General features: G+C 37.5%; 3 protein-coding genes, 1 long non-coding RNA gene and 2 pseudogenes across 7 annotated transcripts in view; 3 read left to right on the forward strand and 3 right to left on the reverse strand.

Annotated features, from left to right (window-relative positions):
* Nucleotides 1–11,784: 11,784 nt before the first annotated feature.
* LOC145016082 (uncharacterized) lies at nucleotides 11,785–17,201 on the reverse strand (annotated as a pseudogene).
* A 10,737-nt stretch (nucleotides 17,202–27,938) lies between these two features.
* MEF1 (mitochondrial RNAediting factor 1) lies at nucleotides 27,939–29,918 on the forward strand. The gene has a single exon (XM_078972487.1). The coding sequence runs from the start codon at nucleotides 27,975–27,977 to the stop codon at nucleotides 29,757–29,759; it is 1,785 nt and encodes a 594-aa protein (XP_078828613.1). The 5' UTR covers nucleotides 27,939–27,974; the 3' UTR covers nucleotides 29,760–29,918.
* Nucleotides 29,919–33,824: 3,906 nt separating this feature from the next.
* Nucleotides 33,825–36,644, forward strand: LOC145015244 (zinc finger CCCH domain-containing protein 30-like). The gene is made up of 2 exons (XM_078973701.1): nucleotides 33,825–33,985; nucleotides 34,715–36,644. The coding sequence occupies exons 1-2, from the start codon at nucleotides 33,964–33,966 to the stop codon at nucleotides 36,448–36,450; spliced, it is 1,758 nt and encodes a 585-aa protein (XP_078829827.1). The 5' UTR covers nucleotides 33,825–33,963; the 3' UTR covers nucleotides 36,451–36,644.
* Nucleotides 36,645–42,758: 6,114 nt separating this feature from the next.
* On the reverse strand, nucleotides 42,759–44,710 carry LOC145016084 (protein DETOXIFICATION 42-like; annotated as a pseudogene). The gene is made up of 8 exons (XR_013666127.1): nucleotides 44,595–44,710; nucleotides 44,156–44,256; nucleotides 43,921–44,071; nucleotides 43,750–43,821; nucleotides 43,546–43,662; nucleotides 43,283–43,378; nucleotides 43,061–43,182; nucleotides 42,759–42,950 (listed from the first exon to the last, which is right to left on the reverse strand). The product of XR_013666127.1 is annotated as a protein DETOXIFICATION 42-like (transcript).
* On the reverse strand, nucleotides 44,608–45,629 carry LOC145018281 (protein DETOXIFICATION 42-like). Of its 3 annotated transcripts, none has more exons than XM_078976184.1 (4): nucleotides 45,342–45,629; nucleotides 45,060–45,181; nucleotides 44,896–44,972; nucleotides 44,608–44,735 (listed from the first exon to the last, which is right to left on the reverse strand). In XM_078976184.1, exons 1-4 carry the CDS (start codon nucleotides 45,419–45,421, stop codon nucleotides 44,727–44,729), a joined length of 288 nt encoding a protein of 95 aa, XP_078832310.1. In that variant the 5' UTR covers nucleotides 45,422–45,629; the 3' UTR covers nucleotides 44,608–44,726. The 3 variants fall into 3 exon arrangements, with proteins under 3 accessions (XP_078832310.1, XP_078832309.1, XP_078832308.1); XM_078976183.1 differs by having other exon boundaries at nucleotides 44,619–44,735; nucleotides 44,830–44,972; XM_078976182.1 differs by having other exon boundaries at nucleotides 44,702–44,972.
* Nucleotides 45,630–71,445: 25,816 nt separating this feature from the next.
* The window catches only part of LOC145018262 (uncharacterized), a 3,064-nt gene continuing 2,866 nt past the window's right edge, over nucleotides 71,446–71,643 (forward strand). Inside the window, exon 1 of the long non-coding RNA XR_013666927.1 lies at nucleotides 71,446–71,643. This exon is cut by the window's right edge and continues 242 nt beyond it. This is a non-coding gene — a long non-coding RNA (uncharacterized LOC145018262).

Genomic DNA, 71,643 nt, shown 5'->3' on the forward strand with positions numbered 1-71,643 from the left:
CTATTGTAACATACCGACTCTCAAGTATAATATTTATATATTTTTTTTGATTTTGATTGAGCAACTTGACGAGTTGGAGGCTCCAACTCGTCAAAGGCTCCAACTCGTCGAGTAGAGACGGATTTTACCACATGGGTTTTTCGACCAACTCGACGAGTTGGAGAGACCAACCAACTTGACGAGTTGGCGTTGTGAGAGGAAACCATAATTTTTCGTGGTTGTGTCCTATTTAAATGACTTTAAGCCTTCATTTCCGCCTCACATGTCACCTTACTCCCCTGTGTGAAACCTTAATCGTCCAGATTGATTCGAGAGAGAAAGAAGAGTTAACTTTTGGAAGAGAAGAGAAGAGTATCAAGGCTTGGAACGAGAAGGGATTGTTGTAGTCAGTGTTTATCCATCCTTAACTTCTGTTGGAAGGTAAAAGTCACCACCTTGCTCATTATTTTGATTAGATCTCGTGTTTAATAAGTTTTAGGGCTTTTTCCATCTTTCCTTGAGAACTTTGAGCATTTTGAGCTTGCCAAGAGATTAAGAATTCAGATCTGGACCTTGTGACGTCCCTTAAGCCCAAAGGTCCAAGCTTTATCAAGCTAAAGGAGAGCTTCTATGCTTAGGACCCTAAATGGAACTTGTTTCGGCATTTCAAGCCCTAAGTGCCATGCATGGACGTAAAGCTTGCAGCTTTATGTGGTATCTCAGCCTTGGAAGGGTAGATTTAAAGTTTGGGGTTGTAACTCTGCCTTAAAACATCTGAATGAGAAAATAGACTTAAGGGACTCACCGAGTCGGTGAGCTGACTCGACGAGTCGGCTAAGATTTTCCCCGACGAATCTGGACATGAGTACTTGATGAGTTAATGTGACAACCCGAGATTTCTATATTGTAAAGCCAATCAATTCAATCCAAAGTTAGACTCGTTTTTGTTATCGTTTAGCATTGTTAAGGGTCTGTTTGAGTGTTTTAAGCCTATAACATTCAATGATGGTGTGTTGGGATGTGTTAATGTTAGGCGTGTCAAACCCAACAAATAATAAGGGTACAATAGACTCCAAATACACTGCTTTAATGCACTAAAAAGTAGTACAAGGCAAGCAGGGTCGAACCACAGAGACACAGAACAAAAGTCTATACTTCTTTGCGCAAGGTACTTTGGTCACAAAGGGGGGTTTCGTTTGCAGAAGTCAAATAATAAAAATTAACAATCAACTTTGAAACATGTAGAAAATGAAAGAGATTTGTAAACAAGTTGTAAAAGTGCTTCCAGTTCTAGTTCTCAATGTTGTCATTTAACCTGATTATGACTTGATGTAATTTGTGATTGTTATTCTAAGTCGGTACTGAAAGATATTAACACGCTCTAATACTTTTCGCTTACCAAATTATCTAACCGAAACACACTCATTGACTAGACCTAGCTTTACTAATTCAACCTAAACACGCTCTTAGATTGTATTGAAAAATTGCATTAAGTGTTGTACAAGCTTCCCAAAAATGTTCATTTCTTCTCATACGCTCGGAAGTGTGAAAACATGTGATATATGTTCTACAATAAGAAAACTTATTGTTTGTTACCAATCATTAACTTTATAGAACGATTAGGTGCCCTAAAAGTTAATTAACTGCATAAAAATTCAAATCATGAAAGTGGCCAATCAAACACAGATCAAATTTAAGGGTTCTAGTTTAAACAGAAACATAATCACTATAATAAAATCACAAATCAAACATCAAATCATATGCTTCAAGTCAAGCAATCAACATGTTTTGAACATGAACTAAAAACTAGGGTTTCTTAGCCATACATGGCTAAGAACAAATCAAACAAGAATAAAGTTGGAATTAAAATGTTTAATGCTTACAAAAATGAAATCAAAAGTGTTTGCAATGATTAGGTCTTCTCAAAAGCTCCAAGAACTCTCCCAAAATCGCCCAAGATCGCCTAAAACTACTCCAAAAACCATTCTCTATGTAAAATGTCGACCTCCTTTGTTTTATTAAGTTCTCACGTGCATGCCATAAGGCCATGCATTTTTGGCATGGCCATGCCTTTTGCCCATGTGTTTTTGGCATGGGCATTTGTCTTGACCATGTGTTTTTGGCATGGCCCATGCTTTTTGCTAAAAATCAAATAAGTCTTCACTGTTGGCTCCATCTTCAGTCTAGCTTCACCACGAGTCATGTTGCTCAAATATGAGATGATAAAGGACAAACACGACCCGTGCCAACGTGACAAGAACCGCGTTTCAAATGTAGTCCTTTACCGTGATGATAATGCAACAATGACTCGGGTTATGTCTTCATGTTTTTTGCCATGGAATGATCGGTTTATCTTCTTTCCAAGTTCCATGCTCCATGCATACAAGATTCACACACCATAATGCCTGCAAAATAAATAAAAAATAATGAAGTACCAGGCATTCTTAATGAAATGTGCAATTACCCTAATAATTAACTAAATGCAAGAATTATGAAGTAGAATGCTGTAAAATGACGGAAATAAACATGCAAAATAGGTGCATAAAATGCACCTATCAGTTAATTTAAAGTTCTTTGGGTTGAAATCAGTAGGAACCACCTTCACAAGGGGTTTACGACCGCAAAATAGGGTTTACGGTCGTAAACCCATGGCCAACCGTGAAGTCTCTTCATTAGTATGAAGATCCTTCTCTTTTCTTCATTATTCACATCTTCAAGCCAAGAGCTCTCATTTCTCTCTCTCAAGTATCATCAATCTCTTCATCCTTTCTCTTCAAAAACGTAAGTGATTTATCCCTTTTTCTAGTTAATCTTCTTAACCATATGAATCCTTTGAATCATATCTACAAATTCCACACTTTGGGTTTATATCTTCCAGATCATCATCTTTCACCAAGAACACACACTTGTTGTTGAACCCCCAAGGGCTTCCAAAACGTAAGTATCCTTTCCATATACTTGTTTTCCATTAGAAGATCTTAAATCCTCTGACATAAACACCCTTTAAGCGTGAATCAAGAACCAAAATGCATGATCTTCAAGTGTTTACGACCGTAAACACTTCTTATGGCCGTAAACCCTTCTTAGTTCATATTGTGGCCATGTACCCTTCATACATGGTCGTAAACCCTCCTTAGACCAAGCTTGAGCCATTAACACAAGTGTTCTTGGCCGTAAACATACCCATGGCCGTAAACACTTATGTGTGGTCGTAAATTCCCTTTTATCAATCTTATGTGATTGATGCACTCCATTGTGAGAAATTCCTAGTCCCTAAGGATGTTTATCTTACATATTTAGTTGTTATATACATTAATTATATGCATATATGTGTTAGTATATGCTTAATAGGATCCGTTTGTACTCGAGACTTCTCTTGGCATACTTAGCATCCTATATCAATCTTTCATTCGAAACACTCACTGCAGGTGAGTTCATACCCCTACAACTACGTTTTTAAATACTTTCAAATGATTTTAGGGGGGAATACAAGTATAACACAATGAAATTTTATTGATCGTTTTACATATGAAAACAACATTCAAAAGGATTTCTTATACTCAAACTTGCTGAAAACTCTTTTAAAGCTTTTATAAACTTCTTTATATCAAATCATATTCGTCTATCTATTTATGTATAAGTATGCTTTAACGGAATTAGGACTATTGATAGATACCTTGACTCTTGTTCCTTGTTTGGTTATGGGCTCGAGGTAGGATCACTAATCTGAATCTTGGTTAAATCATAGTTATACTTATTAAATAGGTATGTGAATATCAAACCCATTTTAAGGATTTTACTTAACTTTGTTGCTTGGTAGGTAATTGAGTCTTTTCTATACATCAGTAACAATCAAACATTTATAATAGTAAACTATAATAGGTATAGTTTAGTGGATTACTACTTACTATTTCTATACCAATGAATCTTACATGAGTCAATTCATACGTGAGTCAATTCAAACATACTATAACAAGAACAGAAGGAACATACTATACACTAGAACAGAAGGAACACACTATACACTAGAACAAAAGGAACAAACTATACACTAGAACAGAAGGAACATACCATACACTAGAACGGAAGGATCACAACTAGAATAGAAGGAACATACTATAAACTAGAACAAAAGGAACATACTATACAAATACAATAAAGATAACATTAATGTGAGCCATTACTTCATGGCATGGCCTTTTACTTCTATGTCACGTTTTGTAACCAGAGTCTCCTGAAGGGAGAGCGTGAGTTTGTGTATGGATCTATACGGGATTGACCATCCTACACCTTGTAGCTAGCTACAGTGGATCTGCAGATCTATAGGTGAAAATTTTCATACCATTTCGATGTCTTTGGAACGTCGTGTTTTATACTAAGTCAATCAAGCATGGTTATAATTTCATCACATTTTACCTTAATTAACCAAATCGGTTTTAAGGTAGTTAGCACTCTAGTAGTTACTATAAACTATACTACTTCACATCTTTATTTTTCCCATTACATCCATATAGTGATCTTCTCATATAAAAGGTAATGTAAACTATTTTCTGGTAATGATAGTTGTATATGTAACGCCCGTAGATCAGGGCTAGTCAATTTAGAGACGATAAGCGTCAAAAATGACTTTTTTACAGAAGATTATTTAGAATGAATAATCTTAACTAAGTTTTAGTATATGTTACAAGGATTCCGTACATATAAAGAACGTCAAAATCTGAGTTATAACAAAGAAGTTATGACTTGTCGAAGTTTCGCGACAGAACAGTCATGACGTTGACTGACGTAAAATATGAATTTAAGATAGAGAGATATCTAGCCTTAGTGATCTAAACGAAAGTCATAGAATATGTTAAACCGAGAGCATGCATAAAAAGAACACCTAAATCTGACTTCGAATGAGGAAGTTATGATTTTTCCGAAGTTTCAACTTAGCGGTATGCAGCCCGAATACTCGAATATAAGATCGAGTGATTTTTAGCCAAAACAATCTAAATGAGAATCGAAGATCTCGTCGATATTACTCCAAAGGTAAAAATACAGATGAAAATGGACGTCGGATGAAGAAGTTATGAATTTCTAATGGAGTTTTCCTATCCCGGCCTACTAAAAATAATATAAAAGTAATATATTAAAAATAAATCCAAAAATAGCCAACAGATTCTAAATGAGATTTGTACATCATATTCTCACCTACGCGTCGATATAAAGAACGTCGAAAACGAAGTTCGTATGCGAAAGTTATGACTTTCTGAAGTTCGGGGCGCGAACCCCAAAGTTGTGTCAGTGGCCACGACGTGGCATGTTTTCTGACGCCTCCTGGAGTCTGCCAGACCCAATTTGCGATGACGCATGCAGTGACAACCAAGCTCACGACGTGGAAAAAGTGCCCAGGAGAAATTTGCCCTATAAATAGATTTGAAGGGGCAACCGGCCAAGGTTGCTAATTCACCCTTCTCTCACCCATATTACCTCGATTTATGTGCAAAGAAATACCCCTGAAGCCCCGGTATTATCCCGAGACCCGAAGTAATTCCCGAAGCCTGAAGATCCCGAGAAGAAAAGAGTTTCCGAGTCGAAGCTCTGCCTGCAAGAAGCCCGGTGTGTGAAGATATCCCGGTTTCACCGAAGATTACTACTCTTAGAGCTGTAGTGCTGTCCGAGCATCGTCTAACCAAGTGAGTGTGTAGTTACTTTCTTCTAACACATAGATATGAAATATTTGCTATGGAATACATATTATGTGTTTATATATTGTTGCTTACTTGAGATGGATGTTGAATGGATGTTTTATACAGGTTTTTAAATAGTTTTATACTGCATATGTAATTTATATCTACAAATATGTTGGGTAGAACATGGGTAGATGAAATAGTTGGTGTGTGATGAAATACTGTGATAAGAGATAGGTGAGGATATAATGATGATGATAATTAGGTGATGATAGATATGTAATGAATTACGAGTCCAGGTGATGGTGTGGCTGCGTATTCATGCGATGATAGTCTAACCCTTATTATGAATTATGAGTCCAAGCGATGTTGTGGCTGCGTATTCATGTGATGATAGTCTAACCCTTATTATGAATTACGAGTCCAGGCGATGTTGTGGCTGCGTATTCATGCGATGATAGTCTAACCTTTATTATGAATTACGAGTCCAGGCAATGTTGTGGTTGCGTATTCATGCGATGACAATCTAACCCTTATTATGATTTACGAGTCCAGGCGATGTTGTGGTTGCGTATTCATGCGATGATAGTCTAACCCTTATTATGATTTATGAGTCCATGCGATGTTGTGGCTGCGTAATCGTGCGATGATACCCTAACCCTTACTATGTTGATGGAGTGATCCCCAAATTAGTATTGTCTACGATGTAGGCGATTATCCTTAGGAAAAGTTATTAGGAACAAACATATAAGGAAATAAGATGTAAGGAGATGAGAGGTAAATATGATATAGGAGATGACCCTTAGGATAATATATTTAGGGAAGATTAAACGAAGATAATGGGGATGGGTAATTAGGTTGATTGTTTGATGATTAAATATAATAACTATATTACTGTGGGTTGAAAACCATATATGCTCACCAGGCTCCCAAGCCTGATCCACTCAGTTTTCTTTTCATTACAGGTAATGACACAAGGGTATAAGTTAGTGGACTTGACGAGAGATTTTGGATTATAGATCAGTAGTTATAAATAATTGTTGTAAGGTCTATTTTATATTGTTTATGTTTTTGGTCTGTATCGGAACATGACATCCTGAGATTTTGTTATTTAATGAAAATACATTTCTTTAAGAAATGCTTTGATAAATTTTATTTTATCATCTTTATTTTGGAAACAAATTCCGCAACTCTTTTAATCAAAGGATTACTCTGATTTTATAAAACAAAGCATAAACAAATCGGTCTTTTCTGGCCGTGAAATTGGGTATGTCACAGTATACTTGGGAAAAACACAAACTTTTACAAAAGAACAAACATACAGGGCGGTTGGGTCTTCGTAGAAGACTACTTTCCAATTTAGTAGAAAATATAGGGTTTTCTAGGAAGTATTCAAACATTTACATCAAACACTTACAAACATTTACATTCAAACATTTACAAACATTTTCATCAAACTAATGCAAACTTTTTTACACTAAAATACTTATGAACTCACCAGCTTAAATGTTGATCTACTCTTTCAAAATAACTTGTATTGGTACAGATGGTCAGGTTTTGAGAAGACGGCACACTTTCAAGACTCGCCTTTTATTTTGATATATATATATATATATATATATATATACACATATATATATATATATATACATATATATATATATACATATATACATATATATATATATATATATATATATATATATGGTGTCTTACATTTACATTCATAACACACATGTACAAATTATACTATTAATGCAATGGATGATGTTGTTGCTTGTTTTACTTTTGTGCATCGTTATGATACTGAACATGACGTCCTCCGCCCCCGAACGTTTCCACCGTTCCGATTTGGGGGTGTAACAGATTGGTATCAGACCTTTTTTTATAGTAATTTGAGTATATCAACCCATAAAAGATATACAACTATAAACGCATTATGATTAAAATACTCTGACCAAGAGTTTATACATTTTAAATAATAAAATATTTAAATAAAGTATACATACATCCATTCATACTAGGATCAGTTTCATACTAGAACAAAACAAAAGTATCGCGGTTATTGAATAGCACAAGTAGGCTCAGGGACATATGATCAGATCTGGAAGTGACATAACTATATCTTTTCGAGAAGTGATCAACATGTGCCTAGGAATGGTTGTGGTGTTGCAGCAAGTCTAAAAACTTACCAACATTACTACAATGAAAACTTTAGAACATAACATAAACTTAAAATACTATAGGAGTATTTTATGATACTTAGGTCCTGTTTGATAAGCCTTCTAACTGGGTCCAAAGTTAGGACCCGATCCTTAATCCCCAATAAGCTTGTTTGTTTTGACTTTAGCATCTTTGGACTCGGTCCCCAATTTTAATTTGATTCGGTCCTCCAACAAAAAGAAGCCGACTCGATCCTTTTTTTCCTTTCACGTATTTGCCCTTCACTTTTGTCCCTCCTGTACGCCTTCGCTTCTTCCTCCTATCTGAAACAACAGGAACGATATTCACCATCGCTACTTCCCTCACTCGTGCATTCTCTCTTCGTCTCCGCTTCGCTAGTAGACAACAACCACAAGAACGAATCTCGACTTCGGAAGATGACATCGATCGGGTGAAGACTGGTGGTTGTCGAGGCCAACACAAATAATAACCCTAATTATTACACACTAAAATAGTGTATAGTGGTAAAGGGATCGAATCCACGGAGACTGGTTCAATTTGATAACTCTATGAAAAATCTCTTTGTAAAATACTTGGAATATGACAATAAATTAAAAATGGGGGTTTTGATGTTTTGAAATACTTGAAACAAACTAGAATTAACTATGATTTAAATAGACAATTGCAACAAAAATAAGAATTTGATGTAAAATCAATAAGGGAAAGATGGTTGACTTAAAGTTTTCTCACTTTGACTTTTGATGAACATATCATTAGAATTCAATGGTGCAATACTTGTTTTAAATCCTCAATTTGGCTATAGTAATCCAAGGAGCTTGAGATTACCTAGACTTTTCTTAATTGTTGAAATGGCTAGAGAAGCTCATAACAATTTCCTTAGTCAAAGTCACTAATTCCAAATAGCATGTAATTAGTGAAAGTCAACTAGCATTAAGAACCAAAAAGTCACCAAATCCAAGAGGGGTCAAATGCTTTCACCACCATGTTGGAGGAAATGTTTTTATGATTGTGTGAAGCAAAAACAACACAAAAATCATTTGTTGCTTGCTAATTTGAAGATCCTTTACTTTATCAAGAAATTAGCCAACTAATCACCACCAACACATTTAAACTCATGAACTAAAACATACAAGTAATGATAAGATGTTAAAACACAAAACATTTCCATAAAGATTCAAGAACATGTTCATGGATTCTTCAACATTCAACCAAAGTTCAAAGGATTAACCAAAAGTCAACCAAGATTAGCTTAGCCAAGCATGGCTAAACCCAAAGAAACAAAGTTAGAGAAATTTGTACCAAACATTAAGCAAGAATCAATAGGTAAAAATATGATGTTCTTCAAGGGTTCTTGGCCTTCAAAAGTCTCCAAAACTCCAGAGAGAATCTTCAAAAATCGGGTGTCCAAGAGTATGCAAAAGATGGGCACCAACCTTCCTCAAATAGCTCAAAATAAAATTTTCCGAAATTGCCCCTGCAGGAGGTTGCGCGACCCGCGTGCTCTTGCACGGGTGGGTTACGCGGGTGGTCCCTAGATGTAGCATCTTTGAGGTTTTGGGCCTCCATAGCTTAGCCCACTTGGCCCAGATCGAATCCAATCACCTCCTAGCCCATTTTCTTCAAGTTTTTCTTCATTTTAGGCCCAATTTGACCTCTCCAAATCCTCCAAAGCTCGTGAATTCGCCCGATTAATAATTTACGTACGCTTGAATATTCCCCCGCATCTTGCAAATTTAAAGTTTATTTCTCTCCAAGTCTTCAAATAATCATCAAGATCACTCCATGCATCAACGCCACTACCCATCAAGCCCAACATCATTTTTGTCTACCAAATCTCATCGCCTCCTATATGTCCCGAACACTCCCGCTCCGCTAGACCCGAAAACCTGCAATTATGCTCACAAGATTCGAGAGTACCCGAAATAGTCATAAAATAACAAAAAGGAAAATATGCATGGAAATTATCTAAATTATGAATGAAATATGCTAAAATAAACTATAAAAAGAAGTAATTAAAATGAAGCTATCAAATCACCCCAAGCTTAAACCTTACTTGTCCTCAAGTAAGACAAGACTAAATGAACTTGGGATGAACTACCCTAGAAATAAAAAGAATGGATAGAACCATGGAACCTATTTGACGTTAGTCAACATGGTCAGAATTGATTTCGCTGCTATCTCACAACTTTTTCATCCGATGACAATGGAACCATAAACCACAGCCAGGACAACTCCTTTAGGTGAGTAAGGAGGGATGAGCAGTCGCAGCCTCAATGGAACATGTATACAATGAAGAACATATGTAGTAGGGAGAAAGCAATTGGATGGGCTCGGGTGGAGCTCTTTTTTAAGTGTACACTCTGATCTCACATTTGCCGGTTTCTCTCATGTGTAACTAGGTTTAATCGCTCGGGCACCGTTGTAGGAATCGATTCACTTGGTGTTGGCCCAAACCTCCCGTAGTATCCGACTCGACAGTCTCCCTAACATCACCAATTTGCGAAAAACAACTCGATCTATATACAATAAAACATACCTAAATAAATGAATATCAAATGCCGGGTAACCAAGATGTTGGGAAATTTGTTCAATAATTGAACCGGCCACCTATCTAAGATAGTTGCAACTGAAAATTTGCATGCTTCATTTTGTTTTTTTTTTTTTGTTTTTTGTTTTTTTTTTTTTTGATGAGAAAACCCTTTGACTCAAAATTTGGTTCCCAAAGGTGTGTAGGTGGAACCGAAAGGGTAATGATATAATCCGAATGGCCTAAGTGTGAAAATGACCATGTGTGGAGCATAAAGATGTAATGTAAGCTCCTTTTCAAACTTGTGGTTTTTCAAAGATAATGAAAATGTCCAAATGTGGACTAAAAGACTCTCTAAATTCTAAGAAAATCGCAAAAAGATATGGTGATGTAAAGAGACCGGATATGGATTCTACTCGGGGACAAGCACCAATGCTTCATCCTAACAGTTCAAACATAATCAAGTGTGATCCTCTCCGCGGTAGTGACCGCAAAGCTAAGAACACCCATTGCTATAGTATATCCTACAGTTATTAGTATTGTATGCATAATTCTTCATGAAACTACCTGGCCATGATCACTTACCCCTTTAAGCTACCAGCATCTGATCCCAAGTATGAAATCCCAAACTGCAGCTAGTGGTCCCGATTCGATGGGTGAGATAGCAACAAGATCATGGACCAATAATGATACAATAATTGTGAACCTGTTCCATGGCATCCAAGAGAGGTGAGAATAAACAGACAACAAAAATGCATGAATGCTAATGTCTTAAGCTAAATGTTATGCAAAAATAAAAAGTGGAAAAAGAAGAAAATAAAATCTTTTTGGAATTAAAAAAAAATGAATGAAAATTAGCTTAAAACTAAAATGTTATGCAACCTAATTAAAAATGCATGAAAAAAATAAAAGGAAAATGAAATGCCCCACCCCAAGCTTAAGAACGAGCATTGTCCTCAATGCTTGAGGAAAGGGCGGAAAGGACCTAAATCGGGGGGTCGGGCGGCGGGAAATGCCCGTGGCGATAGTGGTAGTCCCACATATCCTGGACCTGGCGGGAAGTGTGAGAGGAGGACTGCTCCAATCGATCAACACGGCTTGCCACATCAGGGATGGCTCTCGAATTCTCTTGCGTTTGGGCGTCGATGCGTTGCACCGTGGAGAACATTGTGGCAAATTGGTCAAAGAACATGGGGGGGAAATATGGTGGGACTTCGTGTCCCTCCTGCTGATGCGGATGGTCAAAATGATGTGGAGGGGCCTGGAATTGATCATGCGGAAACATCGGCTGCTGCATCGAGGGCTGGTCAAAATGATCCTCAGCTTCTGGCATCTCGTCGTTCTCTTCGTCATCTTCTTCCTCTTGTTGCTCTGCGTCGTCACCCTCATCATCACCGAATTCTGGGAATACACCTGCTTGGGTCAATTGATCTGGAGGAAGCCAAGTGTCGGGGTCGCCTGTATCGAATGAAGAACCGATCCAACTTGGCAGGATGTAAACCGGGCTTTATCAGAGTCTAACCAACTGTACATGCGGGTTCCCCGATCGAGCAACATCTCCATCCGGATGAGAGTGTCACAATCTAGCAGGAAGTTCGGAGGGGTGTCGACAGGTATGTACTCGGGATCCGGGAAGTCTAGGCCGACGGCTCGACCTATGATCGTGATAAGTCCCCCGATGAAAATTTCCCCTGAGGAACGTTGGCGTATGGAGTCACATTTGTCTAAAAAGAAGCCTGAAAAACTGAGGGAGAGTGCACGCCTCATGCTTCGGAGGAAAAATAGCTCACATCTGTTGATTTGACCGGGCTCGAGACGCCCGAAGATACTCGTCGTAAGGACTCGGTGAGCAATTCGCCAACAGGGGTGAACGATGTGCTTGGCTCGCTGTCGGCTTGGGTTGAAGGTTGGGAGACCGGAAATTTGCATCCAAAAGTTTGCATCAGGGCAATGCAGAAAATCTTGGTACTCTTGATTTTGGGGGATGATGCGGAATGGATCGTCTATACCCATGATAGAATCAAGCTCTTCGTATGTGAGTCTATGATGCTCCCCTTTCAACTGGAATGTGAGGACTTCCGTGTCATCATGTCGTGCATATGTGCTAAGAAATTCCATTGTGGGTTCCTCGTAAGTTCTGTCACAAAGTCGAAGAAAACCACGCCAACCGAGTTTTATGAACAAATGGTATACACCATCATGCACCCCAAGCTTTTTCATGGACTTTTTATGGTAGAATTTTGTCGGCCGGATTGCGCGACCCCGAAGATTGGAGCGATAGGTTTTGATCTCAGCATTTGTAAGGGAAGGATCGCTTCCCTCTTCTCCTCTTTTTTTTCGTTTACCGGCTGCTTTGCATGATGGACCAGCGGTATCCTTTTGCGGGTTAGGATCGATCGATGATCCATGGGTGCGTGTCCGAGCCGTGGTTTTGCCCATTTTCGAAACCTACAATATCAAAAACAACTTCACCAACGTAATCCCTCACCTCACCACTCTCAAATCAATGCAACTATCTTTAGACCGAACACAAAAAAAAAATCCAAGAAATAATGACACCCAACTTTTGACAATGTAAAATGGTTTCAACAACACCACTCGGTTAATTCGATAATCCCAACAAAAATTCGGCAGCAATATGAGACAAAATGAGAAAATCCCAACCAAAGTTTAAACAATTTTTTTGAACAAATTTCCAAGCAAATTAACCAATCTCAACCTTTCTCAAATCAATGTTTTCAAATAAACCGGGCAACAACTAACGATCTCAGGCAATTTCCAAAGCATAATTGGATGCAATTACTGAATTGAAACAATGCAATGTAATAAAAACCAAGGAAAGAGAATACCCGTATTATCCCAAAATTGAACTTGAACCCGGAATCCGCTACCGTGCACCCCAAGTTTTGGTTATTCGTGGGTGCCTAAATGCAAGACTTGTTCATTGAAGGGATATTTTCAACTTGATTTGTATGAAAAATCCGGCGGCGGCTCGTGGTGGCTCAAAAATTATGGGAAAATTTTTGGTGAGATTTTAAGGTTTTGTTTGGTTAGATGTAAAGATCCCCGAAAAAGAAACACTTTGGTGATGTCGGAATTTCGAGAGGTGGTGGGAGTTGGCCGGAAAATGGCCGGAAAGCCGCGAGTAGGGTGGTGGTGGCGCCCCTAGACCCGGAGATGGATCGGAGTAAACTTTAGGTGGGGTTTGTAGAGCACGGAAAATGGTGAAGAATGGTGGTGGTCTCGTCGTATTCCGACCGGTGGAACTCCGGGAAATCAAATTTTTGTGAAAAGTGGGTTTATGTGTTCTTGAGAGTTTGAGAGAGAATGAGGGGTTTTTGAGAGAATGAAATGAAGAAGAAGAGTTGCTGGAGGTTTTTAATCCATATACAAGTGTGGTCAACACCCGGTCAATGTTGGTCAACTCATTAAACCACCTGGTCAACGAAAGTCAAAGTTGGTCAACAAAATAGGGGATAGTCGTCAAAGCAGCACGCGGGTCGCGCAAAGGGGGCGCGCGGGTCGCGCATGTCATGCAGTTTGGTGCTTGATTTTTTGTTGCATGTTGAAGACCGGCCGCGCACACCAGCCGCGCACCCGTGCGCGGGTCGCGCAGACCCCTGCTCCTGGAAGTCGATTTTTCTCTGTTTTCTTCCGTTTCTTCACAAGTTCTTGATCCCAAATGCCCCAACCACCTAGAAACTCTTGATTTCTTCAAAAATGACTTCAAAAGACGTATCAAAACATTTTCAAAACTTCTTTATTCAAACGTAGAAACACGAAAGCATAAAGCTTTTCCAAAAGTGCCTCTCTTTAACGTCTTAGGCGAGATGTCCTTCTAGCTTGGTTCAACACTCCGGTGCATCCAAGTGGATGACTTCAATAACACTTGCATTAAAACTTTCATAGAATGGCTTTAATCGGTGCCCGTTAACTTGGAAAATATGTTCCGTTTCTTCACTTTGGATTTCCACCGCTCCATAGTCAAAAGTCTTTATTACAACAAATGGGCCAATCCACCTTGATCTTAATTTGCCCGGGAATAACTTCAACCCTGAATGGTAAAGTAAGACCCTATGTCCCAGTTCAAAATTCTTCCGGGTGATGGACTTGTCGTGGAAGAGCTTCGTTTTCTCCTTATAAATCCTTGCATTTTCATAGGATTCGTTTCTCAATTCTTCTAGCTCTTGGAGTTGAAGTTTCCTATGCCTTCCAGCCTCGTCAATGTCGAAGTTGCATTTCTTGACCGCCCAAAATGCTCGGTGCTCTAACTCGACGGGAAGATGACAAGGTTTTTCGAAAACTAATCTGAAGGGCGACATTCCAATCGGGGTCTTATAAGCGGTCCGATATGCCCATAAGGCATCGTCAAGTCTCAAACTCCAATCCTTCTTTGTCGGATTCACCGTTTTCTCTAGAATAGACTTCACTTCACGATTCGAGACCTCCGCTTGACCATTCGTTTGAGGGTGATAGGCAGTGGAAACACGATGAGTCACGTGATACTTCTTCAATAGAGCCTCCATCATTTTGTTGCAAAAGTGCGTCCCTCTATCACTAATCAAAGCCCTAGGCACACCAAATCTCGCAAAAACATTAGACTTTAAAAACTCGATAACCGTTTTGGCATCGTCCGATCTTGTGGCTTTGGCTTCAACCCATTTAGAAACATAGTCAACCGCGAGTAAAATATAAACGTTGCCAAATGATACAGGAAATGGGCCCATAAAATCAATCCCCCATACGTCGAAAATTTCACAAACAAGGATTGGATTTTGGGGCATTTGGTTCTTTTGCGAAATGTTTCCCGTCCTTTGGCACCGCTCACAACTTTTGCAAAACATATAACTATCGCGTGACATGGTTGGCCAAAATAATCCACATTCAAGGACTTTTCTCAAAGTCCGGCTAGGTCCGAAGTGTCCCCCACAAGCAAATTCATGACAAAATTGCAAAATGGATTGGTGCTCTTGTTGGGGCACACATCGCCTAATGATTTGATCGGGACAATGTTTCCACAAATAACGTTCATCCCACACATAGTATTTTGCATCACTTTTCAACTGGTCTTTTTGAGAACACGTGAATGTGTCGGGATACCTTTTTGTGACCAAAAAGTTAACGATATCGGCATACCAAGGAATAGATTAGGTAAGGGAAAAGAGATGCTCATCCGGAAACTCGTCTCGCAATGGGAGAGGAGTTTCATTTGAAGTGATCCGACTTAGATGATCGGCAACGAGGTTCTCGCATCCGCTCTTATCCCGGATTTCCATGTCAAATTCTTGTAACAGTAGGATCCACCGGATGAGTCTCGGCTTTGCATCTTTCTTCGTCATCAAGTACTTAAGAGCTGCGTGATCCGAATACACTATGACCTTGGTACCAAGTAGGTATTGTCTAAATTTCTCCAAGGCGAACACTATGGCCAATAGCTCCTTCTCCGTGGTAGAGTAGTTGCTTTGGGCATTGTCTAGTGTCCTTGATGCATAATAGATCACATGGGAGGCCCTCCCATTCTTTTGACCCAAAACGGCGCCAATCGCATAGTTGCTTGCATCACACATGATCTCAAAAGGGAGATCCCAATTTGGTGCTTGCATGATGGGAGCGGATGTAAGCAACTCTTTGAGCTTGTCAAAAGCTTCTTTGCACGCCTCATTGAACTCGAAATCGACCTCCTTTTGCAAGAGTTGGCACATTGGTCTTGTTATCTTTGAAAAATCCTTGATGAATCTTCGGTAGAAACCTGCATGGCCCAGAAAAGAACGAACTTCCCGAACACAAGTCGGGTAAGGTAAGCTTTGAATAACATCAATTTTGGCCTTATCTACCTCAATTCCTTTTTTAGACACAATGTGACCCAAAATGAGACCTTGACTCACCATGAAATGACATTTCTCAAAATTCAAAACCAAGTTTGTTTCAATGCATCTTTTTAAAATTTTTGTGAGATTAGTCAAACATTCTTGAAAAGAGTTGCCATGTACCGTGAAATCATCCATAAAAACCTCAATTATGTTTTCAACATAATCCGAAAAGATACTAACCATACAACGTTGGAAAGTGGTCGGGGCGTTACACAATCCAAATGGCATTCTCCGGTATGCAAAAGTACCAAATGGACATGTAAATGTTGTTTTTTCTTGGTCTTTCGGTGCCACCGGGATTTGGTGAAAACCAGAGTACCCATCTAGACAACAATAATGGGATTTCCCGGCCAACCTTTCTAACATTTGGTCAATGAAAGGCAATGGGAAATGATCTTTTCGTGTGCTCGCATTGAGTTTGCGGTAGTCAATACATACTCTCCACCCGTTTTGCACACGGGTGGGGACCATCATACCTTTGTTGTTCTCGACCACCGTGATTCCCGTCTTCTTTGGAACGACTTGCACTGGACTCACCCACTTGCTATCCGAGATTGGATAGATCATCCCCGCATCAAGAAGCTTTAATATCTCTTTCTTCACGACTTCCATCATTGGTGGATTTAGCCTTCTTTGTGCGTCTCTACTTGGCTTGCATTCATCCTCCATTAAGATCTTGTGCATACAAGTGGAGGGGCTCAAACCCTTGATATCCGCAATCGTCCAACCCATAGCTTCTTTATGCTCCTTCAACACCTTGAGGAGTTGCTCTTCTTCAAATTCGGTTAAATGAGTTGAGATGATAACCGAAAGAGTTTCATTCTTTCCCAAGTAGGCATACTTCAAGTGTTGAGGTAAGACCTTTAATTCCAATTCGGGTGGTTGAACAAGGGATGGAGACAATTTTGTATGAGTTTGGGACAATTCAATTTGCTTGACATCTAATCTTGTGGATTTTTTCATTTCCATTTTATTTACCAACTTCTCAACTTCCGGATCCAAAGAATAAAACTTTAATTGCTCGGCTAGCTTCCCACAATCGAATCCTTTGCTTAAGATCATCTCCAACATTTCACCGTTAGATAACTCAAACAATTCTTGAGTAATTGGCTCAACAACATCAACAAAGTACAAAGATGAAACATCACTAGGATATCTCATGGCATCATAAATATTAAAACTTATTGTTTCACCATCAAACTCCATTGTCAAACTTCCCGCATACACATCGATCTTTGTCCTAGCCGTCTTCAAAAACGGTCTCCCAAGCAAGATTAGAGCCGATTTGGAAGACACTTGCTCATCTAGATCAATCACATAGAAATCCGCCGGGAAGACTAATTGGTTCACTTGCACTAGGACATCTTCTAAAACACCTCTAGGAAAGACACTTGATTTATCCGCAAGAGAGATTATGACACCGGTTTCACTTAAGGGTCCGACATTTAATGATTCATACACTGAATAGGGCATGACATTGATAGAAGCACCAAGATCAAGCATAGCACTACTAAAAGTGACATCTCCAATCTTGCAAGGAACCGTGAACATTCCAGGATCTTTGCATTTGGGTGGAAGTTTCCTTTGTAAAACCGCGGATGCGTTTTCATTCATCAAAATTTTCTCATTTCCCTTCAACTTCCTCTTGTTGGTACAAAGTTCTTTCAAGAACTTTGCATATCTCGGGATTTGCTTGATTGCATCAAGTACAGGGATGTTTACTTCCACCTTTCGGAAGGTGTCCAAAATCTCTTTCTCCTCCATATTCTTCTTTGAAGTTGCAAGTCGAGAGGGGAACGGTGGTTGAGTGGCTATTGGTGTTACTAGAGGGATGGACTTCTTTGGAACTCCGGCTTGTGCATCGTTCTTGACTGTAGGTTCTTCAATGGGAATGATCTCTATTTCTTCCTCTTCTTCCCTTGGCTTCTTCTTTGAACTACTTTCTCCGACTTGCTTGCCACTTCTCAAGGTCACCACATTGACATTTAGGTTCTTTTCGGTTTGAGAAGGGAGTTTACCATGGGATTCCAACTTGCTTATGGACGTAACTATATCTCCCATTTGTGCTTCAAGGTTGGAGATACTAGTCCTTGTCTCTTTTTGGAATTGTTGGGTACTAGTGGCTAGAGATTTGACAATGTCTTCAAGAGACATTCCGGAGCTACTTGGTTGAGATTGAGGAGATTGTTGATGATGATGTGGAGGGTGCGTTTTGGATTGATAGTGTGGTTGTTGATGTTGGTATTGAGGTTGTGGTGGTGGATAGGACGGTCTAACCAATGCATTGTGAGGCAATGGTCTTGGGTTGTAGCTTCCGTTGGGATTTGGTTTCCAACTTGAATTATATGCATTTTGGTACCCGGATGGTTTGTTGTGGTAGTTTTGGAATTCTCCCGTGGCATTCACATGCTCCGCATCTTCTTGAAGGATGGGACACATATCCGTAGGATGTCCCATGGTTGCACATATTCCACAAACCATCACTTGTGGAGTTTGTCCCATGGCTAGCTTTTGGATGACGGATGTTAGATCTTTTATTTGAGACTCAAGATTCGATGTTCCCACTTCATTAACTTTGTGTTGTGTGTCTCTCTTCATGTCTTGGCGAGGGCCAAAATGTTGTGAATTTGCGGCTATGGTGTTGAAAAGTTGTCTTGTTTGTTCTGGGGTTTTACTAAAGACATCTCCACCACTTGAGGCATCAACTAGTCTTCTCTCCATTGGCAAAAATCCCTCATAGAAGTGTTGAATGAGGATTTGTTCCGGAATTTGGTGTTGTGGGCAACTATAGCACAAGTTGTTGAACCTCTCCCAATAATCATGGAAAGTCTCATTTTGACCTTGGCGGATTCCACAAATCTCATTTCGAAGACTTGAGACTCTTGAGGCGGGATAAAACTTGTCAAGGAAAGCTCTTGCCATGTCGGTCCATGAGTTGATCGACCCCGGTGTAAGATAGAATAACCAATCTTTTGCTCTATCGGCCAATGAAAAGGGGAATGCCCTTAGCTTGATTTGGTCATCGGTTGACCCTTGTGGCTTCATGCTAGTGCAAATAATAGTGCAAATAATGTGGAACATCTTCAAATGCTTATGAGGATCTTCATTCTCCAATCCATGGAAAGTCGGTAGGTGATGGACTAAACTTGACTTCAACTCCGAGCCTCCTTCCAAAACTGGGTAATTGATACCGGTTGGAGTTTGTGTAACATCGGTCTCCATCATTTGCCTCAAAGTTCTTTCGGGAACTTCTCCTCCGTCCGCCATTTCAATCGGTTCAATAATGGGTGGATTTTGTTGTAGGGGTGGTGTTTCGGGAATTTCTTGGCGAAGGTCGGGACTAGAATCGGGCTCTATGTCGCTTAATGAAGCGGTTTCGACCTCCGGATCCCCGTGAGGATTAGAAGTTTGACCACGTTCAATTCGCTTTTCCTTCGCCAAACGCCTTGCTTCTTTTTCGATTTCTGGATTGTAAATCAAGTCACCTGTACGCTGAGATCTGGGCATAGAGAAACAAATTGATTAAAAATTAACCAATCCCCGGCAACGGCGCCAAAAATTTGGTGGTTGTCGAGGCCAACACAAATAATAACCCTAATTATTACACACTAAAATAGTGTATAGTGGTAAAGGGATCGAATCCACGGAGACTGGTTCAATTTGATAACTCTATGAAAAATCTCTTTGTAAAATACTTGGAATATGACAATAAATTAAAAATGGGGGTTTTGATGTTTTGAAATACTTGAAACAAACTAGAATTAACTATGATTTAAATAGACAATTGCAACAAAAATAAGAATTGTAAAATCAATAAGGGAAAGATGGTTGACTTAAAGTTTTCTCACTTTGACTTTTGATGAACATATCATTAGAATTCAATGATGCAATACTTGTTTTAAATCCTCAATTTGGCTATAGTAATCCAAGGAGCTTGAGATTACCTAGACTTTTCTTAATTGTTGAAATGGCTAGAGAAGCTCATAACAATTTCCTTAGTCAAAGTCACTAATTCCAAATAGCATGTAATTAGTGAAAGTCAACTAGCATTAAGAACCAAAAAGTCACCAAATCCAAGAGGGGTCAAATGCTTTCACCACCATGTTGGAGGAAATGTTTTTATGATTGTGTGAAGCAAAAACAACACAAAAATCATTTGTTGCTTGCTAATTTGAAGATCCTTTACTTTATCAAGAAATTAGCCAACTAATCACCACCAACACATTTAAACTCATGAACTAAAACATACAAGTAATGATAAGATGTTAAAACACAAAACATTTCCATAAAGATTCAAGAACATGTTCATGGATTCTTCAACATTCAACCAAAGTTCAAAGGATTAACCAAAAGTCAACCAAGATTAGCTTAGCCAAGCATGGCTAAACCCAAAGAAACAAAGTTAGAGAAATTTGTACCAAACATTAAGCAAGAATCAATAGGTAAAAATATGATGTTCTTCAAGGGTTCTTGGTCTTCAAAAGTCTCCAAAACTCCAGAGAGAATCTTCAAAAATCGGGTGTCCAAGAGTATGCAAAAGATGGGCACCAACCTTCCTCAAATAGCTCAAAAGAAAATTTTCCGAAATTGCCCCTGCAGGAGGTTGCGCGACCCGCGTGCTCTTGCGCGGGTGGGTTGCGCGGGTGGTCCCTAGATGTAGCATCTTTGAGGTTTTGGGCCTCCATAGCTTAGCCCACTTGGCCCAGATCGAATCCAATCACCTCCTAGCCCATTTTCTTCAAGTTTTTCTTCATTTTAGGCCCAATTTGACCTCTCCAAATCCTCCAAAGCTCGTGAATTCGCCCGATTAATAATTTACGTACGCTTGAATATTCCCCCGCATCTTGCAAATTTAAAGTTTATTTCTCTCCAAGTCTTCAAATAATCATCAAGATCACTCCATGCATCATCGCCACTACCCATCAAGCCCAACATCATTTTTGTCTACCAAATCTCATCGCCTCCTATATGTCCCGAACACTCCCGCTCCGCTAGACCCGAAAACCTGCAATTATGCTCACAAGATTCGAGAGTACCCGAAATAGTCATAAAATAAAAAAAAGGAAAATATGCATGGAAATTATCTAAATTATGAATGAAATATGCTAAAATAAACTATAAAAAGAAGTAATTAAAATGAAGCTATCAAAGACCCAGATCGAAGTGAATGGACTGCATATCCAAGATAATGTGTTGCGCAAGGGTATCAATCCTTGTACTCGCGCCCAACAGCTTCAGGATTTGATCCAGTAAATTACTCAACTATTTATCTTGTTTTTAATCTTGCTTTGCAACTGCTGCAATTTTAAAACCGAATTGAACAATTGTATACTATAACAAATTGAAATTAGTGGTGCTTAATCTTATGGTACGATGATATGAATTAATAAATCTATCCTTGACTTGTTTCATCACAATTACATGTACAAAGGGATATCACATTATGAACAAAAGGAAGAAGCAAAGAACTACGCAGCCTTTCCAGTCCAGGTGAACTCCTAGTAGAACAACACCAGTGTAACTATGGAGAACCCTAGGCTGGTGGGAAATATGTATTTGAATTCCTTGCACAATCCTCTCACTTAATTCCATAATCACGTGCTCTTGAAATCGGATGTGGTACACTTCGAGTACGTGGGAAAACATACACATAGTTTATTGTTCAATCATTATGAGATATGGTTTGAGTTTAGAATATTTAGAATGTAAATATTTTGTAATTGGTTTCTTTTGTTTGTGGAAACCATGTAAACTTTTAAGTTTTAACCTCCTTAGGCTTCTCATACAGATTTTGATGTCATTTTAAATTCTTTGAAGGAGGAAAACAAAGGTGCAATTATATAATGTAACACACATTGGTGAAATGAACAATCCATTTGTTTGTATTTGTTATTACTTAACAATTTAACATGCATCCATTAAAAAAAATTCAATCATATGTGGTCATAAGGGTAATATAGTCATTTTTTAATCATTCACCATACTAGGTCAGAAAAATAATCAAACAACATAAACTCAGTCAGATGTGGACTCAGTTAGAACTTCTAACTCAATCTGCTTCTAACCCAGTCAGCTCTAATTCAGTTAGCAACTATCAAACGACCCCTTACTTATTTGAGAACTAAAAGGTCTTTATTAGTAGGTGAATAGTTGTTGAGTGGATACGTTATGGTTATATGTGAATAGGGTGTTATAGACTTAGAGTTTGTGATCTTTTCTTTACTTCATGTTCCTTGTTTGGTTGTGGACTTAGAGTTAGGGTCACTTATTCGAATGTCTTTTCTATCTTGGTTACATATGACTGGTATGCACTACGCAAGTATTAAAGTAACTATTAAGAATAATCCTATAATTATCTTAGGTAGTATGTCTATTATATGTTTCTTACATCCCTTTTCTCGCTTAGATAACATGGCTAGATTCCATCTCCCTTGCAACCCGTACTTTCCCGATCAAGGAGTCAAAGGATGGCTCGAAGCTGAACCCGAGAACGAGAACCCGGTGGTTCTAGCAGAAGAAGACCTCAAAGAGAGTTATGATGAAGCGAACGAGGAGGAAGTCCAAGAAGACTCAGACTCAGAACCGGAGGTCTACAATCCACCCCAAGTTGCTGAAAATCCTAACCCTCGTCCGACTTTTCAAGGCCCGACGACTTTGTAGGCGGTGAACTTAGGCAGGTGGAGCCACGAACAGGGACAACCACCTCCCTACAACGGAGACCGGAGCTTCTACAACCTAAATGAGGGAGGCTCAGTAGACAGAGTCCTTCTTATTATGGTTCGCCGAGTTGCTCGCAATGCGGAGTAGGGAAGAGCAAACTTTTACCAAGTCATGGAGATCCTTGCTAACTCTGGAGTCAACACAATTCATCTTCTTCATCTGACCGATGACCAGAACTTTGAAATATCTCGCACTGACGCCTTACAGGTGGAGTTGAATGCCTGTCGATCTAAGACCAAGGATCTTTGTCAGAACCACTTAGCACTACAAAGGCGTGTTTAGGAAGCGGAACAACAACTGACTGAAGCCAGGGCTGAATCAAGTACCAACCATAAAAACTCCCATCGCGAGTAGAGTCTACTCTACTATGTCTTTTGGATATAAATTAGGTCCATGTATAGACTCTAGTGCTAACTTCCTGCTGATGCTAAAAACCTTGAACTTTCAGTCTATTAGGCCTTAGTGTTGTCAAAATTTTCTCATTTCTAGTTTGATGTAAGACCTACTCCAAGGTCATTTTTCCAGAACTTATGCATCTATAATGCCAATGATATTGACAGTCATCTGATCTCATGAGAAATCTTTATCCAAATGCTTTCATCCTTCTGTTATTAGATCTCTATTTCAATCATACTCTAATTTGTTTCGTTGGGCTATGGTGATTTAGTCCATGTACCACTCTCATTATTCTGACTATTAAATGCTTACTATCGTCTTCACCTTTGTAAACTTTTAGTTGAACAATTCCTCCACGAAGAGTGATAAGACGTAATCCCCCGATAACTCCAACTCAACCACAACCTCCTCCATAATATGATCTTGTAGCTCTCCAAGCTGTGGTGGCTGCGACTGTTACAACAACCTTAGCTCAATTCAGCGCTAGCGGTGCTAGCGGGAGTGGAGCAGCTATACATTCTACTCAAGGTGATGCTCCCATGCACCCTAGAAAGTGTTCGTATAAGGACTTCACCAATTGCAAACCTAGAGCCTTCAACGTCGGCGGTGGGATCATTGCTCTGTCGTAATGGTTTGAAAAGACTAAGTCGATCTTCGAGATCTGTTCCTGCCCGGAAGGAAGCAAAGTACAATTTGTTGCCTGCACCTTCTCGGACAGAGCCTTGACATGGTGGAATAGCCATGTCAAGTCACTAACTTTGATAGTGGCTAATGCAATGGGCTGGGTAGCTCTGAAGGAGCTTATGATTGAGGAATACTGCCCTGGGGGGCGAGGTTCAGAAACTTGAACATGAACTATGGATCCTAACCATGAAGGGCTCTGACATAGTTGCCTACACCGCCAGGTTCAGTGATCTGGTGGCCTTACGTCCAGGAATGATCCCTACTGGGGGAAAAAAGGTCGAGAGGTATATTTGGGGGCTAGTGTATCCATTCCATGGGAATGTCTTAGCTTCAAACCCCACTACCTTTGACAGTGTGTCAGTGCCAAACGATTGGCACAACGGATCATCGATCACGAAGTCCACACATCAACAACGACAACAACCCTTGCCATCCCAGAACCATCCAAAGCCACAGGAAACAAGTGGTAGTTTTGGGACAAAGAGAAAGGCAACACGACGCAGAACTCTGCCAAGAAGCAGCAGGTCGTGGGTGTTCATATCGCGATAGCACCTACTGCCACTGCGTTGATGAAGTAGTATGCGGGAAGCTTACCAAAGTGCAACAAGTGCAACTTCCACTACAATGGGCCTTATCGGGAAATACAGCACGCTAACTGCAACAGGAAGGGGCACACTACCCGTTTCTGCAAAGCTCCGGCTAGGCCAATCGCCCAAGTCCCCGATGTTGGAGTGGGTCAGGCTTGCTACGGATGTGGCGAGGTGGGTCACTACAAAAGGAACTGCCCGAAGGTAGGGAACGCTGGTAGAGTGGGAAGGGTTTTAGAAATAGGCCACGAGGAAGCAGTAAGAGACCCTACAGTGGTCACTAGTACGTTTCTCTTCGATAACTCTTATGCATGCATGCTGTCTGATAGTGGATCGGAGAAGAGTTTTGTGAACCAGAGATTTGCACACTTACTTAAACAAAAATCACGTGCACTGAATGAACCGTTCACTATAGAAATAGCTAACGGAAAGACTGAGAGCAATAGTTGTATATACATAGGATGTACTCTATCTCTAGATAGCCATTCATTTCCAATCGACCTCATGTCTGTCCCAAATAAAAGTTTCGACGTCATTATCGGCATGGATTGGTTGAGTCTTCATCGTGCTGACAACATGTGTTATGAAAAGGCCGTTTGTCTTAATCTACCGTCTAGCAAAACCCTAGTTATCTACGGTGAAAAAAACTAGGCACGAACCTTTGTATCATCTCGAGTATCCAAGCCCAGAAATACTTACGAAAGGAATTTCATGCATTCCTTGCTCATGTTGTCGATATGATCTAAAAGACAAAAGACATAAAGAACATCCCTGAAGTACGCGACTTTCGCGACATCTTTCCAGAAGAACTACCTGGATTACCACCACAATGTCAAGTCGAGTTCAGAATTAACTTAGTTCCAGGGGCTACCCCAGTAGCCAAATCGCCCTATCGACTAGCAATAGTTGAGATGCAGGAGCTATCCGGTCAACTGAACGAACTGCTTAGCAAGGGCTTTATCAAACCAATCTTCTCACCATGGGGAGCACCGGTCCTGTTTGTGAAGAAGAAAGACGGATTGTTCCGTATGTGCATCGACTACAAAGAACTAAACAAGCTTTCTGTCAAGAACCGATACCCTCTATCTCGCATTGATGACTTGTTCGATCAACTGCAAAGGGCAAATTACTTTTCAAAGATTGACCTGAGATCCGGCTATCACCAGTTATGAGTGATAGAGGAAGATGTTCCCAAGACAGCCTTCCGAACTCGTTATGGACACTACGAGTTTGTGGTGATGTCTTTCGGTTTGACTAAGCCCGCACATTATTCATGGACTTAATGAATAAGGTGTACCGTCCTTACTTGGATCAGTTCGTCATTCTATTCATCAATGACATACTTATCTACTCCCAAAGTAAAGATGAGTATAGTCAACACCTGCATCAAGTCTTATAAACACTAGGATTTGAGAAGCTCTACGCGAAGTTCTCTAACTGCGAATTTTGGATTTGAAGAGTCGAATTTTTGGGTCACGTAGTTAGTGAAGAAGGAATTCACGTGGACCTTTCCAAAATTAAGACCATTAAGAACTGGTCAGCTCCAAAGATGCCTACATAAATTCGTCAATTTCTAGGTATCGCTGGCTACTATCGCAGGTTTATTTAGAACTTTTCTAGGATCGCGAAACCGCTTACTACATTGACCCAGAAAGGTGTGACCTTTGACTGGGAAGAGAAACAAGAGAAGACGTTCCAAACTCTAAAGCGAGTCTTATGCAGTGCACCGATACTATCCCTCCCAGAAAGGATAAAACACTTTGTGGTTTATTGTGATGCATCCAACCAAGGGCTTGGTTGTGTTCTTATGCAACGAAGAAAGGTCATCGCCTATGCATCAAGACAGCTAAAGAGTAACGAAGTCAACTACACCACACATGATCTTGAGTTAGGAGCAGTGGTATTTGCTCTAAAGATCTGGAGACACTACCTGTATGGTACGAAGAGCACTATCTTTACAGAACACAAAAGTCTTCAACATATATTCAACCAGAAGGAGCTCAATATGAGACAACGACGGTGGGTCGAGCTACTCAATGACTACGAATGCGAAATTCGTTATCATCCCGGTAAAGCCAACATAGTAGCTGACGCCCTAAGTCGGAAGGAATACTCTGGTCGTAGAGTTAAATCATTGACTATGACTATCCATTCACATCTGTCCACACAAATTAATGAGGCTCAGCTAGAAGCCTTGAAACCGGAAAATGTGGCGGGTGAATCCCTGAGAGGGGTGGATAAAAACTTGGAAGTTAAGGGTGGCAGAGCCTTATATCTCATTGATCGGATTTGGACACCGAAGCACGGTGGTTTCAGAGACTTGGTCATGACCTAACCGCACAACACTCGATATTCCGTTCACCCAGGTTTAGATAAGATGTATCCCAACCTCAAAAAGTTATATTGGTGGCCTAACATGAAAGTAGAGATTGTTACCTTTGAAGTATATCATTTGTACACAAAATACCAACAAAGTACATATTTTAGTACAAAAAATACCATTGAAAATTCCAAAAAGTTCAAAAAAACCATTGTTGTTTTTTCAGAGCAAATTTTGTTAATTTCATTGTTTCCGGATTATATAGAACACGGTTATCGAAAATTAGTTATTGTCATACCAGTTCACACCAGTTGTGTACTCTCTTTCATTCGATCACTTGATCAGTTTGTATCTAAATCCATATTTAGGAATTCTCATAACATAACGTCACACTCGTTTCTCCTTTGTGTCTCTCTTGTGTCGCAACACTAATGAACGACTAACCTTGATGTATAATATATGCATCTATATAACGTATATATGTTTTAGGTTTGAGGCATAAATGTGATCGGGAAGCAAGAATGTTTACCTAAGATTATTACCCACCTACTTCTCTTGTTACCACAAGAACGGCCGAGTGAAGGAATGAAAGAGATTTACCTAATTGTTGTGAACTGATATGACGGTTCATGATCTCCGGTGATTGTGTTGTACATAATCCGACAACAATACAGTTAACAAAAAGTGTGGTATTTTTTGAATACTTTGAAAACTTCGTTACACTTTTAAATCATTTTTCATATACATGAAATACCTTGTTACCATAATGTTTTATTTGAACAATATGTACTTTGTTAGTATTCTGTGTATAAATAGTAACATTAATAATATTTTTTGTACTATAAAAATATAATTATATTTTTTGAACGTATGAAAACCGGATAACCTAGTAGTATGAAAACCGGATAACCTAGTAGAATGATATTCTAAAACTTATATTATTAAAAAGTAAAATCATCCTTTACTATCTTTCGTCGGTGTATAACTGTATGTTTGCCTAACTTTTGGGTGGCGCTTAAATATCTGCTCTAAAATATGCTTCATATTCCCCAACGATGTCTGCAAGTAGGAATCCAGTTAAGATTTGAACAAAATTACAGAAACGTATGTGACCTCCTTCTTTCTGTAACCAGATCAAGAACACTCCCTAAAGGACTACAACTCCATGGTCAGATCATCAAGTTAGGCTTTCAAATAATCCCACTGGTTTCTCACTATTTAATCAACTTCTACTCAAAAACCCAGCTCCCAATCGACTCCCAGCGAGTTTTTAACGAAACCCATATTAAATCATCAACCACTTGGAGTTCTATTATCTCTTCTTTTGCCCAGAATGAACTCCCTATTCTTGCACTTGAGTATTTTAAGAAGATGGTCGATTATGGTGTTCGACCAGATGACCATATTTTCCCGAGTGCCACGAAAGCCTCTGCTATTCTTTCAAACTATAACGTCGGGAGGTCAGTGCACTGCCTTGCCTTGAAAACTGGGTATGGTTTTGATGTGTTCGTCGCCAGTTCGGTGGTGGACATGTATGCGAAATGTGGGAAGATTCAAGACGCACGTAACATGTTCGACGAAATGCCTATGAGAAATGTGGTTTCTTGGAGTGGGATGATTTATGGGTATGCGCAGTTGGGCGAACATGAAGAAGCCCTATGGCTTTTCAAGCAAGCTTTATTTGAGAAATTGGAGGTTAACGATTTCACATTCACAAGTGTCATTCGAGTTTGTGGCAACACAACACTACTCGGACTAGGTCAGCAGCTACATGGGTTATCTTTGAAATTGAGTTTCGATTCATCAAGCTTCATAGGAAGTGCTCTAATCTCTATGTATTCAAAATGTGGAATCATCAAACCAGCTTATCAGATTTTCCAAGAAACACCCATCAAGAACTTAGGAATGTGGAACGCAATGCTCATAGCATGCGCTCAACATTCACATACAAATAAAGCCTTTGAATTATTCCAAGAAATGGAATCAAGTGGCATGAAACCAAATTTCATAACTTTTCTTTGTACACTCTATGCATGTAGCCATTCAGGACTAGTGGAAAAGGGTAAGTATTATTTCAACCTAATGAAACACTACAAGATTGAGCCAACTGATCAGCATTATGCTTCAATGGTGGACATATTTGGAAGAGCTAATAAACTAGATGAAGCACTTTCAATTATAAAAGAAATGCCAATCAAACCCACAGAATGTGTATGGGGGGCATTATTGACCGGATGTAGACTCCATGGAAATACAGAATTAGCAGCTTATGCTGCTGACAAAGTGTTTGAATTAGGTCCTGTTAGTTCAGGCATGCATGTTTTATTATCTAATGCTTATGCTTCTGTTGGGAGATATGAAGAGGCTGCAAGAGCCAGAAAGATGTTAAGGGACACAGGGGTAAAAAAGGAAACTGGTTTAAGTTGGGTTGAGGAGGGTAATATGGTCCATACTTTTGCTGCAGGGGACAGGAGACATTTGAGATCAAAAGAGATTTATGAAAAGTTGGAGGATTTAGAAGATGAGATGGTGGAAGCTGGTTATGTTGCTGATACGAGTTATGTGTTGAGAGAAGTTGGAGGTGAAGAGAAAAGTATGGCGATTAGATATCATAGTGAAAGATTAGCAATTGCATTTGCTTTAATTACATTTAAGGACAAAAGACCGATTAGGGTTATGAAGAATTTGAGGATTTGTGGTGATTGTCACACTGCGATAAAGTTTATGTCAAAATGTTGTGGTAGAGTGATTATTGTTAGGGATAATAATAGATTTCATCGGTTTGAAGATGGGAAATGCTCGTGTAGTGATTATTGGTGATTATATTGTTAGACATGGATGCATCGCATTCTTTCTTCTTTTTTTTTTTTTAACATTTGTGTTGTATTTTGCTCTCTAATCTCTATCAATGATGAAGTATTATTATGGTGTATAAGTAAGTACATATGTTTTTGCATCTTTTGCAAGATTTTGATAGAGACAAGTGTTATGAATTTTCATTCACCAAAAAAGAAAAGTTCAATTATTCGATATAAATATCCGTAAAAAAAGTTCAATTTTCTGAATATGATAATTCTTTTGAAGTAGGTTGTTGCTTTACTACCGAGGTCAAAGCATAAGGAACATGGAAGCAATGGGTTAATGACCTATGAGGGTAATAATGTTTTTAACTTTGTCCAAATAAGGTTCTTAAGGTTTATTTTATTTTATTTTATTTTTTTGTACATATTACACCAATATGGTTGTTATAAACCGTTTAAAAAGGGTAAAAATGTTTTAGTTTTGTCCATATTAGGTTCCTAAGATCTTTTTTTATACATAATACACCAACATGGTTGTTATAACCATTTTAAAAAAAGATAATAAGGTTTAACTGTGTCCACATTAGGTCCCTATTTTTATTAATTTTATCATTTCATCTAACTCTTTTACAATTTATATTAGTATCTAGCTAGATGGCTTCATCATTTCATCTTTTCATTTTAGTCGTTCATTCACCACAACAACGATTTCATTTTAATCGCCCATTTTTATGAAAAAAAAGCTAATAATAATGAAAGTCTTAATGATTAAGACAATGTTTGGCGCCACTGCTAGCTTATAAGCTAGTTAATTTTTCGATATTTTTTAAGCTGTCATGTTTGACAAGCCAAAAAGTAGCTTATAAACTAGCATTTTAAAAAGCTACTTAGACTAGTTTTTAATATATATATATATATATATATATATATATATATATATATATATATATATATATATACATATATATTTTAATTTTCAAATATACCTCTTAATTAATTAAGACAACATATTTTTTAAATGTTATTTTATATCATTATATAAATTTCGGATAGCTTATAAACCAGTGGCAGAGCTAAAGTCAAAGTAAAAGAGTATCCCCGATAAGTATTTCCCTATCAGGGATACCCAATTGGCGGAGCCATTACTTATCGGCATGGTTTTAAAAAGTGTGCCATGGCGCGAGGCGTGGTGTAGCCGTTACGAAAACGTTCAATGCGGGTTTGTGAAGCGTGACGCCCAAATAACGTGTCAAGGCGCGCCCTATCGCGTTATGGCGTGAGATTTTTTCAAGGCGTGAGTTTTTTTGTTTTGGTTTTTTTATCAGGCCTAAAATAAATGAGTTTTTATTAACTTTTTTCCATTAGATATTAATATAACACTTCTAAAAACTTCATATATTGATAAAATTCAATAATTATATGATTTATATCTTTTAATGTATATAATATAGTCACGCTTTGAAAACGTCATGGCTCGCTAAAGCTTACCATTGATTAACTTTTACCTTGCCGCCAAGCCACGCCTTACGTTATTTAAAACCTTGCTAATCGGGGATATCCCATTACTTTGCGGGGATACTCTTTTACTTTCACCTAGCTCCGCCACTGGCTTACGTAACATTTTGATTGAAATCGTGGCTGTGGTGAATGGACGACTAAAATAAGAAGATGAAATGATGAAGCCATGTAACTAGATACTAATATAAATTGTAAAAGAGTTAGATGAAATGATAAGCATATTTAAAATAGGAACCTAATGTGGACACAGTTAGACCTTATTACCCTTCTTTAAATGGTTATAACAATCATGTTGGTGTAATACGTACAAAAAATGACGTTAAGGACCTATTGTAGACAAAATTAAAACCTTATTACATTTTTTTAACGGTTATAACAACCATATTGATGTAATATGTACAAAAAAAACCTTAAAGACCTAATGTGAACAAAGTTAAAACCTTATTACCCTCCTAAGTCATTAACCCTAGAAGTAATACATCTAATGAGTTTGTAGACAAAAAACAATTTCGTTGGCTAAAGCGGGGTCATTAGGGTTGTTACTTTTTTATTCGGGTCTAATATTAATTACAAAGGTGGATTATTGATTTGAATAATATATGCATGTGAAGAACTTTCTCAACACACTACACAAATTATAGGGGCATTTCATCCATTTTTTTGGAAAATGAAACTTCCTTAATGACGGTTCCGAGTCAGCTTTCGCGCACCGACTAATCTCTCACTACAAGCATGAAACTATGTTTCATGCATTCGAGTCACTGCAGACGAACCTCCATGATCATAGAGGCTGAAAAATATTAGAATTTAAACATGGGTCAATAAGTTATCTACCATATCTTCCATGTGCTTTACCAAGACACCACAACAATGTATTACATTTATTTACCATTGAAATGATTATTTGTACTTGAAAATATGTATTTTCAATTCCCACATTAAATTCAAAATACGAATACCATATTCGAAATCTGACGAATATACTCGACTGATGAACATATCCGAATTCCGATGAACAAATTTGAAAAGTTGTAATGAATGATACATTTCAGGATTATACTACTAAATATAGATTTATTCATAAAAATCCAATACAATATAACAAACACATAAACAAAAAAGATGAAACTATAATGTTGAAACTATAGACATAAAAAGTAGCATTACCATAATTCAAAAAACTTACAAGTGACCAACTACTAATAATATAAAAGCATAACATCTTTTCATTTTGGGAAAAAACATGATGAATCTAAATATCATTATAGTAAGGGAAATAGCAGTTCTACCATGTTCCAAAGGATAGCCCAAATTTTATATAAAAATGAAGTAAAAATATATAATTTTAACTCATAGACCTTAGCATAGAAACCAAGAGACCAAACAAGTTGACTTTAAGTTCTCATTGTAAAACGAGTATTTAAAATGAGCTAGGTACTAAAAGATCATTACAAATATTGATTTTAGTTTATTTTTATTTATATTGCACTCAAATTGAAATATTTTCTTGATCTGCTACCAAATAGAGGTCAAGAGCAATTTTTTAAAGTAGACAATGTAACACATTGTGTCTAGAATCTCGAATGTTATGTTTTGGACAGATTATTATTATTCCGAATAAGGGATAAAAAGTTACTCAAAATTTCTTATTCTAGGTAATGTTATGGTTAGTTTATTAAGAAGTGCTCGGGAAAAACTATTTATGTCTATAACTTATGAAAAACTATTTATAACTTATAGTTTTAGAAAATATTTTTTTAGTGATTTTGTCAAACACTACAAAATGTTTACTAACTTATAACATTTTGACATCATATATACTAATCCAAACATTTAAAAAAACACTTGTTTTTTTTTTTTTACCATTATAACTTAAAAAAATATTGATAATTAAATAAGTACTTGCAGGTGATGTCCAATCTAGCCGGATTAATGCACCGAGTTTGATACTTACATGGGGTTAAGGCTAGGAGTTTAAAATTTTTGAACATTTTAAATTTATCTCTTGCAATTATGTCATGTGTAAATGAAATTTTTCCTAAAAATCTTCTTAAATGAGTTTGTTATGTAAAAAAACTCGAACTCAAAATTTTAGGCCGGAATGAGTGGTACCACAAGAACCGTATTCCTTCCTTTGCCACATAGACGTCACATAAGTGTTATGTCAATTTTACCATACAAAGTGTGGTTCTTTGCCACTCACTAGGTGTGGTATACCAAATGAGGAGATGAAAGAGAAACAATTGAAGAAAGAGTGACACTATTTGGGTGAAGAGAGAGAAAATACGGTAGAAACGATAGGAAAATGACGATATTCTGGATGATGATGTGGTGGAACCACGGTTGAAACCGCACCAACCCACCGGTCTTATAAAGAGGTTTCACCTCGCGTCCAAAAGAACGAAATAAGCACTCAAAGGCCAACACCCTCTAGATATCTCGAAAAATAGATGTTTGTAATTTGATTATTTTAAAAGACTAAGGGCCAAAATGTAACATTTAGCAAAAAAAAAAAAAAAAAAAAAAGCTTGTAGTCCTTTAAAACTTTATTCCCTGTAATAATCAATTGGAGTTGAGAGAGAAAGAGCATAGGAAATGGTGAAGGATGAAGAAGCACTCGTCTTTCCATTTTTCCTTCACATCTTTCGCATTTTAGATCTGTAAACCCCCAAGACCCTTCATCATGAACTCAACAAACGATACGTATGTTCTGCTTCAAAAACTACTGTAAGTTTATACTTCACGCAGGCGAGAAAAGCTTCTTCGAACTTTCCGATCTCAAACTTTCTGAATACCCATTTATAATATGTTTCTCTTGTTTCGTACGTGTATCTGTATGTGTATGTGTATGTGCCGTGTGTCCGTACACACACTTACTGTGTGCAGTTGAATATATGTATGATACTTTCCAACTTCTTGAAACGTCTTTTTGCTGTGTGTAAGTGGGTTTGTTATTTGTTTATCTTTCTTCTTCTTTGGATCAGTTACGGAATGCGATTTTTGTGTCTAATTCAACAAGAAATGATATTCATGAAGCTTGTTCATAGTTGGTAGAGCAAGAGTAAAACCTTTAAAGCGTTTAGTACAACATATGTGATTCTTATCATCTAGGGTTTCTTTCCTTTTTTCGTTGTGGGTTTTTAGGGGATTCTTTCAGAACTACTCATTGTTGGTATGTATTCAAAATTGGGGATTTTGACTTTGACTTTGACTTAAAACGAATCAATAGGAAACAGCGGATTCAAAATTTCAAATCATCATAGTTAATCGATTATCGATCCTTTTACGGAAGATTAGTTATATACACCGATTTTCTTTATGTTTCACCTTTTCCTCATATCTTATACCAATCGATTTTGATTTTTCTGAACATTATCTTGTTATACAATTGCGTTTGGAGTTGAAATTGATCTTGGATTTCGATTCATGATTTGTGTTATCTGTGATTTCTTGCAGATAGAAAGCTGTCTGACTCAAAGATGAACCAGTTGACTGTGGAGACCAACGACACTTTTGCTACGTTGCTTGAACACGCAGCCAACAATGATCTCAACGGTTTTCAAAACCTAATCGAGCAAGACCCCTCCACCATTGACGAAGTTGGATTATGGTATGAACGTCAAAAGTGCTCAAAACAAATGGTTCTTGAACACAGAACTCCATTAATGGTGGCTTCAATGTATGGAAGCATCGATGTTTTAAAGTTCATTCTTTCTTTATCTAAATCCGATGTGAATCGCTCAACTGGTGCTGATAAAACCACCGCCCTTCACTGTGCTGCCGCCAGTGGATCACCCAATGCCGCCGATGTCATCAAACTTCTCTTATCAGAAGGCGCTGACCCATATTTAATCGATGTTAACGGGCTACGACCCGTGGATATGATCGTCGTCTCTCCAAAGTTTCCAAATACGAAAAATACCCTTAAAGAACTTCTTGCAACAAAAGAAACCGAATTTACGGATTTACCCTCGTCCCCGAAAATATCATTGAACGATGGCAAACGAGAGTACCCGGTTGACCCATCTTTACCCGATATAAAAAACGGGATCTATTCAACAGACGAATTTAGAATATATTCGTTTAAGATCCAGCCATGTTCGCGTGCTTACTCACATGATTGGACCGAATGCCCATTCGTCCACCCGGGCGAAAACGCGCGAAGACGGGACCCACGAAAGTACCATTACAGCTGTGTCCCGTGTCCCGATTTTAGAAAAGGCGCGTGTAGAAGAGGCGATATGTGCGAATACGCCCACGGGGTATTCGAGTGTTGGCTCCACCCCGCTCAATACCGGACCCGGTTATGTAAAGACGGGACAAGTTGTAACCGCCGGGTTTGTTTCTTTGCTCACACGCAAGACGAGCTTCGACCCTTATACCCCTCGCCTCGGGCCATGTCGTCATTAGAATTTGCTGCCGCTATGAGCTTGATTCCAGGGTCACCTTCGTCATTTACACCGCCCATGTCCCCGTCAGCAAACGCGATGTCAAATTGGCAACAATCAAGTGTCCCGAATGTCCCGTCTTTGCTTTTACCGGGAAGTAATCTTCAATCGAGTCGATTAAGGTCATCATTGAATGCAAGAGATCAAGATTTGAGTATGTTTCTACAAAGATCGGGTCATAATCAAACGGTGTTAGACGATTTATTTGCAAACGAAACCTCGTCTCCTCGTTTTTCGGATCAATCATCGATGTTTTCTCCGAGGAACAATTCGTCGGTTTTTAACGCGTTTCAACAACAACAAGGAATGTTGGCTCCTATAAACACGAATTATACGGGTCAATCGATGTCACCTCGTAGCATGGAAGCGATTTCACCGATGAGTTCACGGGTTTCAAAGTTGGCCCGAGAGAATCAAAATCAGTATCAACAACCGTTTCGAAGTTTGAGCTCACGGGAACTTGGGTCGAAGTTAAATACGGGTTCTTCTGTTGACCCGTGGTCAAAGTGGGATTCTTCGGGTAGTGGGAAAGCTGACTGGGCGGTTAATGCGGATGATTTTGGGAAAGTTAGAAGGTCGTCTTCATTTAGGGAGGATGCTGACGTGTCATGGGTTCAGAATGAACAGCCTCAGACTCATGAAGTGAACGAAAGTGAAATGGAGCAAATGGATGAATCGGTTCTTTCAGCATGGATTGAGCAAATGCAGCTTGATCAACTTGTGGCTCTAAAGAAGTTAAGCTAGGAATTGGAGGTAAATAACAATACATGGCAAAAAAAAAGGGGGGAAATCTGATTATTTTTTATTTGTTATTAATATAGCAGAAAGTTAAAATCTCTAGTCCAATTTTTCTCAAAGTTACAAGAATATTATTTGTTTAACACCGAACTTTGTTGTTTGTCTTTGTTTTTGAGCAAAATATATTATTGTTCATACAACATCTTTTGGGATATTTGTTTAATTATGATAACTTGTGTATGGGCATCATGGTTTGAGTAAGTGGTTTTCTTTTTCTTCCACTTGTTCAGTGGAAAAGGAAAAGGTTACAAGGTGGAATGATTTGAAATCAATAATTATGTCGCATTTGAATCTTCGAAGAACTGTATCCATCAAGATTTGAGCCTCTTTAGTACACGTGTATTACTTTAAACTAAAGAATGTAGTCATGTATACTTACGGTATGGGATCGGCAAGCACCTCAGCTATCTCGGTGTTCAACACCGGGCCGAGCCTTCGGCATGCAGAGCTCGGCTCGGCAACTCTGTAGATTTGTATCGATGAGAGAGAATGTATGGTTTGGAGAAAGTGGGGATTAATTTTTCTTTTGAAGCTGTTGGTCAACAAAAATGGAAGGAACACTTTCTGTGTATGCGATCAAATATTTCCAGATTTGACATAAAAGGTTTTTAGGATTTGGTCCACTAACAAAAAATACCCCCATCCTAAATTCTCTCTACATAATTAGTTTCTGAAATTACAAAATCAACCTTGACTTATAAATTATTGTTCTAAATGGAATTTTAGTTTTAAAATAGTATATTTGAAATGTTTATTTTTTTAAATTAATTAATTTAAAAAATATATATCATGGCAAGTATAGCAACCCATGTTATGAAAATGACAAAAACTTGAAGGAGTGTGTCAAAGCTGACGAGATGTCAAAATAGATAGTGGAAAATGTAACATCACACCCACTAATAAATAAGGTTTTTAGTTCAAATCCATAAGTCACATTATTTTAGAGGCTTATTATTTATCCTTCTTAGAGAGTATGTTGGAAGTGAGAAGTGAGATTGTTGATGAGCACCTCGGAGTAGCATGTACACTTTACGAATGTCTTAATTCATAGGGTTCACTCCATGCCTTAATGAAGTTGTGTACATGAGTGGTGGGTACGTAGTTGAGAGACTGTTGTTAAAAGCATGAGTAAGATAACCATCTTTTTTGTGATTGTGGTAAATCCAAGTCTACGCTTCCAATACTATTTTTTAATCATTTTAGGAAAAGTATATAACATCATAAATAAAAAAGGAATCTTTTCTTATACATATAACCAAATATATTAAAATATAAGATATAAACTTTAAACCATAACAAAATACAATACATACCCTAACATCCTCTAAAACTAAAACCAAAACCTTAATTAAATACAGTATCTAACGGGCCATTCGTTGAAGATAAAAGTAGATCGAACACATATGAAGCTTACTTGCACTTGGTCAAATGCATTTAATTACTTGATGCCAAAATATTGGGTACCCTTTTCCTTTTGATGTTTAGACTTCTCAATATGCAAGTGTGGTAGGTATATTAGGGCACCTTAAACCAAGTCTAAATGTACATCAAATTAGGGAAAAACAACCTTTTGACATGATGACTTCTTTAGGTTCCTTCTCGTTAAACAATGACCATTCTAGATTCCTTCCTTGAATATTCATAACAGGTTTTAACACAAAAAATCACAAATATATGTTAATTTTGAGTACGGTACCTAGAAAAAAATGTCTATTAGACATTCACAACAAATTTGGAACACGTATTCCGGTCCTAATACGACAAATCAGCCCTGTATACGACAAACTATTTTAGAATGATGTCTTGAATGTTTTGTTTCAAGCTCATATAGACAAAACTCAAAAAACTTACCAATAACGAAGTAAATTACGATATAAGACCATAATATGCTATCATTTTGACGAATATACGATGAATCCAAATATATCTGGAGTAAGCTTACCATAATTTTCCTAAGAGGGAATGGTGTTGTAACGAAAACGAAATTAACATTAAATAAGTCCCGAATAAGTTTATATCAATTCACGAACTTTGTGCCATGTCTCATCGTTTCGGAGCGAATCTACTTTCAGAATTCAGATACATCAAATTTCATACTATCTTTACATCAAATATCACCAACTTTATAACAGTCCGAAACATACTTTATTACATCGAAATACCGTATTCCGCACAAGTTAGTTGATTTAAAAAAAATGAGATAAATATGGTAATTTTTGATAACTACCCCCTCTTAATGTGATTAGTTTAATAAAAATCTTTTTTATAATAAGTCTAGTTTTTTCTGACCTACTTACAAGGAGATTTATTATAGATATTATATTGTGTTTCTACTGTTTCCTTAGCTAACCTGGAAATAAAATCTTAACCTTACAATTGGCATCACAACCTCCGTCATGGGCTCATGTGAGTTAAAGAAGAAAATTGTTGGGACACAGCTACATGCCTACATCCTTTTCCTGCATGGTCAAGTACTTTTTCACAAAAAAATGTAATTATTAATGTTGAGAGTAGGTGTAATAGGATAGAATTATCTATACGTTTTTTCGTGAAATTAATCTAATGGATCTTTTATTCTGAAAAAATAGAACTCTTGCAAATCCATATTAATTGTTTTAATAAAGTATTTTTATATAAAATATATCTGTTAGTTATTTGGTTTGTCCTTTTTATAATATAAAATGAAAATAAAATATAAATAAGAAAAAAAGTATGCAGTTAAGAACGATGCAAAACAAATAAAAAAAATCTTTTTTTATCGCGATGCAAATATATATATATATATATATATATATATATATATATATATATATATATATATATATATATATATATATAACTAAATAAAATATAACTAAAAAAATTAAAAAAAAAAAAAGAAGAAGTGTGCAGTTAAAACAAAATATGAGTTATTTAGTTTATTTATTTATTTATCTTATTAAAAATAAGTTTAAAATCAATAATATTAATATAATCAATTAATTTATTAATAAAAAGGATATCAATTATTTAATAATATTTTAACTTCTCATAATATTTTAATGTCTATAAGAAATTCAAAAACATAATGAAATAAATTTTATATTCTATATGACTACTACTTTCTACTAGGGCTGTCAAATATGTATTATGGAGAACCAACCAACATGCTACCAACCGAACTTACCAATATGTTCGGTAGCCAATATGTTTGGTTGGTAGTACCATACCAATTTAATAAACTTGGTACGGTAACTGTATTAAATTTTAAATATCACGGTATTACCGTACCAACCAATTCATATTTTCCTTTACAATTTAGTCATTACACTTACTCAATAGTTATTACCGCATTAAATTAAAAAACTAAAAAATTAATAAAATTCTTTAGTAACTAATATAGTTATTTTACTAATTTATATTACTAGACAAGAAAGTTGTCTCATGTTGTCATTGCGGATTTTTAACTATTACAATTGAAAAGTAGATAGAATTTGGTAATGTACCGTTACCAATATGTACCAACCAAACTTGTTGGTAGCCAAACAAGTTGGTACCAATTTTACTTGGTACGGTACTGGTAGCAAAAAATTTATACCAAATAGAATTGGTACGGTACACGGTTTTGACTAAAAATAAATTGGTACCGTACCATGTTCAGCCCTGCTTTCTACAAACCATTCTAAACAATTACTGCACACACCAACCTAGTTTTAGGTATAAAGTTTTATGAAATCTAAACTATAGACCAATTTTGATTGTGAGTGACTTTTAATTTGTTGTAGGCTTTATTTTTTAAAATTTATATCTTACATTTTTTTGTTGACCATTTATCCATTTTTTTTTAATATCGTAGTTCTCTCTCTCTCTCTATTATTATAACTATTTTTTACACAAATAAATAAATTTATTTTTTAATTGAAACATATAAAATAAAATTTTAATCAAATTTAAATATTTATAAAAGTTTTGATAGTCATGACATATCATACTTAGGGAAGATTAAGATTTTATTGATGTCTTTATATATTTATTATATAATAATTTTAAGATAAATACGATTATATATTTTTTCTATTTGATTAGATATATAATTAAAGGAAAGATAGTCTATGCGTTTTTTCGTGAAATTCCTTTAATGGATCTTTTATTCTGAAAAAAATAGAACTCTTGTAAATCCACATTAATTGTTTTAATAAAGTATTTTTATACAAAATATATCTATTAGTTATTTGGTTTGTCCTTTTATAATATAAAATGAAAATAAAATATAAATAAGAAAAAAAGTATGCAGTTAAGAACGATGCAAAACAAATAAAAAAAATCTTTTTTGATTGCGATGCAAATATATATATATACTAGTTTTTAAATATGAAATGAAAATAAAATATAACTAAAAAAATTAAAAAAAGAAGTGTGCAGTTAAGGAAACAAAATATGAGTTATTTGGTTTTTTCTATTTATCTTATAAAAAATAAGTTTAAAATCAATAATATTAATATAATCAATTAATTTATTAATAAAAATGATATCAATTATTTAATAATATTTTAACTTCTCGTAATATTTTAATGTTTATAAGAATTTCAAAAACATAATGAAATAAATTTTATATTCTATATATATAATGAAAGAGAAAGATAGAGAAAAAAAAAAAGAGACAGACAAGAAAAAAAAATACTTTTTTTAGAAAAATATATAATGATTAATGTTTAGAGTAGATGTAATAGGATAAAATTGATAGATTGGTGTGTTTTTAGCAACATCCTATCAGAATATCAAAAGTAACTTGGATAAATTCAAAAAAAAAAAAATGAAGATTATCCTAGTTTTTTAAATTCTTTTATTTTTTTTAATCATTAAATAAGAAGGGGTATCCCATCCAATATCACCACTACACCAACAATAGCCACCGCCAATGATCACCTCCACGACTACACCACCACTATACAACCAATCACAACCACCGCCACTATTACACTGCTAATTCTCATCACCGCCACCAATCACAACCATGAAACACTACCACTATTAGCAATTTACCAGTACCATCATCACCACATCACCCAACATCAACCTGTCGTTGAAAAATCAGAAAACTTACTAGGAAAACGAATCAACAAAAAATACAAATAAGAGATGGCGTAGCCGGTGGGTGGAGTTGAAGGAGTGGGTTACAATGTTAGTGCCCAGAGGTGATAACAAGTAAGAGAGACGATGTATCTGGCAAAGATGGAGCATCCGGCATTGCAGCGTTGGATATGCAACGTTGAGAAAAACTAAAACAAAAGTGGGAGGTGAAGAAAGAGGCAATGAATGGGGTTGATCTCTTTTAAGGCTTTTTTAATATTTAGTTATTAGCAATATCAAATTGATAGAAAAAATAAACAAAATGAGGTGTATAAAGTATAATGATCGATTTACAAGTATTTAGCGGATGAGAATTGATAGAGTTAGTCATGAGGATCATGGTAGCAATTGAAAAGTTAAAAAAAAAAAAAAAAAAAAAAAAAATCTCAAATTACACATTGGTTTCAAGCATAGGGACCAAAACTATAATTTAACGGATAGTCTTACTTGATGCATATATTTTTTTTCATCCCATCATTTTGGAATGAAAAAGTACAATACTTAAATTTGAGTTACACATCTTTGACACTTATACATTTTAAATAAAAGAGTAAATTACACGAATGGTCTCTATGGTTTGGGATAATTTTCATTTTTGGTCCTTAACTTATTTTTTTAACCCGGAAGGTCTTTACTATTTGTTTTTGTTACGCGTTTGGTTCCTATCTTACCTAAAAAGACTATAATTTAAATAAGAAAAAATGATGATGTATGTAAGGTAAGATAAAGGGATTGGTGTTAGCATTGTGTTTATTTAAATAAATTAACAAATCGAGGAAAAATAGTTTTTTTAGGTAAGACAGAGATCAAATGCGTAACAAAAATAAATAGTAGGGATCTTCCGGATTAAAAAAATAAGTTAGGGACCAAACACGTAAATTTTCCTAAACCATAGGGACCATTCGTGTAATTTACTCTAAATAAAAGTATATATTATTTTCTTAAAAAAACTTAAAATGTGTTTGTATTATAATTTTGTATGGATTTTGATGAGCTTCAACTAGGGGTTCTGTGAAAATAAATGAACCCGTATTCATATAAAAATCCATTTCCTCCTAAAGACCAAAACATTTCGTGACATATTAACTCTTTTTTTTTTTTTTTTTTTTACCTTGCTTCCCTAAATGATCTATTTCATTCCTTCATAATTTCATTTCATTAAACCAAACATTCATCCTTCTCATTCATACTGAATCTTTTGTTTATACAAAGAACAAACAAGCCACTATTTGTTCATATACACATGTATACATATTCATTTAGTGCTATTGAACACCAAAAGAGGAAACCCCTAATACTTGTTGAGAAAACTCCATGGTCCACTAGCGGTTCCAATCCTGCAAAACCATAAAGTTATATTATAAGTTACGAGTTATGAAAACAATGAACTTGCAAGAAGCTAGTGACGGAATAATGGAATTGGCCTCTTTTTTGTTCAAGAATTCACCTCCCTAGGCCAGCTATTACTCGTAAACCCATAAAGATGGATAATGCGACCCATATGCCCACAAACTCGTAATGTGAGGATAATAACCACAAGCATACAACACTTGCTAAGGCTACCAAAACCTAAAGAAAAAAAAAAAAAAAAAAAACGACTTATTGGTACATTAGAAACAAGAAATGGTATGGGATTATTTTAAATAGACAGAAGAGAAAATGAACTTACCATTCAGAAGGCTGAGTAACAAAAATCTGATGAGCCATAGTTGATCCCATCAAACACAAATGCAATTGTATTTATGGGTTGAGTTGCTGCAACAAACTAATTAACAAGCCAAATGAAATGTATTAGCGCATTGTTTTCCAAGATTATACTATATTTGACATGCACTGGACTAGATCTCGATGTCAATAAAACAAAAAATTGCAATTATTTCTCCCATCCAAAAAGATTAGACAAAAAATGGATGTATATATAATTATATATACCGGGATGCCTAAACTCAAGAGTCGTAGAACTTTGGCGTTAGTTGTAAACACTCCTGATGAGAAGCTTAATCCAACACCAACAATTAATGAGAGAACAAGTCCCATAGCCAAAGCTAACTGGACAAAGTAAAAAGAGATTAAACATATATTATATACAAAAATCGTTAAAACAAGAAATGGTCAAAGGTCAAAGGTCAAACTCACTTGGAGTTCCCGAGCAGCTGTTGCTGTTGCTCTCGTGTAATCTTGTCTTGCGAAAGCTCCTGCAAGAATCACCTGGATTATACATCACATGACACAAAATCATGAGCATTAAATGTTGTGATTTCTATTGGACTTTGACCTTTCTTTGACTTTAATTTCCAAGAAGACTACCTGGCCAGCGACAGCCAAACCATCAGCAAGCAGCGAGGCTGCCACCCAAAGCTGCAAGCAAATCTGAAAGGCAGCCATTTCTGTTGATCCGAGCCTGGTTGACATGGATGCTAGAATGTTGCTGCAATCACTCTCATCAATAAAAGAAACCCTGTAACAAATAAAGAAAAGGTAATTAAACACATCATTTAGTTATTTATACATTCATATGACATGACGGATTGACATTTCTTACCATTTTTTAAAAACCGACCGAGTTGCAAATCTTTAATGTGTGGAGGTAAAAGGTCAACTTGCTCCATCAATTTCCATAGGATGATCAATGAGATTAAGTACCTTCACATACGCTTATATAAGACAAAGCCAATAATTCGAAATCTTATATAATTAATTAAAAAAAAACACCATAAATAAACTTAATTTAGCAACCATTGGAGAATATTGTTGAAACTTGAAAAGTTATATTTATAATATCCTAAATATGATAATTAAACCAACGACCCTAATACCGGTTTCAAGATGTTAACATCGTTTTTTGTGTAAATAAATGGACAAATGGTGTAAAGCTTCTTCAAATGAGTTATAAAAGTAGTAATATATTTAGAATATTCTTTTTTGTTAAAAAATGATATAAGTTGCACCAATCCACAACCTAAAAATTACAGATTTTATACCCATATAACTTAATATTGGTTTTGCAGAGACAATGAGCAAAAGAGCTTGGATGAGACCAAGCATGCCACCTATCAATAAAGCCGATGAAGCTGATGAGATATGTCTTCTCCCAGTGTTATTCGGCATCCTGTTCATATCCTCTGCTCAAATCCCAAAACCATGTTAATAATTAATTAATTACCACAAAATTTTACAAGTGGAAAGACAGAATAATATTGTTAAAAAGTCAATCACTCGAAGATTGGAACTTGAGCTTGTAGCGCTGTCTTCTTCAGCCACAAAAGAAGTTGTGATGCTTACAAGTGGGAATATTGCGATCTTTGAAGCTTGATTGAAAATAGCTATGGCAACCCCAACAGCAGCAAGCTCCACAGATCCTATATTATTTAAAAAGCTTCAATGTTTTGCATTACCCAAAATAAGTATATATATAACTTGTTATACACAGAAGTTATCAAATTAACCTAAATGGCCAATGAAGGCTGTGTCAATCAAAGAAGCAATGGGGTCTGGCATTAAACCCAAGGCTGCAGGGACTGCGATCTTTGTGATTTCTAAATTCAGCTCATCCTTGCTAAAAGTACTCCTGAAACACATCAGATTCAACTAAATACATATTTAATCAACAAAAAGCAAGAAATACTATTTTAAGATTCTCATTCGATCATCAATATCAAGATAATTGAAGCCAACAGAAGTTGAAATCAACCCAAATTTCAAAAACTTCTTAATATTTGTTAAAATACCTGGTGTCCTGGAATAAGACCCACAAGGGGATGTTATTTATTTTCCTATGCAGATACACAACAGCATCTGTTGCCACCATTTCGGGAAACAAATACACACAGAATTACTCAAGAACTTTCAAAATTTGAGCACAAATTGGAAGAAAATAACAGTAAAGAATTTGTTTTCAATAAATATTTAGTGAGTTTTAGTAAGAGCGTTAGGTTTGAATCTAGTTAAAAACACAGAAGTAACCCAAACCCCAAAGAAAGAGAGAGACGACATAATCACATAAACCCAAACCTCCCCTGAATCTTATGATTTTTATTGTTTTAAAAATGTAGGGGATATATATATATATATATATATATATATATATATATATATATATATATATATATATATATATATATATATATATATATATATATATATATATATATATATATATATATATATATATATATATATATTAGGGATAATGACTTGAAAGGGTAACGGACTTTCGATTTTATTCACATTTAGTCACTAAATTTTTTTTCGTCATCTATTTGTCATTGAACTATTGAAACTGTTCATATTTTACCCTTATGACCGGCTGTTACCGGTCATAAGGGTAAAATGTGAACAGTTTCAATAGTTTAGTGACAAATAGATAACGTAAAAAAATTTAGTGACTAAATGTGAACAAAATCGAAAGTTTGTTTCCCTCTAAAAAGTTCAATGGCTAAATGTGAACAAACTTTCTATTGTATTATGTTTTAGCAAATTATTTATTTTTGTTTAATTGTAGCAACATTTGTGATGAAGAAATCTATGAAACAAAAAAACAAAATGTAACATCCGGATTTCCAGGTATCATAATTTAAGTATTTTTCTTTTGAGTTAAGAAGAGATACTCTACAAGTTGACGCCTCAACTCATCGAGTAAGGTCGCGACTGATGACTCGGATTAATGAATGGACTCGACGAGTCGGTGAGGCAACTCGACGAGTCCGTGCTGTTGGCAGAAACCCTAAATCTTTGAGCCCGAGCCATATTTAAAGTCACTTATGGCCTTCAATTGCGACTACCTTTCCCATAAGTGAGAACCCTAGCAAGCTTGAGTGTGTAGAGTGAGAGTTCCAGCAAGAGAAAGGAGAAGAGTTCCAGCAAGAGAGACCAAGGAAGGTTATTGTTCTGAGTTATTCAAGCAAGGACCTTGGGGTTTGAAGTTAGGAATCTGGACCCTTCTAGGTCCAGAGAGCCAATAATATAAAGCTTTAGTAGAGTAAACCTTAGGGTTTGAAGTTAGGAAGCATTTATGAGATTTTTATGGTATATATAAATACTTTCATCTTACACATAGATATGAAGTATTTTATATAAATTACGTGCTATGTGTGCATATTATTTGAATACTTGTTGTCTATCCTGGATGAACGATTTTATACATGTTTTAAAAGATTTAAATGGTATATTTATTTTATATCTACAAATATGTTGCGGATGAAACATGGATAGATGAAATAGTTGGTGTGTGATGAAATAAAATGAAGAGAGATAGGTGATGATAGAAAGGTGATGATAATTAGGTAAATAGATGATGATGAATAGGTGATGTAGGATGAAAGGAGATACCATAACCTTAACCGACAATGTGGCGATGTAGTCATCTATCAGAGTATAGATGACAACCACGGACTATTCTAGACAACCCAGTGGAAACACCAGCAGACCCATAACTTGTAGGTGATGAATTACGAGTTTAGGCGATGTTGTAACTACATATTCATGCAATGATACTCTAACCCCTTACTATGAATTACGAGTTCAGACGATGTTGTAACTACGTATTCATGGGATGTCACAAATTCCGCATGTCAAACCAATAGTCATAATTCATATCAGTGAGAATGGTTCATTTTTTTGTAAAACCAAAATCAGATTGGAAATTTTGATTTTTTATTTTGGAAAATGTCAAACAATTGATTTTTTATTTCGGTTTCGGTTTTTTGTTTTTTTTTAAATATATTTTCAGGGTTTTGTTTATTTATTTCATAGATTTCTTCATCAACAAATGTTGCTAATTTTTAAAAAAATAAATAATTTGCTAAAACATAATACAAGAGGAAGTTTATTCATATTTAGTCATTGAACTTTTTAGAGGGAAACGAACTTTTGATTTTGTTCATATTTAGTCACTAAACTTTTTTTTGTTATCTATTTGCCACTAAACTATTAAAATTGTTCACATTTTACCCTTATGACCGGTAACAGCCGGTCATAAAGGTAAAATGTGAACAGTTTCAATATTTCAATGGCAAATAGATAACGAAAAAAAGTTTAATGACTAAATGTGAAAAAAAATCGAAGTTCGTTACCTTTTCAAGTTATTATCCCATTTTTTTATTGCGCTTCCAACTTCCATTTTGTGAGGAAGTGGCATTGGTTGTGTTGTTGCCTTCTTGGCAGATGAGGTGAGAAGATTAATCGAGAGGTTGACGATTTTACCAAAGTGTATTTGACCGAGAATTCACGTTATCGGAACGAGTTTGGTAAGGCTTTAGACCGGGTGTATCGCATGTTATCATACCAAAATGTGATTACATTCTACTCATACATCGTTATTATAACAGACAAGCTAGAAATGGACAACATCTAATAACATATGATAACACAATTTATTTTCTATTTTATTTTTTAATTTTTTTATGTTTTTCTTTTCTATATTTTGAATTTGTTTTTTTATTTATATCATAACAATTATATTTATCATATAAATTAAATCATAAATTAAAAATAACATTTGAAAAGTAAAAATAAAATTTTAATAAATCTTAAATTAAAAACAATATTTAAAAAATTACAACAAAAGACAAAAATATTTAAAAACCTAAAAAAAAAAAATGATGACAAAAACTACATTTTTTTTATTTAAACTACTATGTGTGAAACTCGTGTATTACACGGGTTTATTAAAAGAAAGTTTTGTAACCATAAAGACCATGTTCATAAAAAAAATAAGTAACGAATGAGTTTGTAACTTTTTGATAAACTATATGGATTATTTATGTAATTTGATCTTAATTAATCTATACTAATAAAATTAATTAATATTAATTTACAAATGGAATGTATTATCTACATTAATATACATATACATTAATTAATTAATATTAATATATTTATAGAAAGAGGAATTCAAAAATAGAAATTTATTATGTACATTAATTAATATATTTATAAAGATAATTAATATGAGGTGGCATTTAAGAGGTGAGATTTGAATAAAAAGGAAAAAACTATAAAAATGACAAGTGGATATTAAATCATTCAAAAAAAATCTAGAAAATGACAAGTGTCAAAATGAAGGAGAAGAGGACATGTGGCAAAATCATTTTTATTTATTAGGATAGATTCATCTTCGTGACCAACATAGATGTAATCCGCCAAGTCTTCACAAAGTTGTTTGTGTTTTCATTGGTCTTGAATATCAATCACTCTATGTAAATATTTTGATGTCCCTGGCTGAAATTGCACGTGTCTAGGTTCATAATTCACATATCATATTTAGTTAATCATACTTCACATATTATAATTAGTTAATCATACTTTTCAAACCGGTTACCAATGCCCCAGTTAATCATAACATATGCAATACTTATTATTTTATTATACTTTAACACAATTACAGTTATCAAATGAAATGATTAAGTAATTTGATAGTTAATCATAACGTAGTACTTCAAGTTTTCAACACAATTAGCAAGACAACACATATATGGTTTTAATGGAAGTCATGACAGTCACAAAATTACAATATTATTCAATAGAATGACACAAAAGTTTGGGTTATGCTAAGAAAAAACAAATTTATTCACTTGAATAGCAAAAAAAATGTTTTTTTTTTATGAAAAATAGCCCAAAATGTAATTTATTCAAATAGCGGTTATAGCGCCGCTACAACGGTGATCATAATCGCAATAAATAGCGGTAAATCGCGGCACTAATAATGTCACCACTATTCTAAAACGCTATTTTGAAATAGTGTTTCCTTACCTCCGCTGACCGCTATAGCACCGTTGTTGACTACATAGCTTCTACATACGGACTCCGTTTTCATCTGTCTTTTTATCATTGAATTCCTATTAATGAAATCTTTAACTCTCATTTAGGTCGTGTAGGCCAAAAACCACTTGAACTAAAATCCGAGTTTCGAGTCGTGCACTGCTATGCCAAATCTTAGAAAATTCATAACTTCTTCATACGAAGTCAGATTTGGGTGTTCTTTTTTTTTTTTTTTTTTTTTTTTTTGCATGTTCTCTGTCTAACGTATACTACAACTTTTGTTTAGATCACTAAGGCTAAAAAGTCATTTAACAAAAATTCACTATTTATATCTTCCGGTGTCGTGGCGGTTTTTCCGTAAAACTTCAACGGGCCATAATTTCTTCGTTATAACTCGGATTTCGGCGTTCTTTATATGTACGGAACCATTGAGGCATATTCTACAACTTGGTTAAGATTATTCATTCTAAATAATCTTTTGTAAAAAAGTCGTTTTCAACTCTTATTATCTCTAAATTGACTAGTCCGGATCTACGAGCGTTACATATGGTTTGTTGCCGACCGGATCTTGAAACTTTATGTGTTCAGATTTCTAAACGTTTAATTATGGTATTAGAACTGACATGTAATTTTTTGGAGTGATATACAAATTTACACGTCGATCGTAAATAAGATCTTTCCTATCTTAATTCTCGTCGTTACACACTGAACGTCTGATTTGATGTATAGATCGAAATGGCAAGAACCCGAAGTGGAGTCGGGAACATGAACGGAAATAGGAATCAATATCCGGTGATTGAGAAAATACCTGTTATGGTAGCCACTCCTGAGCCAATTACGATGGCCGGAGTACAGGCGATGATCCAAATGATGTTGGTTCGTCAAATGGAGGAAACCAGACGTTTGCTTCAACAGAATCGAGAGGAAGCTACAATACCAATTGAACAGACCGAACTGAATAATGGGTAATCGGAAGCAGGGAACTAAAGTGGGACCGTTGGTCAATCCAACCCACCAATAGTCCGACGAAACAACCAAGATGACGGAGACGAGAGGAACTGATGCAAGTACAAGGATTTTCTAACTTGCAAGCCATCGAGTTTCACTGGAAAGGAATATCTAATCGGAGTTATGGATTGGATCTTGGAGATAGAGTTGGCATTCATGAAGTGTGGTTGCAGAGGCAAGTTACAGACCCCATTTGCAGTACGTCAGTTTCGAGGAGGCATTATGCACTGATGGAACACCCTGGGGAAGACTCTAAGCCCCAATGAGCCCCTGCAACTGACCTGTGCAGAGTTTTTGGTGCATTTCAAGCGCAAGTATTGCTCAGCCCAAAATTCGCTCGAGCTAGAAAACCAATTCCTAACTTTGAAGAAAGGGAGCATGTCCATCGATGAATACACCAACAACTTCACCGATAAAATGGAATATGCCTTGTGCCTTGTCCCAGACGAGTTGACGAAAATTGACAAGTACGCAAAGAGACTTCCATGGGAGTATGCGGTGCCAGTACGCCAAACACCTACTCTTGAGGCAACTTTCTGGGCTGCTAAGTGTGTTGAAGAGATGATTAAGAGTAGAGCTGCCAACAAGGTCGAAGTTGGCAAGAAGAGAAAGTTTGAAGGATCTTCAAAGTCTAACAAGAAGAGAAACTTTGAAGGAAGAGGATGTGAAGCAAGATGGTACGATGAGTGCAAGAAGAAACACTCAGGAAAATTTGGCGAAGAGGTGATATGTTTCAAGTGTGGAAAGTTCGGGCATTACGCCAATGAGCGCACTTTCAACACAAAGGTATGTTTCGGATGTAACAAAGAAGGGCATATTTCTAGAGATTGCCCAAAGAAAGACGAAGCAGCAAGGCCAAATACACCGCCAAAGCCAAGGGCATTCCACATGATCCTCGACGAAGCAGATAACAACGCGAGGAAGCAAGGATGAGGACTTCATATCCGAAGATCAAGTTATAGTATCATGTGATGTAGCTTATTAGAGGCATAGTCTAGGGTGAACTTGAACACCTATGTAATCGTTTCAAGGAATAATATAAAACCGTTGTTTTGTTATCTAGTGTGTTAAGTTGTTATGTGATTTTCTTGTGTGGTAACTTGGTAAACTGCGAGACAATACTTTGGATGAGTATGTGTAGGTGTGAATGGTAGTGGAGGCCTATACTACCAGAAGCACAGGACTCGCACTTGGATCAGGTAAAGTCACAAGGTTACCAAGAAGCAAGTAATTGATTTCGTTTTGTTCAAATATGTTGTTACCATCGTTTCAGTAATGACTAAGAATATGATTGTTATTCCGACCCTAGTGTTCAAATCGAATTGAGTCCGACTACGATAAGTATGTTACGTAGTTCAAAGAACCAAGTTTGATGTAGCATCTGACTAAGCCGGAAGATTGAAATAAAAGATAATCAAAGCGATCGGTAGAGGTATCACGATAGTTGCTTGTAGCTAGAAATGCTACCTTTTAAGATGTGATTAGAACATGGAGGAAAATATAGTTTGTTCTGGAATTTGACTCTAAAAGACCTGAGTCCAAGCAATGCTTCATACAATGAGAGTTCATTAGAACATGACCTATCGATCTATTATGATAATCGAAGGAATAAACTTATCTCAAGTTTGTTAAAGAAGGAGTCTCCAATAAAGATCGAGATCATGACATGAAGATCATGATTGGAAGTCTACCATGAGATAGAGAGCAGGTCCAAGATCGGGCACCGTCTGCAGTCAGGAAGTCTTAGAGTTAGATACCCGTTCGAAGAAACATCAAAGTTACAGTTATTACTTAGGATGAAGAGATAATGCATGGAGTCATCATGTGAGACCTGTTTCGTTGATGATTCCGGGACGTAATTATCCTAAAGGGGAGATAACTGTAACGCCCGTAGATCCGGGCTAGTCAATTTAGAGATAATAGGGGTCGAAAATGACTTTTCAAAAAAAGTTTATTTAGAATAAATAATATTAACCAAGTTGTAGTATATTTCTCAAGGGTTCCATACATATAAAGAATGCCAAAATCCGATTTATAATGAAGAAGTTATGACCCGCCAAAGTTTCGCGACGGAACCGGCACGACACCGGAAAGTGTAAATAGTGAATTTACGATATAATGAATTTTAGCCTTAGCGATCTAAACGAAAGTCATAGAACATGTTAAACTAAGAGCGTCCATGAAAAGAACGCCTAAATCTGACTTCATATGAGGAGGTTATGATTTTTCGAAGTTTCAAGTTAGCAGTGTACATGTTAGAGTTTGAATATTAGACCGAGTGGTTTCTAGCCGACACAACCTGAACGAGAATCGAAGATCTCGTTAATTGTACCGTAACAGTAAAAAGACAGACGAAAACGAACGTTGGATGAAGAAGTCATGGATTTTTAACGGACCAATCATGTCCCAACCTGTTAAAACTATATATTAAAAATAAAATCACAATTAGCCGATAGAGTCTAAACGAAAGTTGTAGAGTACATTTCCGCCTACGCGTGGATATAAAAAACGTTGAAGACGGAGATGCTAAAGTTATGAATTTTTGAAGTCGGGAGGGAAAATTGCAAGACTGATGCGAAATTGATGACATGGCCGAATCTCAGCCGTCCGATGAACTAGCTTCAGATGAAGACACGTCGCACTTCGCACTATGCTACGGGTACGTCCAACGTACTTCGTTCTTGTGCGGTATGAGAGATGGCCACGAAGCCCCACCGAAACGAAGCCACCTGGCAGCCTTATCCAAGCTACGCCCATCATAGGGCCACGATATTCTCATCGCAGTCTGAGGTCTCACTGCTATAAATAGAGGTTGTGGGCTGCCTCCATTTTCACACCTTTCTCACTTCTCTCTCTAACTACTTTCTCTCTGTAGCCTATCCTAGCCCCCCTAAACCCTAGGTGATATATATGAGCATATTTAGTTATAAAATGCATGCATTATCTTAATACGTTATGTTGATTTTATCACATTTAATGAACAAAAGGTGCTTAATTAGCTTAAATATTTCATTTTCAGCAATAAAGATATGCTCGGAAGGAAAAGGCAGAGGAGTTGGCGATTGGAAGCTTGGATCTTGAATTTTGAAGAAAGAAGGATGTTGCTAGACAGCTTGACCCCTCATCAGTGTTTTGGTCATATCTCATGAACCGTAAATCCGATTGACGAGATTCAAATTTTTTTGAAAACTAGACACAATTTCACATGAACTTCGTGTTTTAAAAAAATGTTGATTCCAAGAGAACTCGACGAGTTGGGCCTAAACTTGACGAGTTGGTCAGAATGTTCCCGATTTGAAGATGCCTTGTCGTACATGCTGTATACGTGGATTATAGAAAAAACTCGATGAGTTGGTGGTGAAAACTCATCGAGTTGGCCCTGTTTTCATAATTTATATATATAAACACTTCTCATTCAAACCCTAACTAATGCTGGAGACTTTGGATGATTTTTGGAGGCCAGAAGGGTTCTTGGAGTCCTAGATTTCGAGAATTCAATATAAGAGGCAATTTAGAAGAGATCAAAGGCAAATAATCATTCTTCTTTTCTTAATCTTTGTTTTGAATCATGTTTGAATCATTAGATTTTGATTTTAGGTTATTACTTGTTGTAGATATGAGCTAAAAGCTTTATACTTCTGTTTGGATGAGATAATCTTATGAATATGGTTTGATTGAGTGGTTGGGTTAATATTAATTTGGTTATTTATCTTGTTAAGCTTGTTAAGGATCCTCATGTGTTGATGATACATATTTTCTGTTAATAAGTGAGTTATTAAGTTGTATGAACATCTTTTTGATTACTTAATTCATATAGTTTTGTGAATACAATATTTTATGCCTAGGAATAATGAATATGAAACTAGGGTTAACTAGAAAATATGTAAATCAATGTGTGATCATGTGTGATGAACAACCACAAATGAGTTGATTGAATTGAACAAATTTGATTAGCTATTATTACAAGTCTTACTTGATACGAACTGAACACTAGGAAACTTGTTAGTTTAATCACTTGATCATTGTTTGAATTAACTTGTCTACTAAAGGATTGGTAATAATGAACATGAACCCAATCACATTAGGAATCGGAAGCAATTGACATATTAATCTATTGCACTTGCCACGAAATCAACCATAGGAATAAGTTAATCAAATCTGAACAGAAGTCTCTTTTATCATTAAATCTAGTTGTCCTTTCTTGTTCTTCTTAGTTGTTAGTTGTCTTTGTTTGAAAGTTAATTGAGTGTTTAAGTTTAAGTCTTGCAAAACTAGAGAAAACCCCCATCTTTTATTAATTTTTTTAATTAGATAATACTAGTATCTAATTTGATTGTTACCGTTTCTTGTGTTCGATACCCTACTTAATTGAACTATACTATTAATCGATAGGTTCACTGCCTTTTGTGTGTTTAATTGGTGTTTGAAGTAATAGGATTAAAACTAGTGCGTTTTACACATATCACAAGGGAACCCCCTAGCACCCGGAGGAAGCCCCGAGGCTCCCGGAGTCCTGAGAAAAAGGGTCTTTCGGTTCAGAAACGTTGCTCCAAGCGAAGCCCGGTTTTCGAGAAACCCGTTGTAAGTGAGCTACACCTACGCTATTTTTAATATAACTTTTATTTAGTTATAGTAACGTTATTAGGAACTTATAATAAGTACTTGAGTAATTATTATGGGTTATATAAGTATTGTTTAACGCTTATATAGTAGTAATAATAGCAAGACTATTAATTAGTCTCGATGAATATTAGACTAAACTCTAGTGGTAATGATACTAGGTTTTGTCAAAGGATTGCCCGTTAGAGGTAGAGATTGCTGACGATCGATCGGTGCGAGCATCGATGGTGTTTCGAGATTGTGTTCTGCGACTGTTTGAGGAGCGTTACCTGGTAGACTTGGTTCCCATTCCATTGCGTGGGAACAAGGTGATTATTGGTATGGATTGGTTGAACCCTAATGGGGCAGTGATAGATTGTGCGCAGCAGCTAGTGCAAGTCAGGACCCCAAGCGGGGGAGAGTTAGTGATTCATGGAGAGCGGCCGCAGTGTGGACCCACTGTATGTTCAGCAGCGAGGGCTAGGCGCTACCTTCAGCAGGGATGCGCGGGTTATGTCGCGTATGTGATGGATACCCGGGAGACGGGTAAGGCGACCGTGAGCGAGGTCCCGGTGGTTCGAGATTTTGCTGATGTTTTCCCGGAGGAACTACCTGGGATACCTCCGGAGCGACAGGTGGAGTTCAGGATTGACCTCATTACCGGTGCGGCTCCGATAGCCAAAGCACCATATCGGTTGGCTCCTCCCGAGATGCAGGAGTTGTCTACGCAGCTGTAGGAGCTGCTGGACAAGGGATTTATTCAGCCGAGCAGTTCACCCTGGGGAGCCCCGATTCTGTTTGTAAGAAAGAAGGACGGGTCGCATCGGATGTGTATAGATTATCGGGAGCTGAACAAGGTAACGGTGAAGAACCGATACCCGCTTCCGAGGATTGACGACCTATTTGACCAGCTTCAGGGAGCATCTTGGTTCTCCAAGATTGACTTGCGTTCGGGGTATCATCAGATGAGGGTCAGGGAGGAGGATATGCAGAAGACTGCGTTTCGGACGCGCTATGGTCATTACGAGTTCGTGGTGATGCCGTTTGGGCTCACCAATGCTCCTGCCGCGTTCATGGACCTCATGAACCGCGTGTGTAGACCGATGCTGGATCGGTCTGTGATAGTCTTTATCGATGATATCTTAGTCTATTCCAAGACTCGGGAGGAACACGAGGAGCATCTGAGGGAGGTATTGGAGACCCTGAGGAGGGAGAGCTTGTATGCCAAGTTCTCCAAGTGTGAGTTTTGGTTGCGCGAGGTGCATTTTCTTGGACACCTCGTCAACCAGAACGGGATTTTGGTTGATCCGGCCAAGGTTGAGGCCGTGATGAGATGGGAGGTCCCGAAGTCTCCATCCGAGATTAGGAGCTTCCTAGGATTGGCGGGCTACTATCGGAGATTTATCCAAGATTTCTCCAAGATAGCCGTACCCCTGACACGACTGACGAAGAAAGCCGTGGTCTTTCGGTGGGGGCCCGAGCAGCAGGCTGCGTTTGAGATGCTGAGACAGAAATTGTGTGAGGCACCGATCCTAGCCCTGCCTAAGGGCGTAGAGGATTTTGTGGTTTACTGAGATGCGTCCATTTCAGGGTTGGGTGCAGTTCTGATGCAGAAGGGGCATGTCATTGCCTACGCTTCGCGGCAGCTCAAGCCTCACGAGGCAAATTACCCGACACACGATTTGGAGTTGGGGGCGGTGGTCTTTGCCCTCAAGATTTGGCGGCATTACCTCTACGGGGTTCGGTGTACCATCTACACGGACCACAAGAGTTTGAGGTACCTCATGGACCAGCCGAATCTGAATATGAGGCAGCGGCGGTGGTTGGACGTGGTGAAGGATTATGATTGCGAGATCCTTTACCACCCGGGGAAGGCCAATGTGGTGGCCGATGCGCTTAGCCGCAAGATGGTGCCGATCAGGGACGTCTGTTTGAGGATGACTGTGGTGACTCCCCTGTTGGAGCAGATTCGGGAGGCTCAACAGGAGGCTATCAAGGAGGAGCATCGGAAGAGCGAGCGTGTGGTGGGTCAGGTTTCCTCCTTTGATTATGATGGCAGAGGACTTTTGACATTACACCGTAGGTGGTGGTTGTCGAGGCCAACACAAATAATAACCCTAAATGTTACACACTAAAATAGTGTATAGTGGTAAAGGGATCGAATCCACGGAGATTGGTTCAATTTCTAACTCTATGAAAAATTTCTTTGTAAAAATACTTGTAAAATAACAATAAAAATAAAATGGGGGGTTTTGGTGTTTTGAATACTTGATGCTAACTAGAATTAACTATGATTTAAATAGACAATTGCAACAAAAATAAGAATTTGATGTAGAATCAATAAGGGAAAGATGGTTGACTTAAAGTTTTCTCACTTTGACTTTTGATGAACATATCATTAGAATTCAATGGTGCAATACTTGTTTTAAATCCTCAATTTAGCTATAGTAATCCAAGGAGCTTGAGATTACCTAGACTTTTCTTAATTGTTGAAATGGCTAGAGAAGCTCATAACAATTTCCTTAGTCAAAGTCACTAATTCCAAATAGCATGTAATTAGTGAAAGTCAACTAGCATTAAGAACCAAAAAGTCACCAAATCCAAGAGGGGTCAAATGCTTTCACCACCATGTTAGAGGAAATGTTTTTATGATTGTGTGAAGTAAAAACAACACAAAAATCATTTGTTGCTTGCTAATTTGAGGATCCTTTACTTAATCAAGAAATTAGCCAACTAATCACCACAAACACATTTAAACTCATGAACTAAAACATACAAGTAATGATAAGATGTTAAAACACAAAACATTTCTATAAAGATTCAAGAACATGTTCATGGATTCTTCAACATTCAACAAAAGTTCAAAGGATTAAACAAAAGTCAACCAAGATTAGTTTAGCCAAGCATGGCTAAACACAAAGAAACAAGGTTAGAGAAATTTGTACCAAACATTAAGCAAGAATCAAGAGGTAAAAATATGATGTTCTTCAAGGGTTCTTGGCCTTCAAAAGTCCCCAAAACTCCAGAGAGAATCTTCAAAAATCGGGGGTTCAAGAGTATGCAAAAGATGGGCACCAACCTTCCTCAAATAGCTCAAAAGAAGGATTTCCGAAATTGCCCCTGCAGGGCCTTGCGCGACCCGCGTGCTGCTGCGCGGGTGGGTTGCGCGGGTGGTACCTGACATGGGCTCCTTTGAGATTTTGGGCCTCTACAGCATATCCCACTAGCCCAGATCGAATCCAATCACCTCCTAGCCCATTTTCTTCAAGTTTTTCTTCATTTAAAGCCCAATTTGACCTCTCTAAATCCTCCAAAGCTCGTGAACTCGCCCGATTAATAATTTTCATACGCTTGAATGTTCCCCCGCATCTTTCAAATTTAAAGCTCAATTCTTCCAAGCCTTCAAGCAATTGAAAATTCCACCCCATGAATCACTTTCATAGCCATCAAGCATGAAATCTCCAATTCCCTTCAAGCCCAATCGCCTCGCAAGAGTGCCGCCCCGCTAGTTTCCAAGAAAATCTGCAATAATGCTCAAGAAACTAGAAAGTACCCCGAAATGGTCATAAAAATAACAAAAGGGAAAATATGCATGAAAGTTAACTAAAATGCGAATGAAATGTACTAAAATAAACTATAAAAATAAGTAAATAAAATGAAGCTATCAAATCACCCCAAGCTTAAACCTTACTTGTCCTCAAGTAAGACAAGACTAAATGAACTTGGGATGAACTACCCTAGAAATAAAAAGAATGGATAGAACCATGGAACCTGTTCGACGTTAGTCAATATGGTCAGAATTGATTTTGTTGCTATCTCACAACTTTTTCATCCGATGACAATGGAACCATAAACCACAGCCAGGACAACTCCTTTAGGTGAGTAAGGAGGGATGAGCAGTCGCAGCCTCAATGGAACATGTATACAATGAAGAACATCTGTAGTAGGGAGAAAGCAACTGGATGGGCTCGGGTGGAGCTCTTCTTTAAGTGTACACTCTGATCTCACGTTTGCCGGTTTCTCTCATGTGTAACTAGGTTTAATCGCTCGGGCACCGTTGTAGGAATCAGTTCACTTAGTGTTGGCCCAAACCTCCCGTAGTATCCGACTCGACAGTCTCTCCAACATCACCAATTTGTGAGAAAGAAAAAAAAATATAACTCGATCTATATACCATAAAACAAATCTATATAAATGAATATCAAACGTCGGGTGACCAAGATGTTGGGAAATTTGTTCAATAATTGAACCGGCCACCTATCTAAGATAGTTGCGACTGAAAATTTGCATGCTTCATTTTGTTTTTGTTTTTGTTTTTTTTTTTTTTTTGTGATTTGTAATGATAAAACCCTTTGACTCAAAATTTGGTTCCCAAAGGTGTGTAGGTGGAACCGAAAGGGTAATGATATAATCCGAATGGCCTAAGTGTGGAAATGACCATGTGTGGAGCATAAAGATGTAATGTAGGCTCCTTTTCAAACTTGTGGTTTTTCAAAGATAATGAAGATGTCCAAATGTGGACTAAAAGACTCTCTAAATTCTAAGAAAATCGCAAAAAGATATGGTGATGTAAAGAGACCGGATATGGATTCTACTCGGGGACAAGCACCAATGCTTCATCCTAACAGTTCAAACATGATCAAGTGTGATCCTCTCCGCGGTAGTGACCGCAAGGCTAAGAACACCCATTGCTATAGTATATCCTACAGTTGTTAGTATTGTATGCATAATTCTTCATGAAAACTATCTGTCCATGATCACTTACCCCTTTAAGCTACCAGCATCTGATCCCAACTATGAAATCCCAAACTGCAGCTAGTGGTCCCGGTTCGATGGGTGAGATAGCAACAAGATCCTGGACCAATAATGATACAATAACTATGAACCTGTTCCATGGCATCCAAGAGAGGTGAGAATAAACAGACAACAAAAATGCATGAATGCTAACGTCTTAAGCTAAATGTTATGCAAAAAATAAAAAGTAGAAAAGAAGAAAATAAAATCTTTTTAAAATTTAATAAAATAAAAAAAAATGAATGCAAATTAACTTAAACTAATATGTTATGCAACTTAACTAAAAATGCATGAAAAAGAGTAAGAAAAAAGGGAAATGCCCCACCCCAAGCTTAAGAACAAGCATTGTCCTCAATGCTTAAGGAAAGGGCAGAAAGGACCTAGATCGGGGGGTCGGGCGGCGGGAAATGTCTGTGGCGGTGTTTTCGTGAAATTACGACCGGTAGAACTCCGCCAATCTTGAATTTTCAAGCGAGGTGGGTGCTGGAAGGTTATATGAGAGGAATGGAGTAGGAGGTCAAGATGATTAAATGAAGAAGAAGAGAAGCTGAACATTTTAATCTATGGGTCAAAAAGGGTCAATTTCGGTCAATGTTGGTCAAGAAAAGTCAAAAGGTCAACTCATTAAAACCTTTGGTCAACACCTGGTCAAATAATAGCCAAAAATAGCCCAAATTGCCCAGCACAGTGCGCGGGTCGCGCAGACCTTGCAGTTAAGTCTTGGGCCAATGTCGCTTCATCACACCTGGCCGCGCAACCCACCCGCGCAACAGCACGCGGGTCGCGCAACCCCCTGATCCTGATCTTCATTTTTGCTTCATTTTTCTTCGTTTTTCACCCGTTCTCGCTTTGGAAGGCCCCAAAAACCTAGAAACTCTTGATTTCTTCAAAAACAATTCTTTTGAATCCCAAAAGCATCTTCAAAAGTCATTTATTCAAATTAAAAACACAAAAACACAATGCTTTCCAAAAATGCCATTCTTTAACGTCTTTGGCGAGACGCCTCCAAACTTCACTTTAACACTTTGGGGCGTCCAAATGGATGACATCTTGGACATTTGAATCAAAAACTTCATTGAATGGCTTCAATCGATGTCCATTAACCTTGTAAATTTTCCCCGTGTCGACATTTTTTAATTTCCACACCTCCATTGAGACTCTTTTCTTGTATTTGACTTTCTTTTTACGGGAGAACCATACCGGACTCAAACCTTTGATAATAGCAATCATCCAACCATATTCTTTCTTGTACTTGTTCATTAAGGTGACCAACTCTTCCTTCTTTGACATGGTTTTTGAGTAGGTGACCGGTTGGGCGTCTTCTTTCTTGTGATACGTATCCTTTGAAGAGTCCGACAAATTTATCGCTTCCATCTCTTGTGGTTGGTCTACCAATGGAGTTAGTTTCTTAATGGTAGTGGGCGGCTCAACCTCTCTTTCATTAACCCCTATCATTTCCTCTATAGTTTCATTGTCAGCTTTTTCAATTTCTTCTTCTTCTTTGACAACCTCTTCCACTTCTACTTCTTCTTCCTCTTCTTCATATAACACTCTTGGGCCATCAAAAATTTTCTCATCATTCAAAGGAATGGAACATGCACTATGCGATGGGCTCTTTTCGGATGGTAATTTGTCTTGAGCTTCCATTAAACTAATTGATTGAGCAATTTGTGTTATTTGTTGCTCTAAGCTTTTGAGGCTAGCTTGGGTTGTTTCCTGAAAAATTTGGGTAGAAGTGGCAATGGACTTTGGAACCGATGGACGAGATGATGGAGCATTACCCCGAGCTGTTTCAGGATCGGGCAGCAGACTTCGAGGACGAAGTCTAAAATAAGTGGGGGAGATTTGTAGCACCTGGTTTCCGGTATGTGAATTTTATTTGAGCATTGCCCTATTTTAGCCTTGGACTCGGCAAGTAATAAGGTCCGACTCGCCGAGTAGGGACGAGACTCAGGACACGTTTAAGTGGGCGACTCGGCGAGTCCATATCCTGGACTCGGCGAGTCACCGCTGCTGGATGAAACCCTAAGTTTCAAGGGTTTGCACCCTATTTAAACCCTCATTCCGCCCCAACTCGTCCCCATTCACCCCCAGGACTCCCCCAACATCGTTTTCCCTTATTTCCTTGAGATATTGAAGTGTTCTTGGTGTGTTCTTGAAGGTTTTGAGGAGAAAGAGGAGTAGATCAAGAAGAGGAGAAGGAGATCAGCCATCTTTGTGTCATTTCAACATTTTCCTTGAGGTATATCTCGTTTTTCCCCTGTTTCTATGCTTAAGATCCCATTTGAGACACTCTTGAGCAATTCTTCAAGCTTGTTTGTGCTTAATGTTTCGTAATAAGTGGATTAACCTTTAGATCTAGGCAAGATTGAGCTCCAGGAGCTCAGATCTGTTAGCTTTATGGCCCCATGTGGCTTGTTCATCCTAGATCTACCCTTTTGAGGCATTTTGCACCCTAAAATCCACATTAGTGAATATCCACACGTAAAGTTGGAAACTTTACGTGTGATTTGTGTCCTAGAAGTCCAGATCTATGAATGGCATAGACTGAAATCGAGTAAATCGGTGTATTTGGTGGATGCATGGCGGTGACTCGGCGAGTCGTATTGGCGACTCGGCGAGTCTGGTCGCGAGTCACCGATTTGGTCCCTTCATGATGTATCGAGTTGAGCCGTGAGTCATAGGGGGTGACTCGGTGAGTTGGGAGCTGAACTCACCCATGTTAGGACTCGGCGAGTCAATGCCCTGACTCGGCGAGTTGTTCATACAACTCGGCGAGTCTTAGCATAAAGTGTTCTTCGGATGAAGATGAAATCGACGAGTTGTTCATACAACTCGGCGAGTAGGATGAAGGAGTTGAACGACAGTTAGAAGATGAACTCGTCGAGTCATAGCCCAACTCGACGAGTAGAACCAGGGACCCAGGACAATAGTTTGCTAGGGACTCGGCGAGTGGAGATCCACTCGGCGAGTCGGGTCAACTGAGAGTTGACTCTAGCATTGGCTTAGAGCTAGACCGGGGGTAAAATGGTCATTTTACCTAAAGGACAGTTAGCAGTGTTTGATTGAGTATGTTGTGGGAATTGCAGCCGGAGGACTCTCGGAGAAGCAGCAGTCAGTTAGTTCCCGATCAGTTTAGCAACCACTTTGAGGTGAGTTACCTTCCAGTAGCGGTGGGTCTAAGGCCACAATGCCGGCCCACCAGTAGGAGACGTATGAAAGATGATTGTCTTTGTGAAATCATCTAGGTTTGCTATTACCTGTTATGTTATATGCTATCATGATACGTTATATGCAATAGTAGTAGAGTTCGGTTGTTAGGACCGCTGGGTAGTCAGACACCCCAGAATTATCTGACTGTATGTGATGGTATGCTTGTATGTTGGTCTGTTATGTTATGCGATAGAGGTAGCGGGAGGGGACCAGTCCCCGAGGATCGGTTGTTAGGACCGATGGGTAGTCAGCACCCCAGAATGGCTTGACATGGGTAGTCAGCACCCCAGAATGGCTTGACACGGGTAAGACGGCACCCCAGAATGGCCGCATGGGTAGGTCGGCACCCCAGAATGGCCGTACCGGGTAGTCAGGCACCCCAGAATAGCCTGGCAGTACGTATGTTATGTGTTTGTGTGGTATGTGGTACGTTGGGGGAACTCACTAAGCTTTGTGCTTACGTTTACAGTTTTGTTTTCAGGTACCTCTGCACCGAAGGGGAAGGAGCCGGCACGGTAGCGGCACGTCATACACACACTCTTCGGTTTCCGCATTTACGAGTTTTACTGGGATTGTACTCTGATATTTTGATGGGATGTATGGTTTGACCTTTTACAACATGGTTGCGATGTGTTATGGTGTGATCAAACAATGTTTTATTTATTAATGTTTTCTAAAGTAATATTTTAAAATGAAATTTTCGGACGTAAAAATTGGGTCGTTACATCATGTTTTACTGGGAACAATTTCCGCAATATTTTTATTAAAAGGGGTACTCTGATTTTTATTAAACATAAACAAAATCGGTCTTTTCTGGTCATGAAAATGGGAATGTCACACCACAGCCGTCATACACGGCGTCAAATCACCGATAAGAACGAAGGAGATGAGAGAGAGAAGTGACAGGTGACCTTACCAACAACTTCTAGGTAGCTTGTGACCAAAAAATCGTCGATCTTCACAGTCACCGGCGACGACAGCGTGCGAGATTATGCCCTGGGGGTTTCCGGCTTCGTCGGCACTGGGCGTCGCAGTAGGTGCTCGGCTGCTCCTGGCGTCACCGACAGCAGGCTGTGGCAATCGATCTCTGCTAGGTGGCGGCGACTGAGGATGCTAGACATGGTGGCGGCGGTTGGAGTATAGCGAATTAGGGTTAGGGTTTGGCTTGGGTGGTGCTTCCATACACGGGAGGAAATGTCAGGTCTTAACCCGTGTTCCCTTCCAAACATTTAAGCATTTTTTACAAAATCAGTCCCTCCTCACCAGATCTTCTTCAACTTTAATCCAACATTTACCCTTTAGCCCTTGATTCCATAAATTCATTTCATTTTAGGTCCAAAACTTACCAAACAACCCCTCCTCTACAAATTATTTTCAACTGGAGTCCATATATTACCATTTAGCCCCTTAGCCTCCAAAATCTCTTCAAATTAAGTCCCAATAATTTTCCAAGCAGTCCCAACCTTCATAAATATTTACAAACTACTCTAGAACTTACACTTCTAACCCCAAACTTCTATAATTATAACAATTAACTCCTCGGGACTAACACCTTGCTCTATTATTATTGATTTTAGGGCTAATATTCATTATTAATTTGTTTATTTATTTATCTAATAAACGGGGTGTTACAGCCCTTTAGTACTAAACACTTTTTAAATAACTTTTTTCTCACCATATAAACATCAAATAAACTAATAAACACTTTTATAAAAAAAGTATTCATTAAATTAAATAAAAAATAAAAAAATCCAAAGATACTTAATATACAAACTCTCTTGTTCTACGATAAATTAAAGGGAAAATGACACTTTTGCCCTATAATATTTTCGAAATTTGTCTAATTAGTCCCTAAATTTATTTCCTGGCTTTATATGGGCATAAAAAGCGACTTTTGTTGAGTTTAAATAGTGGTTTTGGATATTCTGAAATGGTAAACCAGTTATCCCTTGCCGCACAAAAAATTCTCTTGACCCACTTCCTTGAATGACTTCTCCTTCAATGGTCCCATTTGATTCAAAGAAAACCCCGAAAAGAGTTGATATCTTCTCCCCCACCTGCCTAAGCTTCGTAATCGTCACCATAACACCTTATCATGTTATACAGAACCCTAATATAAGCTCTAGTTTTAGCTACCATGCTCGCAAGTAATCGGTTTTAGTAAAAATGGGTTTCATGGGTCCATACCCAACCAACTCCTCGACCATGGGTCCATAAGATCCCTTTCATTAGCCAAGAACAATGTAACACCCCAAGTTCAGAAGTGCAAGTTTAGGGTGCTTCGTGTAATTAAGGAGGATCGACTCGATGAGTCCATGGACAGACTCGGCGAGTCGAGTCGCGATTTTGGTCGCGTGTTAAGTGACCAATTCGGCGAGTCAGAGGCTGGACTCGGCGAGTTGGTGTTGTAATGAGAAAAACCCTACTCCAGAGTTTGTGCTATATATAAAGAACATAATACGCTATCTTCAACCTCTTTACATTCCCTTTGAGTCCCAGAAACCCTAATACCCGTGAGTGAGAGCTTGGAGAGTGTTGGAGCTTTGAGAAGTGAATTTGGTGGAGGAGACTTGAAGAGCAAGAGGCAACCATCAAGGATTTCGTGTGGATCCAGAACCCACTCCGGTTTGGGACACATTTGTGAGGTATTAAGTTGTTACCTTGACCTTTTCTTCTAGAATCATTCATATGTGGAGGCTAGGGTTTTCCTTGGTTAAGGGATCTTGGATCACAAGCCCACATATATAAGAATGAATGATTTACACAATCAACCCATATATTTAATTAGTCTCCTTTTGATCACTTAATTAATTCCAAATTAATTCTTGATAAATACTAATTAAATAACCTTATTAATATATTAGAACTTATAATATATTAACCAACTTTAAGTGTTATTTATTTCATTATAGTCTATCCAAATGCATGATGCCATGCAACCCAAATGGACCATGCCGGATCGGGTCAAGTCTTACCAATTATAGTTATGGACTTAGACATTAATCCAACAGAGTATTTCAATTATGGTTGTAATCAGGAAGTTATGTAGGTAGCGGTAATTCATCCTGAGGATGGTTGAAGGTATCGTCAGTGTGTCGGATTTTCTAGCCCGGGGATGTTAGAGCAGGTTCAGCATGCGTATGCGACTGCAGGGGAAAGCTCATGGGGGTTGCTCAGGAGCTGAAGGATGTGCCATCGAAACGAGTTGTTTTTGGAAAGGAAAGCGGGATGAGTCCCAAAGGTGAATTGATAAAGGATATGCCAGTCAAGGAAAGGGGTAGCAGCTTGGCACCAGGTCAGGACTCGGTGGTTTAGGGTGATATCTAGCTTGGTAAGGGTCAAGTGATTGTTGTGAATTGGAGGGATGAAAGTGTCATCGGGTGACCATTGATTATTAAGGGTTGTTATAAGAGAAAGAAGTCGGTGGCCGGATTGAATCAGTTGTCGTAACTCTGGGAGGGAGGAGTTGGACTTTATAGAGGTTCGATATTAGTATTCGGAGGAACCTGGGTCGGTTGAGACTAGGAACTGTATTGAGGGAGTGTCATCTGGGATGTGTTGCTGCAGGCTTCGAGGACGAAGCCTAATTTAAGTGGGGGAGAATTGTAACACCTCGAGTTCAGAAGTTCAAGTTCAGGGTGCTTGGTGTAAATAAGGAGGATCGACTCGGCGAGTCCATGGACAGACTCAGCGAGTCGAGTCATGATTTTGGTCGCGTGTTAAGTGACCAACTCGACGAGTTGGTGCTGGAATGAGAAAAACCCTACTTCGGAGTTTGTGCTATATATAAAGAACATAATACCCTATCTTCAGCCTCTTTACATTCCCTTTGAGTCCCAGAAACCCTAATAGCCGTGAGTGAGAGCTTGGAGAGTATTGGAGCTTTGAGAAGTGAATTTGGTGGAGGAGACTTGAAGATCAAGAGGCAGCCATCAAGGATTTCGTGTGGATCCAGAACCCACTCCAGTTAAGGACACATTTGTGAGGTATTAAGTTGTTATCTTGACCTTTTCTTCTAGAATCATTCATATGTGGAGGCTAGGGTTTTCCTTGGTTAAGGGAATTGTTATAGAAGCTAGATCTGAAGCTGAAACTTCAGATCTGAACCTTTTTTTAGTCCTAAGTTCATAAAGCTTCAGTCCTTGGATGATTGGTGAAGCCCCTTTTGTCTAAAACCCAAGCCCTAGTGTCTTTTGAGTTTATATCTTCTTGATATCACGTAAAGTTTGCAACTTTACGTGAGGGATAACTTGTAGAAGGATAGATATGTGGATTTGATAGTTAGTTTTGTTTACTTCTTTTTATAGTTTATTTTAGCATATTTCATCCATAATCTAGTTAATTTCCATGCATATTTTCCTTTTTGTTATTTGATGACTATTTCGGGTACTTTCTAGTTTCGTGAGCTTTATTGCAGATTTCATGGAGAGTAGTGGAGCGAGAATGTTCGGGACGTATGGAAAGCGATGGGAATTGGTGGACAACAAGGATGTTAAGCTTGATGGGTGGTGGAGATGATGCATGGAGCGAGCTTGATTATTATTTGAAAGCTTTGAGAGAAATAAACTTTAAATTTGCAAGATGCGGGAGAATATTCAAGCATGCGTAGATTATTAATAAGGAAAGTTCACGAGCTTTGGAGGATTTGGAGAAACCAAATTGGGCTTAAAATGAAGAAAACTTGAAGAAAAATGGGTTAGGAGCTGATTGGACTCGAATTGGGCCAAGTAGGCTAAGCTATGGAGGCCCAAACCTTAAAGATGTTACATCCAAGGACCACCCGCGCAACCCACCCGCACAACAGCACGCGGGTCGCGCAAGGCCCTGCAGCGGTAATTTCGGAAATCCATTTGGAAGGCTATTTGAGGAAGGTTGGTGCCCATCTTTTGGAGACTCTTGGACATCCGATTTTTGGAGATTCTCTCTGGAGTTTTGAAGACTTTTGAAGGCTAAGAACACTTGAAGAACATCATCTTTTTACCTCTTGATTCTTGCTTAATGTTTGGTATAATCTTCTCTAACTTTGTTTCTTTGAGTTTAGCCATGCTTGGCTAAACTAATCTTGGTTGACTTTTGTTGAATCCTTTGAGCTTTTGTTGAATGATGAAGAATCCATGATCTTGTTGTTAAATCTTTATGGGAATGTTTTGTGTTTTAACATCTTATCACTACTTGTGTGTTTTTAGTTCATGAGTTTAAATGTGTTTGTGGTGATTAGTTGGCTAATTTCTTGATTAAGTAAAGGATCTTCAAATTAGCAAGCAACAAATGATTTTTGTGTTGTTTTTGCTTCACACAATCATAAAAACATTTCGTCCAACATGTGGTGAAGGCATTTGACCCCTCTTGGATTTGGTGACTTTTTGGCTCTTAATGCTAGTTGACTTTCACTAATTACATGCTTAATGTAAATTGTGACTTTGACTAAGGAAATTGTTATGAGCTTCTCTAATCATTTTAACAACTAAGAAAAGTCTAGGTAATCTCAAGCTTCTTGGATTACTATAGCCAAATTGAGGATTTAAAACAAGTATTGCACCATTGAATTCTAATGATATGTTCATCAAAAGTCAAAGTGAGGAAACCTTAAGTCAACCATCTCTCCCTTATTGATTTTACATCAAAATCTTACTTTTGTTGCAATTGTCTATTTAAATCATAGTTAATTCTAGTTTGTTTCAAGTATTTCATAACATCAAAACCCCCATTTTCAATTTATTGTCATATTCCAAGTATTTTTACAAAGAGATCTTTCATAGAGTTATAAATTGAACCAATCTCCGTGGATTCGATCCCTTTACCACTATACACTATTTTAGTGTGTAATATTTAGGGTATTAATTTTGTTGGCCTCGACAACCACCAGGATTGGAGCCCCTACATGGCTTGGAAAGCCTCTGTATGGGTTAAGAGCTGGAGATACTCGGCGAGTCGTATGGGTGGACTTGGCGAGTTGGATGAAGATAGGCAGGAACTCGACGAGTTGGAAGAACAACTCGGCGAGTCCGTTGAATATTGTCTTGGACTTGGCGAGTCTGTTCTTGGACTCGGCGAGTCTGGTCGTAGAGTCCTAACTTTTTCTGGTTAAACGGCGAATCAGAGAGTCGAGGGATGACTCAGTGAGTTGAGCGAGTAAGGACTCAAAATTTTGGGACTCGGCGAGTCGATGGGGTGACTCGGCGAGTAGAGTCACATAGAAAGGTGGACTTTGACTGATGACTTTGACTTTAACCAAGAGTTGACCAATTGACTTCCAAGGGTATTTTGGTAATTATTGGTATTTATTGAGTTAAGTCATTTGGTATTGATCAGTGGTGGAGTTCGTGTCGGAGGTTGGAGTAGCGTGATCTTATCTCTTCTGCAGATCGGCTTTGCGAGGTGAGTTATCCTCATTATATCGACAGGGTCTAAGGCACCAAGGCCGGCCCTTTATCGGATGAAAATCCGGGTAGTTGTTGTGTTATGGCTTTGATATATGTTTGCATCCTGGTAGTAGGAAGATATATGTTAGAGACCTGGTTAAGGTCGGTATCCTGGTTAGGATGTTGCTATGTTATGTGATCTGCTATATCGGTTGATTAGTTGTGAATTGCTATATGATTATATGTTTATGTGCACATGGTTGTTTGACTGGGGGTTGGGTTGAGGCGGGTCCTGTTTTGTGCTGTAGGCCAACATACCCAGGGCGGACCGGATTTCCCGAAGGCCCAACGAGCGGTCCGGATAGGCTGTAGGGCCCATGAGGGCGGACCAGACGTGCCGAGGCTCGGAGAGTGGACCAGGTGGGTTGAAGGCCCAGTGCAGGCGGACCAACCACACTGTAAACTAGATGTATACAGCTAGACTCAGAGGGTGGACCAGGTAGACCGAAGGCCCGGTGCGGCGGACCAGTCACATAGTAGACCCGTAGTGTATGGTTGTTCTGTCCTGTTTATGATATGATATGTTATGTGTATGGTATATGTGGTTGGTATTTTGGGGATATCTCACTAAGCTTTCGGGTTACAATTGTGGTTTAATGTTTTAGGTACTTCAGGAGATCGTGGCAAAACAAATGCGTGATCGTACCGCTCTTCATGTTTTATGTGTTTATGGTGTAGTTCTGGGAAATACTCTGATAATAAATAAATTGAAAACCTTTTTGTAATGAATTAATGAATATGAGCTGTTTTTGAAAAGTTTAAATTGGTTGGAAAATTTTAGGATGTTACAAACAAGTTAATTGGTGTAATCTCTTGACGACACCTATAATTGAATCGATTATTGGATTATCATGGTTAAAAGCAGATTTGTCTCTATCATTTAGAAATTTGCGTGTGATTGGGTTGAATCAAAGATGGTGAAGTATTTTTTAGTAGGTATTCAACGGTTCACGAATTTGGTTTCAATGCTTACAATTATTTCAATATAAAGGTTTTGAAGGATTCAACTTTGACGGATGATATTTCATTTCTGTTTTGATTTCATTTCGAAATTGATTGAAACAAGGTGATAAATGAGCGAAAGTTGTTTTCATCATGACGGTGTTTCGATTCAATGAGAAGAAGATAGACTGAAGATGGTTTCATTTTGTTGTTTCTTTGAATTTTAGATGTTTCGATCTTGTTCATGCTAGTGTTTGGTTGTTTATTCGATTGATTGGTTAGAGAAGGATCAAAACTGGATTTTGATGATGTGTTGTTGTTTTAATTGAATGGGATTTCAATGGAGTACAAATTTCTATGGGGAAGTGATGTATTGATCTAATTAATTTTTAATGAGGTGTGACTTTTATATGGTCAACAAAAATGTATTGGAACATACAAGCAAAAGTCATAGCCATGGAAACCAAATCAACCTTAGTGATGGGGATGATTTTCTTTAAGTTATATTTTGTTGACTTATTAGCTTTAAGTTAGGAAAAATGTTTGGCGAAAATGACTTTTTTTTTTAAAGGGTTCAAAAACTTAAATTGAAAAGTAAATGGTAGTTTGCTTCTTAAATGACGTTTGGCTTTTTAGACTTCAAATTACATTTATTCTTTTAAAATATCCTCTAAAAGAAAAGAATGTTAATTGTCATGTTTTTTTTTTTTTTTTTTTTTTTATTTTTATTTTTTTTTATCATTTTATATGTAAAAGTTAAGTAAAACATTTAAAAAAATAAATTATTAACTTTTTATTTTTATTACCATAAAAGCTAATCCAAATAGTTTTTAAAAAGTTTATTTAAAAAAATAATCTATAAATCAATAAACACTTTTCTAAAAAAAATAACAGTGTTGACATTAAAAAGCACATCCACACACCCTGCTAATGAAAACTACTTTTGGACCTAATAAAAACACTTACGAGAAGAAAAAAAAAAAAAAAAAAGCAAATTCCTAAATACTGTTAGGTGAGAGGCAATTTGACCCCGTTGGCTTTCGGGACTAAGAGATTACAGATATATTAAAACAATACTAAAAGGATGATTTTTGATTAAACAATACTCGAAGGATGCTTTTTGTAATTCTTAAAAAGAAAGAGTACAGGTGAGGGCTAGGGTTTCAGCAAATATAGCCTAAGGTTGCCGCCGTCCACCTCTATAAATCTCCACAAACTTCCACCAAAGACTTCAAAGTCTGGTACGGTATCGTCGTCTCTAAAACTGAGAAAAACATCGTGCACATCATCTGTG

Source organism: Lactuca saligna, chromosome 9, assembly GCF_052625555.1.
Source record: "Lactuca saligna cultivar CGN05327 chromosome 9, ASM5262555v1, whole genome shotgun sequence".
Lineage (NCBI taxonomy): Eukaryota > Viridiplantae > Streptophyta > Magnoliopsida > Asterales > Asteraceae > Lactuca > Lactuca saligna.

Coding starts and splice junctions, on each gene's coding strand:
- MEF1 (XM_078972487.1), top strand. CDS start 27,975: ATGCTTCATATTCCCCAACGATGTCTGCAAGTAGGAATCCAGTTAAGA.
- LOC145015244 (XM_078973701.1), top strand. CDS start 33,964: ATGTTCTGCTTCAAAAACTACT. Junction 33,986..34,714: donor GTTCTGCTTCAAAAACTACT/GTAAGTTTATAC, acceptor GATTTCTTGCAG/ATAGAAAGCTGTCTGACTCA.
- LOC145018281 (XM_078976182.1), bottom strand. CDS start 45,421: ATGGTGGCAACAGATGCTGTTGTGTATCTGCATAGGAAAATAAATAAC. Junction 45,182..45,341: donor GTCTTATTCCAGGACACCAG/GTATTTTAACAA, acceptor GATGTGTTTCAG/GAGTACTTTTAGCAAGGATG. Junction 44,973..45,059: donor AGCCTTCATTGGCCATTTAG/GTTAATTTGATA, acceptor TAAATAATATAG/GATCTGTGGAGCTTGCTGCT.